Source organism: Lolium perenne, chromosome 2 (genome assembly GCF_019359855.2).
Source record: "Lolium perenne isolate Kyuss_39 chromosome 2, Kyuss_2.0, whole genome shotgun sequence".
NCBI classification, from domain to species: Eukaryota; Viridiplantae; Streptophyta; class Magnoliopsida; order Poales; family Poaceae; genus Lolium; species Lolium perenne.
This window is the reverse complement of record NC_067245.2, coordinates 155,321,670-155,393,758: the sequence shown is the minus strand read 5'-3', so window position 1 is coordinate 155,393,758 and position 72,089 is coordinate 155,321,670. Positions and strand designations below refer to the sequence as shown.

General features: G+C 48.5%; 2 protein-coding genes across 2 annotated transcripts; one reads left to right on the top strand and one right to left on the bottom strand.

Annotated features, from left to right (window-relative positions):
* Positions 1-32,681: 32,681 nt before the first annotated feature.
* LOC127322019 (uncharacterized) lies at positions 32,682-47,912 on the bottom strand. The gene is made up of 6 exons (XM_071825494.1): positions 47,757-47,912; positions 34,476-34,837; positions 33,973-34,394; positions 33,554-33,618; positions 33,333-33,438; positions 32,682-33,251 (listed from the first exon to the last, which is right to left on the bottom strand). The coding sequence occupies exons 1-6, from the start codon at positions 47,910-47,912 to the stop codon at positions 32,707-32,709; spliced, it is 1,656 nt and encodes a 551-aa protein (XP_071681595.1). The 3' UTR covers positions 32,682-32,706.
* Positions 47,913-62,953: 15,041 nt separating this feature from the next.
* Positions 62,954-64,135, top strand: LOC127322020 (protein ALP1-like). Its single transcript, XM_051350966.1, has 2 exons — positions 62,954-63,391; positions 63,473-64,135. Exons 1-2 carry the CDS (start codon positions 62,954-62,956, stop codon positions 64,133-64,135), a joined length of 1,101 nt encoding a protein of 366 aa, XP_051206926.1.
* The last annotated feature ends 7,954 nt before the right edge of the window (positions 64,136-72,089 follow it).

Below are 72,089 nucleotides of genomic sequence, written 5' to 3'. Positions count from 1 at the left end.
CACCCAAATAGTTGAGGCAACACTTAAATGTGAGGGAGAGAATTATCCATATACCAGATGATTATATCATCAATGATTAAGTAGAACCCTAACAGAATATCTCAGGCATTCTCCTGGGATATAATTTATGGAGACAACTATAGCCATGTCCACCCAAGAAACAATAAGAGGGATATTATACCCTAGTTAATCAAGACAATGCTTGATCATGGAAGTGAGAAACCTAGTTAATGAGAGATACCTTAGGAAGCCAAACCTTGATCATTATAAATTGAGTGATGATCATAAACCCTAAGAACTTGAGATAGAGATATTAAGAACAAGTTGATCATGCCCAATCCATGATCATGTCTTGAGATATGTGAGGATAAGTTAAACCGTACTAGAATATGTAGATCTCATCCTCACATAAAATTATAGGAAGATCACTAGTAATCAAATCCAGGCTTATATCCCAACCTTAACTTGTGAATCACTTGGTGATCATAAGTAGAATCCTGACACATCAAGATTCCATAGATTAAAGAACCTAAGCAAACCTTAGAGTCAAACTCTATACCTTATATAGTGAGGAAACATTAATCTATATGACCAAAGTTAACTATAAAAAGAACTATAACCAGTGTAGTTACTTTAATGATAAATTGGTGATAATAATAGAAGATAATTGGTGGAAGATAAAACCAATTCTCAAATCCTTAGTGATTAAAGAAGCACATAAGATATGAAGCAAGTAACCATATTATTTTGGTTAGGGGAGATTAAACCCTAGCAAATGCAATATGATGATATCCCAACTCTGCAAACTAGGAGTATATCTCAACCCTAGTTTATGTATCACTATGGTGATCATAATATGAACCTAGGCCATAATTGAAATTCAAACCAATTGCTATTAGGTGAATATCATTAGAAACCTAGTATGGCATAGTAATAAAATCTTATACTTCAATTATTAAACCTGAGGAAAACCCTTTGATACATCTTATAATTAAAACCATATGTGTGGTTATCAACCACTTATTCTTGTAATCAAGAGCAACCTTGGGGAAGACAATACCTACCTTAGGTACTTTCAAGATAATATTAGTGTTAACCTTACAAGGGGGTTGAAATAGAAATCATAAAACCCTAATAGATTGATGCTCACATAAAATCTTATGTGAACACCCAACCTTTCAAATAAGATAACAAGCCCTAATAACCAACTCTGAAATACTTTGAGTTGAGATCATCAACTCTATTAATTCCAAATAAATTTGATTACACAAGAAAAGAAAAAGGAAATTAAAATGAGTGCATAAAATCATGATTGGTTACAATTTGTAATCAAGCCCACATATGTGAAATGTTTAATCAAAACAATTGAGTATTACAATAATACTTTTATTAGTCTTCATAAAAGACCAATTGTTTAACACCTGCAAAATAAAAAAAAATAGTTAAAATATGAATTATAAACAGAATTCAAAACAATGAATAAAACAGAAAATAGAAAATACCAAACAGAAAAAAATGGAAAAGAGAGGAGGAGAGGCTTACCAGACCCTAACTGGTTGAGCAGCCCGTGACGAAGCCCAGCAATCAAGCCCACCAAGCAGCCCGCAGCCTCAGCCCAGCACAGCCCATCGCGGCCCAAATAACCTTTCGAGTGGATTTAGACGAAGGAGCCGTCGTCATCTTCGTCTCCGTCCCTGGACGCGCGGGAGCTTGCCACCGCGACGAGGTGAGCCACGTCCCACAGTCGCTATCGACATTGTAGACCTCCAGCACACGCCGGGAACCATATAAATGGCGAGGACACCTCAATTTCCCCTCTCTTCGTCTCGTTTGTGCCAAAATCCGAAACCCTAGCTCGCCGGAGACCATCTCGCCCCACCGCTCCAGACCACCCCAGAGCCCGCCGTTGAGCTCAGGAGGAGCGCCTCGACGTCCTCAATCATCTGGTACAGCCACACATCAAGGGGAGCTCGGTGGTGGAGTAATTTCACCGTTCCCTTCCGCGGTTCTTCAAAGGAAATGTCGACCGTCGCGTCTTCTCCGTCCACCATCGACCTCGCCGACATGCCCGTCGTGCTCACGGTGAGCCCACGCATCCACCGAGCCTCTTATTGCATCAAACCGTCGCCCATAGCCTCCTAGCCGCGTGTGCCCGTGTTCGTCGCCGTTCGGCCTCGCCGGCGGGCGAGCTCCGGCGACCACTTAGGAGCGGCGCTGGTACCAATAGGTTCGTCTTGGCGCGCTGAATCGGTTGGTGTGATACTGTGATTACCCCGTCCGCGCAAGTCCAGGAACGGCGGCGCCGTCATCAACTGCCCCGCCGGCCACCATGAGCTATGCCACGGTGTGGCCACGGTGGCACCTGACATGGAACTAGCCCCACCAGTCAGTGACTGCGTGGGTAAACTAGCTGAGTAGGTTTAGTTTTTTCTCATTTTATCTCAAATTCAATAATATCTGCAACTTTACAAATTCATATAAATTCATAATAAGTCAGAAAAATATAAATGAGATATTAAAATTCATAGAAAATAAAACTTTATCCAATAAAAATATAAAATTAAATTTTTATTTTTAATAAAAATTTAATTAATTATTACTGGTTAATTAAGCCTTTTCCTTTAATTCTAAATACAATTAAAAATTCAGAAAATAAGAAACCATTTATAAATTAAATAAAACCAGTAAGCAAATAAAGAAAACATGAAAACTAATTTTCTTTATTTGCTATCCTATTAAATCATTATTAGGGAAATCAAAACCCTAATGGATAATTACTCCAATTAGTAAATTATTTAAAAATAATAAAAAGCAAAAATTGAATATTATTTTATTCTGAAGTTATTAATAACTTCAACTTTATTAATGAAGTTCTTAACTTATGAATTAATAGTAATATTACAACCCTAGTTCCATATGGTAGAAAACTAGGAACTTATCATTTCATGTGGTTTCTAAAACCCTAACGCAATTAGAAACCCTAGCCCATTAATCAATTAGAAACCTAAATTGTTTCTAAACCTAAACCCTAGGTTAGGAGATGTGATCATGATATTTTCCTTTTGATCCATAGAACCATAATTAGCAATTAAATACTTTCCATGTCCACATAAAATGTAGGAGCCCTATTATCCATAATTCAGTATTCCATGTATGCACACCTATCTTACCAGATGATCAAATAGGATCAACCCTAGTCCTTATTACCAAGAATCTTATCCTTACTCATCCTGATTTAGCATCACACAATTGCAATGAATCCTAATAGCAATTATACCTAATATTTTGCATTACATACCATACTCCAATTAAACCCTACTAGTGTGAGATACTTATGAACCATCCCATTTAAGAACCAACTATTCTCTACTCAGAGATCCAATAGCTAATCCAAGACAACCTCAATCTTAATTGTAATACTTCTTCCTACTTAAATAATATGTTCTTCAAAAGTTATTCTTTTGAAGTAAATAGAGAATCTTCATCAACCTTGCCTAACAGGACCTATCAACCCTAGCTAACTATCACCAATAAGATATACCACCTTGATAGCAACTATTTATAATAAATTGCTCAAGATGCCTAGGCTTAACTCAACCTTACAAGCCCTTGGTATTGATGAATCCAACCTTGTTAGGATCCATCTACTACTTACTCCAGAAACTAGTTGAAACCATAATAAACCATAGAACCCTACAAACCCAATTGTCATACTTGTTTTTATTAAAGAACATGTTCTTCAACAGTTATTCTTTTAAAGAATGTAACAATTAATCATTAACCATGCCATATAATATTAAAATTGACAACTGCTCTTTATTTATTATACAACTACTATTTCTTGGTGTGTATGATTGTTACTATGCATTTTACCACTTGCTTATGATTCTAAAACAACACAACCCTGAATAAGAACCTTGTTTGTGAATCATTCTAAAAGTGCAACACACCCAGAACTAATCAGTACCACTCACTAATCCTAAATCATCGGGGTTAGATCACGCTTAGAGCGATTGCATCTCATACTTATGCATTATTGCATCCTTGCCAATCTTTTAAACATCGTCCTTACCGGACGATGATGCTATTTCAGAATTTAGAGTTATTGCGTATCGAAGACCTTGTCTGCATAATCTTGCAGCCAAGAAAGGCAAGTTCATCACTTGCTCATGTCATTTGAGTATTTCTATCAAATTACTTGCAAAGTATTATGGTTATCACTATTGCATAAAAATCAAAAACCACTACTTTCATAACTATGAATATGACTATGTGGTGGGCAATGGAACCATGGATTGTGTTGATATGGTGGAGGTTCCATTGCAAGGGTTATATCCATCTAGGATTAAACAACAAATGTCGCCAGTGATTCTTGTGCCGTAATACCCATGTTAACCATAAGATTCGGAGTGGGACGGAGTAGTCAAAAGTGTTTCCACCTCTCGTTCATCAACGGATGCGCTTTACCGTAGACACTTGTATCTGTCAGGGCAAGCGGTTGGCTGGGGAAGCCTTAAGTCCCCACGGCATAGTCCGTAGACACTTGTCGCTCGAAGAACAAGCGGTAGGCTGGGGAAGCCTTAAGTCCCCACGGTATTGCGGTCTATGATGGGTTGCAGCTACCGGCGAAGGAGTTTGGTTCGATCCCAGACTATCGTCGTGGCCGGGGTCCACCCGTGAGTGGGAATAATGGGACCGACGAGGACCCAGGGTCGGGGCATGCAACAAAGGGTGGGTGTTCGAGGTAGCGGAGGAACATGATTGGCTAGACCTTATACCGGGCCTCACACCATAGGAAGTGTGGACGAGAACATGACTCGGTTGGCACCAAGGTTAAGATCTCTTATGGGTAAAGCAACACACCTCTGCAGAGTGTAAAGAACCGTGACCTGTCACTCCCTGTTCCGGGATATGGAACTGCGAACGCGGCCGGAAAGGAGCTCCATGAAGTTCTAGTAAACCGGTGAAGGCTGACGGACATAGTTCTTCTGAATAAAAGCAACCTTTTGAAGAAATGGTTATGAAAACCTATATTGGTATTAGACTTTCTGGTCTAATGCTGTAGCTAGTGCATTAAACACCTCTTTCCTATAATGAACTTGTTGAGTACACTCGTACTCATCCCACTCTTAAATCCCCTGCTTAGATATGGAGGCATCGAAGGAGGATCTACAGTGCAACTCGAAGGCCAAGGAGCCAACAACTACTTCACGAGACAGGACCCTGTCAGCGGAGTCAGATACGTTATCCAACAAGGAGAAAACCTAGATTAGCAGTAGAAAGGAACTAGCTTCCTCAACCTAGCTCCTACTTAGCTAGAATCTTCTTAGCCTCTATAGCTAGTCAAATACTCTACAAATAGAGTTCGTGATAGAATTAGACTACGAGTTGTTCTTCTGGAGTTTATTTGCAGATTTACCTCATTGTAAAGTAGGAGGCTGTGCTGATCTTATGTAATAGAGTCAATGTTGTAATTCTATAGACATGCCTTGGACCCGCATATGTTTCTGTTGTACCACTCTGAGCGATATAATACTAGTGGAACGGTGTTTCATTGGTGTTATATCAGACTTGCATACTACACCATGCACTGGTATGCTGGGTCACCACAGTTGGTATCAGAGCAAATGCTTTGACCCTAGGATTAAAACCTTTAAAGGAGACCTATAGGATTGGTAGTGTCTATAGGAAGTTGTCCTAGATAAACCAAATACTTCTTATGACTTGAGATGGATATTCACTGGAGAATAGTCCTGACACACTTAAGTCAACCTTTCTTAACTATCTTTACTAAGTAAAGTTAGTTAACTAATTCCAAACATATAGTACATCATTAAGTCCTTAAAACAATAGATGAGTAGATCACAGTTGGTATACAATACATGGTAGTCCAAAGAGAGGATACAACCATAAGGAAGATATCCTATTGGAAGATGTGTACCAACACATGTTATAGCTAAATAAGAATTACTCAGACCTGTAATAGGAGAGATAACGAGTGATTAAAGATAAGTACATAAGGAAGATATCTTACTAGATGATGTATACCAAGACAAGTAATGAGTAAGTAAAATCTATCCAAACTTGTGAAACAGTTGCTAGTGAGTGATAACTATGAGTTATATGAGGTAGTATAGACCATGATAAGTCAATCATGAGAGGTAAGTAAGAAAGATAGAAATAAAACATGTCTACTTACAGAGTAGTGATAGTAATCATATATGATTCACCTGGGAATCATTATGTGATGGACTAGAATATCATAAATACTTAGGAGGAGTTTGATAAGAAGTTAGACGCGAAACAATAGAGTAAAATTTGTGTTCCAAAACCATGGGAACTGTGTCCAGTACATCAGAACCCTAGTTATATGGTAAGAACATATGGAAGTATATGAGCTATATTTCCATAGTTATGTGTTAGAGTAGCAATGTTAGAACCTAGACATATCATGTGAGATAGTCCTCAATAAAATGAAAGTTAAGTAGTATTTCCAAAGAAAATTAGGTTAACCTTAACTATCCTAGACCACTTTGTTTCAAGTTTATCTCATTGCAAATGTGCAATTAAGGTAAATGTTGAGACAAATAGTAGAATCCCATATAATCGTGCTAAGTATCACGATATAAACCTATCTATGTGGTGTTATATACTACACATCAGAGCCTGATGTTTAGAGATATCTTACTCAACTATCATATTCAGGCTTATGATGATGTGTATTATAAGCACAAAGCTGAATCTTCTTGGATTTTATTGGATTTTCATTGTTTGACTAGATCCATACATGAAGTTTGACTTTGATATGCAAATGCATGTTGCAATATCAAGTTCTTACTTGATGCTATAGATCTAGAGGGTAATGGTATTCGTGTGAGGAAGTGACGAATTCGGAAGATTCTAAAGACAAGATGAAGGTTCATCAAATAAAGGAAACAAAGTTGTGGGAAGTAACCACAATACTCTGAAGGAAGTACCAATTAAAACTCATGCTTTACCTCAACAGAGGAGTACTTTAGTACATGAGAAGCATGAAGGTAAGAAATCTGGTGATTATGGAGAAGCTCAAGCAGATCCATAGTCAATATAGAAGGGGGAATGCATGGGAAATCACCCAGGATACTATATTCATAGTGTCAGCTAGTGGTTTTCTTGCAAAATAAACCTTGAATGAAGGAAGATGACTTATGAAACCATAGCAGATATAAGAAGACCACAGTTGGTATCAGAAGACCACAGTTGTGGTATAGGATCAATACTGCGAGATAAAGTAGAGGATGTCTCGTCCAGTTGATAAAAACCTATAATAGAATCCATTTTTAGATAACAAATAGCCACAATTGGTATCAAGTAGTCCACCATTGGATTATTCGTACCAAGAAATTGTGAACAAATAAAACTTTGTTAGCCAAATAACACTGACCTAAAATCATTTAGTCGAAGGATTAACATTGGATGTCCACAATTGAGTGGATGCACCACAGATATTCTTCGCAAGACCTTAGAAGAGTACAAACCATAAACTAGACCTAGACCAATATTCTAATCATAAGACCAATAGTTGGAAGAAAAGGAGTTGAAGAACATAAGAAAACTCTAAGGGGTAGAGTAAAGATTGAGTTGGGTATACAATAACTCAATACTTTAAGCCTGATAGAAGCAGAAGGTCTGAACTGAGAGGAAGTTCGATCTTATTTTCATAAGATTGTTGAACACTACTTTCAGAAGGATGTCAGACCAGAAGCCGAGGTTCATACCTCGAGGAAGTAAGAAGTGGACTATAACTTGAGAAAGTGAGTAGTATTTACTCAGAAGTACGAAAGCTCAAGTAAGTCAAGCATAAAGAAGTTGGACAAGGAAAATACCGTAGACCAAATACAACTCAAGATGGTCAAAGAATGAAGAAGATTGAACACACCAATATCAAAGACTAATAAAATGATTCCTTTCATGGAACCTAAATAACCCAAAATAGTTATAGGTATCAACCAGAAACCAGGATTGGATGGACTAAATGAGTCTAATCCATTCTTAGGGAAATAAACCATCACAACCATTTCCATGGTAAGTACCTTACCAAGTACCATTATTGCAGTTTTGGTAGTAATGGAAAACAAAGACCTATTTATCAATTAGGAGTGTCTTATCAAATCAGTCTTCAGTTAAGACTAGCAACACCAGAAGAAGTCCTAATCATTAAGTCTTCAAAGAGAAATGAAACAAGCTTATAGAGTTGGAGGAAATCAAAGAATCAAAGTAAGAACCATGGTTCAGAGACAAACCCTAATGGATTCCAGGAAGAATCTGGACAAGGGATATATTCAATTATATCCAGTGACATTACGACGGAGTTCAAGAAAAGATGTAGTCTCTATAAGTCAGATCCACACTCCGAAACGTGACAGAGATCAAACTTCGAGGACGAAGTTTAGTTTAAGGGGTAGAGACTGTAATATCCCAGGTATTGGGGTTACAAAAATAGAGGAAACAGATGTGTGCATTGCATTCATGCATAGAAAATCTGGGGAATTTTCGCGCTTTAAAGTAAAACAGTCACAGTAACTGAAGTTTCACTTGACCTTGGTGGAATTGAAGTAGCTCATCAAGTCAAGCGCTATAAACCTCAATGTGACTTTGTTAAAACCTTGTTTTGGGTAGAGATGATTTGATCTAAGGGGTTAGATCAAATGGAACTAATAATCAACACAACAACACTTTACTCAATGATCAATTGCTTGATCTTATAAAAGATTATAATATGGTAATTCTTGTCATAACATATGAACATCCATTTAATTGGAAATCAAGTAACAATAATTGGAGAAACTATTCTTCACTTATCTTTTCCATGTCTTAAACTAATCCCTGATCCTACCATGAACCTCATGGTATCCATTTTACTCCATTCATGGAAAAATAACAAGGAAATCAACTCTAGAAATATATATTCCTCTCTACTACATATTAATATTCATCAAACCCAGAGAGGTGAGAGTTCTATATTAATTATTAAAGAAGCAATAACAAACCTTGAGTTAAACCTTGGATATACATCCAAGTATTCAAATCATCATCTTTAAGAGGAACCCTAGGACCTTATTCAAGATATTTCCTAGAGAGAGAATCCATTTATGTTAACCATAGATATTGGTGACCACATCATTCTCTATGGAGCCTAACCATAGGTTAGTATTAAAGACCTTTCCAAATGAGAGAGAGACCACTCATACTAATCTTAGTTTTACCTATTCAAGAATAAAGGACAACCTTTGAACTAAAGTATTAAGAGATTAACCATTTCATCTTGAAGTGGTGAGATAACCAAATACCAAATGGAATGAGACTATATCCATGAATTAGTGAAATAAGGATAGGACTAATCCAATTAAGTTAGACAATTGAATCCTTAGCCTAGCTACCTAAATAAATATTAGGAGTACACCATAAACCCTAGAATAAACCATTCCTTTATAAGAGAGCCAAGCTATGGTGTTACACCCAAATAGTTGAGGCAACACTTAAATGTGAGGGAGAGAATTATCCATATACCAGATGATTATATCATCAATGATTAAGTAGAACCCTAACAGAATATCTCAGGCATTCTCTTGGGATATAATTTATGGAGACAACTATAGCCATGTCCACCCAAGAAACAATAAGAGGGATATTATACCCTAGTTAATCAAGACAATGCTTGATCATGGAAGTGAGAAACCTAGTTAATGATAGATACCTTAGGAAGCCAAACCTTGATCATTATAAATTGAGTGATGATCATAAACCCTAAGAACTTGAGATATAGATATTAAGAACAAGTTGATCATGCCCAATCCATGATCATGCTCTTGAGATATGTGAGGATAAGTTAAACCCTACTAGAATATGTAGATCTCATCCTCACATAAAATTATAGGAAGATCACTAGTAATCAAATCCAGGCTTATATCCCAACCTTAACTTGTGAATCACTTGGTGATCATAAGTAGAATCCTAACACATCAACATTCCATAGATTAAAGAACCTAAGCAAACCTTAGAGTCAAACTCTATACCTTATATAGTGAGGAAACATTAATCTATATGACCAAAGTTAACTATAAAAAGAACTATAACCAGTGTAGTTACTTTAATGATAAATTGGTGATAATAATAGAAGATAATTGGTGGAAGATAAAACCAATTCTCAAATCCTTAGTGATTAAAGAAGCACATAAGATATGAAGCAAGTAACCATATTATTTTGGTTAGGGGAGATTAAACCCTAGCAAATGCAATATGATGATATCCCAACTCTGCAAACTAGGAGTATATATCAACCCTAGTTTATGTATCACTATGGTGATCATAATATGAACCTAGGCCATAATTGAAATTCAAACCAATTGCTATTAGGTGAATATCATTAGAAACCTAGTATGGCATAGTAATAAAATCTTATACTTCAATTATTAAACCTGAGGAAAACCCTGTGATACATCTTATAATTAAAACCATATGTGTGGTTATCAACCACTTATTCTTGTAATCAAGAGCAACCTTGGGGAAGACAATACCTACCTTAGGTACTTTCAAGATAATATTAGTGTTAACCTTACAAGGGGGTTGAAATAGAAATCATAAAACCCTAATAGATTGATGCTCACATAAAATCTTATGTGAACACCCAACCTTTCAAATAAGATAACAAGCCCTAATAACCAACTCTGAAATACTTTGAGTTGAGATCATCAACTCTATTAATTCCAAATAAATTTGATTACACAAGAAAAGAAAAAGGAAATTAAAATGAGTGCATAAAATCATGATTAGTTACAATTTGTAATCAAGCCCACATATGTGAAATGTTTAATCAAAACAATTGAGTATTACAATAATACTTTTATTAGTCTTCATAAAAGACCAATTGTTTAACACCTGCAAAATAGAAAAAATAGTTAAAACATGAATTATAAACAGAATTCAAAACAATGAATAAAACAGAAAATAGAAAATACCAAACAGAAAAAAAAAATGAAAAGAGAGGAGGAGAGGCTTACCAGACCCTAACTGGTTGAGCAGCCCGTGACGAAGCCCAGCAATCAAGCCCACCAAGCAGCCCGCAGCCTCAGCCCAGCACAGCCCATCGCGGCCCAAATAACCTTTCAAGTGGATTTAGACAAAGGAGCCGTCGTCGTCTTCGTCTCCATCCCTGGACGCGCGGGAGCTTGCCACCGCGACTAGGGGAGCCACGTCCCGCAGTCGCTGTCGACATTGTACACCTCCAGCACACGCCGGGAACCATATAAATGGCGAGGACACCTCAATTTCCCCTCTCTTCGTCTCGTTTGTGCCAAAATCCGAAACCCTAGCTCGCCGGAGACCATCTCGCCCCACCGCTCCAGACCACCCCAGAGCCCACCGTTGAGCTCAGGAGGAGCGCCTCGACGTACTCAATCATCTGGTACAGCCACACATCAAGGGGAGCTCGGTGGTGGAGTAATTTCACCGTTCCCTTCCGCGGTTCTGCGAAGGAAATGTCGACCGTCGCGTCTTCTCCGTCCACCATCGACCTCGCCGACATGCCCGTCGTGCTCTCGGTGAGCCCACGCATCCACCGAGCCTCTTATTGCATCAAACCGTCGCCCATAGCCTCCTAGCCGCGTGTGCCCGTGTTCGTCGCCGTTCGGCCTCGCCGGCGGGCGAGCTCCGGCGACCACTTAGGAGCGGCGCTGGTACCAATAGGTTCGTCTTGGCGCGCTGAATCGGTTGGTGTGAGTACCCCATCCGCGCAAGTCCAGGAACGGCGGCGCCGTCGTCAACTGCCCCGCCGGCCACCGTGAGCTATGCCACGTTATGGCCACGGTGGCACCTGGCGTGGAACTAGCCCCACCAGTCAGTGACTGCGTGGGTAAACTAGCTGAGAAGGTTTAGTTTTTTCTCATTTTATCTCAAATTCAATAATATCTGCAACTTTACAAATTCATATAAAATTCATAATAAGTCAGAAAAATATAAATGAGATATTAAAATTCTTAGAAAATAAAACTTTATCCAATAAAAATATAAAATTAAATTTTTATTTTTAATAAAAATTTAATTAATTATTACTGGTTAATTAAGCCTTTTCCTTTAATTCTAAATACAATTAAAAATTCAGAAAATAAGAAACCATTTATAAATTAAATAAAACCATGAAGCAAATAAAGAAAACATGAAAACTAATTTTCTATCCTATTAAATCATTATTAGGGAAATCTAAACCCTAATGGATAATTACTCCAATTAGTAAATTATTTAAAAATAATAAAAAGCAAAAATTGAATATTACTTTATTCTGAAGTTATTAATAACTTCAACTTTATTAATGAAGTTCTTAACTTATGAATTAATAGTAATATTACAACCCTAGTTCCATATGGTAGAAAACTAGGAACTTATCATTTCATGTGGTTTCTAAAACCCTAACTCAATTAGAAACCCTAGCCCATTAATCAATTTGAAACCTAAATTGTTTCTAAACCTAAACCCTAGGTTAGGAGATGTGATCATGATATTTTCCTTTTGATCCATAGAACCATAATTAGCAATTAAATACTTTCCATGTCCACATAAAATGTAGGAGCCCTATTATCCATAATTCAGTATTCCATGTATGCACACCTATCTTACCAGATGATCAAATAGGATCAACCCTAGTCCTTATTACCAAGAATCTTATCCTTACTCATCCTGATTTAGCATCACACAATTGTAATGAATCCTAATAGCAATTATACCTAATATTTTGCATTACATACCATACTCCAATTAAACCCTACTAGTGTGAGATACTTATGAACCATCCCATTTAAGAACCAACTATTCTCTACTCAGAGATCCAATAGCTAATCCAAGACAACCTCAATCTTAATTGTAATACTTCTTCCTACTTAAATAATATGTTCTTCAAAAGTTATTCTTTTGAAGTAAACAGAGAATCTTCATCAACCCCTAACAGGACCTATCAACCCTAGCTAACTATCACCAATAAGATATACCACCTTGATAGCAACTATTTATAATAAATTGCTCAAGATGCCTAGGCTTAACTCAACCTTACAAGCCCTTGGTATTGATGAATCCAACCTTGTTAGGATCCATCTACTACTTACTCCAGAAACTAGTTGAAACCATAATAAACCATAGAACCCTACAAACCCAATTGTCATACTTGTTCTTTATTAAAGAACATGTTCTTCAACAGTTATTCTTTCAAAGAATGTAACAATTAATCATTAACCATGCCATATAATATTAAAATTGGCAACTGCTCTTTATTTATTATACAACTACTATTTCTTGGTGTGTATGATTGTTACTATGCATTTTACCACTTGCTTATGATTCTAAAACAACACAACCCTGAATAAGAACCTTGTTTGTGAATCATTCTAAAAGTGCAACACACCCAGAACTAATCAGTACCACTCACTAATCCTAAATCATCGGGGTTAGATCACGCTTAGAGCGATTGCATCTCATACTTATGCATTATTGCATCCTTGCCAATCTTTTAAACATCGTCCTTACTGGACGATGATGCTATTTCAGAATTTGGAGTTATTGCGTATCGAAGACCTTGTCTGCATAATCTTGCAGCCAAGAAAGGCAAGTTCATCACTTGCTCATGTCATTTGAGTATTTCTATCAAATTACTTGCAAAGTATTATGGTTATCACTATTGCATAAAAATCAAAAACCACTACTTTCATAACTATGAATATGACTATGTGGTGGGCAATGGAACCATGGATTGTGTTGATATGGTGGAGGTTCCATTGCAAGGGTTATATCCATCTAGGATTAAACAACAAATGTCGCCAGTGATTCTTGTGCCGTAATACCCGTGTTAACAGTAAGATCCGGAGTGGGACGGAGTAGTCAAAAGTGTTTCCACCTCTCGTTCATCAACGGATGCGCTTTACCGTAGACACTTGTATTTGTCAGGGCAAGCGGTTGGCTGGGGAAGCCTTAAGTCCCCACAGCATAGTCTGTAGACACTTGTCGCTCGAAGAACAAGCGGTAGGCTGGGGAAGCCTTAAGTCCCCACGGTATTGCGGTCTATGATGGGTTGCAGCTACCGGCGAAGGAGTTTGGTTTGATCCCAGACTGTCGTCGTGGTCGGGGTCCACCCGTGAGTGGGAATAATGGGACCGACGAGGACCCAGGGTCGGGGCATGCAACAAAGGGTGGGTGTTCGAGGTAGCGGAGGAACATGATTGGCTAGACCTTATACCGGGCCTCACACCATAGGAAGTGTGGACGAGAACATGACTCGGTTGGCACCAAGGTTAAGATCTCTTATGGGTAAAGCAACACACCTCTGCAGAGTGTAAAGAACCATGACCTATCACTCCCTGTTCCGGGATATGGAACTGCGAATGCGGCTGGAAAGGAGCTCCATGAAGTTCTAGTAAACTGGTGAAGGCTGACGGACATAGTTCTTCTGAATAAAAGCAACCTTTTGAAGAAATGGTTATGAAAACCTGCATTGGTATTAGACTTTCTGGTCTAATGCTGTAGCTAGTGCATTAAACACCTCTTTCCTATAATGAACTTGTTGAGTACGCTCGTACTCATCCCACTCTTAAATCCCCTGCTTAGATATGGAGGCATCGAAGGAGGATCTACAGTGCAACTCGAAGGCCAAGGAGCCAACAACTACTTCACGAGACAGGACCCTGTCAGCGGAGTCAGATACGTCATCCAACAAGGAGAAAACCTAGATTAGCAGTAGAAAGGAACTAGCTTCCTCAACCTAGCTCCTACTTAGCTAGAATCTATTCTTAGCCTCTATAGCTAGTCAAATACTCTACAAATAGAGTTCGTGATAGAATTAGACTACGAGTTGTTCTTCTGGAGTTTATTTGCAGATTTACCTCATTGTAAAGTAGGAGGCTATGCTGATCTTATGTAATAGAGTCAATGTTGTAATTCTATAGACATGCCTTGGACCCGCATATGTTTCTGTTGTACCACTCTGAGCGATATAATACTAGTGGAACGCTGTTTCATTAGTGTTATATCAGACTTGCATACTACACCATGCAGTGGTATGCTGGGTCACCACAAAGTAAAACTCCACGGAGTGCAGCGGCCGGTATACTTCGTCAGCGAAGTTTTATCGCCTTCAAAATAGCGGTACCCGCAGTATCAGAAGTTGGCATATGGAGTATTTACAACCGCAAGAAAACTGCGACACTATTTTTCGGCACATCCGATAATAGTGGTCAATGAAGCGCCTTTATCCAACATACTAAACAATCCAGAAGCCACGGGTCGTGTCTCCCTTTGGGGAATAGAACTTTCCCCTCGGGACATCACATACGAGAAAAGAAAAGCAATAAAGTCACAGATTTTACCAGACTTCATCGCATAGTGGATGGAGTTACAAAACACGGGACCTCCAGATTTGTCGAGAACCTGGACTATGAACTTCGACGGGTCCAAGAGATTAGAAGGAGCAGGAGCAGGCGTGATATTAGTATCACCTCAAGGCGACAAGTTGAAGTATGTGCTACGGATGACGTTTCCAAACGCATCCAATAATGAAGCAGAGTATGAAGCACTCATACACGGGATGAAGATGGCGAAAGCTTGTGGCGCAACTCGGTTAAAAATCTTTGGCGATTCATAATTGGTGGCTCAACAAGTGATGAATCAATGCGACGCAGTCAATGATAGCATGATCGCATATAAAGAAGTATACAACGAGCTTGAGAGGTTATTTGACGGGTGCGAAGTAAATCACATCAGCATGCTCAGCAACGATGAAGCCGATGTTCTCGCAAACATCGGGTCGCAATGCCTCGCAATTCCACCTGGCGTGTTTTGGGAGGAGATGGCTGAAAGATCAACCAAGCCGAAGAAACAGCTGAAGAAGGAGAACGATGAGAAACCCTCGGGGGCTGAAATAGTATCACTGGAAGAAGAGGAGGAACCAGATGTAGTAATGATGGTACAAATTCCTTGGATGCAGGCATACATAGCATACATCTTAAGGAAAGAAATACCCGATGATCCAGTTGAAGCAAGGCGAGTTATCAGACGTTCTAAAGCCTTCACTATGGTCAAAGGAGAGCTATACAAACGAAGTATTTCGGGAGTGCTACAGAGATGCGTCACACCCGAAGAAGGAAGGCTAATCTTGAAAGATGTACACGAAGGAGTGTGCGGACATCACACAAGCAGTCGAGCTATAGCAGCCAAGGTTTTCAGAGCAGGATTTTATTGGTTAACAACAATCGAGGATGCAAAGGACGTAGTACGTACTTGTGACGCGTGCCAAAGGTTTGCCGCAAAACCGCATTCCCCGGCAGCAGAGTTGATGCCAATACCATTATCATGGCCCTTTGCTCAATGGGGTCTCGATATGGTGGGAAAACTGCACAAGGCTTGGCCAGGAGGATACGAGTATATGCTCGTAGCTGTCGACAAGTTCACAAAGTGGATAGAAGCGAAACCGATAAATTCACCAGATGCAGCATCTGCAATCAAGTTCGTGAAAAGTATCGTCTTTCGATTTGGAGTCCCTCATAGCATAGTCACAGACAACGGCAGCAATTTCACATCCAAAGAATTCAAAGCTTATTGCGCAGAGGTAGGCATCAAACTACACTTTGCATCAGTTGCGCACCCGCAAACCAATGGTCAAGTCGAGAAAGCAAACGGTATCATCTGCAACGGCATCAAGAAACATCTGCTAACACCATTGGAAAAAGCTCGACACACATGTCCAGAGGAGTTGCCCAGTGTTCTATGGAGTATTCGAACAACACCAAATACTGCGACACAGGAAACACCATTTTTTCTGGTCCATGGAGATGGGGCAGTGCTGCCGATAGAAATATAACACAATTCTCTGAGAGTGGCTGAATACGATGAAGAAACGTCAAGAAAGGCATTGGAGGACGATGTCGATGCGCTCGACGAAGCTCGAGACGAAGTACTATCAAGAGACACTAAGTACCAGCAAGATCTGAAAAACTACCACAGTCGACGTTTGCGACCAAGATCTTTCCAAGTAGGCGATCTAGCTCTTCGGCTTACACAAAATAGCCACGAGAAACTTGAGTCACAATGGATTGGTCCTTACATCGTCACAGAAGTAATTGAAGGAGGAGCATATAGAATAAAAGACAAGAAGACGGGAGTTGCAGAGCTAAACCCCTGGAACGTGGCGCAACTTAGGCGTTTTTACGCCTAAAGTTGAAATATAGTCTCCTCTGTAAACATACAATGTACTGAAATGCCCGCGAGTTTTCAGACGCACTCTTTTCCTTTCAGGGCACCGAGTGGGGCTTAAAGGTTTTTAATGAGGCGGGCTCGCGGTGCTGCAATATAATAAAGATATTGATGATATACATCTTTTTCGTTGCCAGACCCGGGGGCTCGTAACCCGCAAAAACAATATATATATACACCTCTGCACAAAATAGATATTCTCTTTGACTTCAAAATAGTTTGTTATCAAAGATATAAGCACCGACCAATAAAAGCTCGCGGGCTCGGTAAAATAAAAAACATACAAGATATTTTACAATATACATTATGCTTACAATATATATATATATCTTTACTATCAAAGAAAACTCGACAAGGGAAAAAGAAACGTTTTAGTTCTGCCCAAGTATATCATCTATGTTTACACCCTCATTGTTTGCAGCACCAGTCCTATGTTCAGCATAGCTACCTCTTACGAAGAATTCGGAGTCAAGTCGAAGTAATTCGTCCATCATCTCTTCCGCTACGGGGGTCACAGCATCGTTGATTTTGTCAATGTTCCTGCTCCTCCTAGTCAGTTTAGCTTGACACTTGGTGACAATTTGGGACATGTCTAACTTCGGGTAGCAGACCTGCATCATAATCATGGCAAATCTTGCTCCAGCAGACAGTTGGGCCCGCACAAATTCGTGGATTCAAGGGGCATTCCGGAATTTGTCCATCAAAGCAGGAAGAGTTTCTTGGGGAGAGTTGCGTGGAAACATGGTGTTATAAACTAAAGATAATGTTCTTGTGCAGAAGTCGAGAAAACCGTGGACTTGACACGCGCGGTCTTGAAATCTGACGATTTGTCGGGTGCGTTCAGGCGTAGCCAAGAAATTAGAACCATGCTCCCGTGCAAGCCTGAGAAGCACGTTTGTCGAGGGTACTCCTCGGCAATGCCCTCCGATTGGGGCTTAGGGTTGATGGAATCCTGTAGGCTGACACGAGACATCGGTTCACAGACAAGCGGGAAGAGCAATTTACCCAGGTTCGGGGCCCTCGATGAGGTAAAACCCTTACGTTTTGCCTGTCTGATCTTGATTATGAGAATATTGGGTTACAATGGGGTGTTGAAGGTTTCGGCTGAGATCTCGTCGAGAGGCTAAGTGCTGCGGCGACCTAGCTCTAGACTTCTGGTGGCTAAAGTTGCTAAGATTGATCGTATCTCCCGCAACCCCTCTCCTGGCCTTTATATAGGAGGCTAGGTCTCAAGAGATTCAACTGGGTGCGACTAGGTTTACAGTAGTCCTAGTCCTAAACTTTCCTTGTTCGGCTGCTTCTTTGTCTTGTCCATCAAGGAATCTTCCGCTGCATCGTCCAAGTGGCCCGTCTTGCCATCGTGTACCTTCATGGGCCTCCAGTTAGGTTGTGTAGGATAGGCAATGTCAGTTACCCGAAGGGTAATGCCCACGTCAGTAGCCCCTGAGTGTCTAGCCGAAGATAGTTCGGGTAGAGACTAAAGCATGCCTCCACCTAATGTTCTTCTCCTTGATTGTTCTTGTCCATCTTGCATCAGCATCATCTTCTTCTATTGGGTGCGCGTCCAGCGCTCCCGATGGGAGTAGCCCCCGAGTCTAGGTAGGGATGCTCGCAATCCGTGCGTAGACTCAGGTTGTACCACTCGAACGTTTTTACTCTGCCAACGTTTTTCTGCAAGTCTTCATGAGTCATCCGATACATTTGTATTGAGGCTTGTATTCTTCAATAAGTTTTTAATGCGTAAGGGATAATGAGTAACGTGCCCAACTTTTGCTGGTTAACTGCCGATGGCAAAACAACGTCACCCTACGCAGAATCAAGTCCCCGGGCATGATCCTGGAGTGCAAAAAAATTCTATCCGGGTGCGCGTCCAGCGCTCCCGATGGGAGTAGCCCCCGAGTCTGGGCACGGGCGCTTGCAACCGGGTGCAGACTCGACCTGAGCGTTCCATCCTTTCCTTCAAATGTTTCTTCACGGGTTTATCTTCGAGTTCTCATTTTATCGGGTGCGCGATTAGCGCTCCCGATGGGAGTAGCCCCCGAGTCTGGACACGGGCGCTTGCAACCGGGTGCAGACTCGAGCGTGACCATCCGATGTTTCTTCATTTCCCTTCGACTGCTCACGATAGTATTCACGACGTCACTGATGACGTTATGGCTGCTGTGGTTTGACTGACAAGACTTGACCTGATGGGCCCACCCTAGTTCTGCGCGGGCAGTTTTTAGGAAGTGACCAGTGCACGCGCACCGACCGAGGCATCTCCTCGATTTCCGCACGTCGTGGGAATAATGGGCCGCCGGTTCCGTTCTTCTCTTAGATGACACGTGTACAGCCAGATATGATCCACCTCCCACGATGCTTGCGAAGTTATGGCCACGATCTTGCATCAATCTTACGACATAAATAGAGAGCCTCCTTGCTTTTACTTTTTACGCCTCCCACTGCTCATCTTCTCGCCCAGCCTTTCCTGTCACCTCTGTTCTTCCATCAAGAGCTTCACGCGCCATGGGCAAGAAGAAGAGCACCAGCGCCTCGGACGCAACCAACGTCAGCCGTGACTGGAGCGCCTCCGCCATTTCCAACCGTGACGTGAACAGGCTGCGAGCCCTGGGCCTCATCTCCTCATCTGATGATGACATTCGTCTCCCAGGTCCAGTTTCTCGCCCAAAGCCTCCGAAGGGCTTTACTGTTATGTTCGTTGCCTTCTTATTTCGTGGTCTTTCTCTTCCTGCCCACGTGTTTCTCCGCTCCCTTCTTTTCTTCTAAAGGATTCAGCTTTGGCAGCTGACCCCAAACTCCATTCTCCACCTTTCTAACTTCATCACTGTCTGTGAAGCCTTCCTCGGCATTGACCCCCACTGGGGTCTTTGGAGGAAAATCTTCTATGTTAAGCGTCACAATGACAGCAATGCCCCCCCCCCCCCCCCGTCGTTGGTGGCGTTGGCTTTGTTGTTAGGAAAGAGGTCGACTACTTCGATTACCCGATGAAGGAATCCGTCCAAGGCTGGCGCAACAAATGTTTTATCTGCGAGACACCTCGGTGCCTGGGCGGCGCTCGAATTTCCCTCCGTTTGAAGATGTCCTGATAGCTCAGCCGAAGAAGTCTGGGCGAAACGGCCTTTCTCCCGAAGAGAGAGCAATAGCCGACAGGCTGTTCGACCAGGTCGTGGATCTGAAGAACACGGGAGGCTTGACGATGTGCGGCACCGAGGTAGTCTCAGTGTTCTTAGGCTGGTGCCAACGGGGTCGATAGCGGGGGCGCTATCGCCCGTGGCGGGGCGGGAGGCGGGCAGGAGTGGGGCGGGACGGTAGCGGCAGGCGCTGGCTAGGGCGCCCGGCGGTAGCGCCCGCTGCCGCCCGGCTACCGCCCGCGTTGGCGGCGAGAGCGAGGCGAGAGCGGGGCGAGAGGCGGGGCGGCGCGATGGCAGACGCGGGCGAGAGTGGGGCGGGCGATAGGGCGGGCGAGAGCGGGCGAGAGTGGGGCGGGAGGCGGGCGATATGCGGGCGAGAGGCGGGCGAGGGCGGGCGAGAGTGGGGCGGGAGTGGCTAACGGCTAGCTGATGTGGCACGACGCGATTCGTCCATGTCAGCTAGCCGTTGGTGGTTCAAAAAACCCTATAAATACCCCCCATATGTTTCACTCACTCCACACCCATTTCATCTCCATTCATCACCTTCCCTCTCTCAAATCTTCTCCACCATGTCCGGTTGGACTCCACCAGATATGACCACGTTCACGGATCTGATTCAGGACGGGTCACCAATAGACCTAGATGGTCTCTCTCCGTCACATCGTCGCACCAATGCCGGTTCTTCGCCGCTTCCTCGAGTTTTATACCCCACCGGCACACCCGCTCCGGGGCCATATGGGGCATACTCTCCACCTCGGGCGCCATATGGTTCATACCCTCCGCCTCCGTATCCATACCCCCAACCACCTCCTACAGGTAGCGGGAGTACCACTGTACCTCCTTACCCACCACCTTCGTACGGTTCATACCCTCCACCTCCGTATCCGTACGCGCCATATGGTCCGTACCCTCCAGCACCTCCAGAAGCCACTGCACCAAGCTCCGAGTCCAATGCCGCGGAAACAATCGTGCCACCGCGTCCAAAGAGGCTTGACTGGACAGCTGCGGAAGAGGAAAAACTGGTACTATACTTACCCATCACATATTTATTTCGGGGTTGGTTCTTGCTTCGATTTTTCACTTACAATATCTATGTCGGTGTAGGTGCATTCTTGGATTTTTAACTCCAAGGACTCTGTCGCCGGTAATTGCAAGACCGGCACGAGTTTTTGGGGTCAGATAGCTGAAACCTTCAACTCTACCTCCGAGCCTGCCCGTCGTCGGACCTCCAAGCAACTGAAGGATCATTGGAACGCCTACAACAAGGAGGTGTCCCTGTTCAATGGATACTACATCCAAGAATCAGGGTTACGTCAGAGTGGAGCAGACGATGATATGGTCATGAAGGCGGCAATGGAGAGGTACGCCGCAGACAAAAGAGTGACTCACCCGTTCAGACGGCACCACTGGTGGGAAGCTGTTCGCAATGAAGCGAAGTGGAAAGGACAACATGGTCCTGGTAGTGGAACCGATTCCACATCGAAGAGAAGCCGTCTGGGAGTTTCTGGTGAGTACAACTCTGGCGACGCGACTACGGAGGAGGAGCGTCCACCGGGCCGCGATAGAGCCAAGGCCGCGGTACGTAGTGCAAGGAGGAAGGGGAAGGCAACCTCATCAAGCAGTGAGGTACGAAGCAAATCCTTCGCCATGAGGAACATGATATGAAGGGTTTAGTGAAGGCTAAGCTATTCAAGCAATGGAACAAAATGAAAGACCGATCAACCGACGACATGACCGAAGCAGAAAAGCGCAAACATGCGAAGGCGATCAAGATGTGCCAAAAAGAGCTTGGTCTGGAAGATGATGAGGACGAGGAGGAGCAGCAGGAAGAAGAGGAAGATGAGTAGAATTTTTTATTTATTATGTACTTTTATTAATTATTATGTAATCCGTAATATTTTTAGTTGAATAAAATAATTTCTTTGCATTATTTTGAATGTCTACAAAAAATTGAGTGAAATAAACTTAATCTAAAAAAGAAATAGTAATGTGGAGGAGAGAGAAGTGAGAGGTGACACTATAGCCTGTGCACTCGCACCGTGGGGTGAGAGTGGGGTGAGAGTGGGGTGAGAGTGGGCAAAAAAGCTGACGTGGTGGGTGAGAGTAAGGTGGTGCATTGGCACCAGCCTTACAATGTCGAGTGCAGCCGCTGATGTCCCGGCCCCACCAGTTGTGGCTTTATACTGGCAAGGACGACAAGTGGAGGGTCAGCTTTGCCGACCTGACGGCCGACGAACTCCGAGACGAAGTCCGCCGCTTGACGTGCCTCGGTATGAAGGACAATATTGTCTTGACATCGGCTCGTTCCCCTTATGATCTAGACCATCTTCCGACTGAGGTAATTCTTGTTGTTTCTTGCTTTTATTGCTATCGTTGTTTCTTTCTTCACCGTGTTCCATAAGTTTCCTCCTGTTGATAGGCCTCCATCGTGGCTCAATGCTATCCTCCTACACCCAAAAGCGGTGTGGAACCAGAGGATGATGAAGATGACTCCGAGGCGACCGAGGACGTCCAGCACGTCCTTGAGGATAGTGACATCCAAGAGGATGAAGCTACCGAAGATGATGCCTTCATCAGGAGCAGGCGACGTAAACAGATAAACGAGGATTTTATTACAACGGCTGAATCAAGTCCTAGCGGACAAGATAATGATGCCGTTGGAACCGCACCGCCTTCCCCTATTATGAAAGGTTCGACAAGCTTTTTCGCTGTCAAAGATGACCTGGACCTGTGAGCATCTATTTTCCCTTCACAACTTATCCTTTGTTGTTATGTATGCTAACCATCTACTCTTCTTAAGCAGCTCTGATGACAATGATGTTCCTCTCGCAAAGAGGGCTAAATTATCCTTTGAGAGAACTGCATCAGCTAAGGAGCCGAATCCCTCTCCCGCCAAGTCGACACCGCCCCCACGAACGACTGTAGAGAAGATTCCGATGTCGAAGGTTATTCCTTCTGGCGATGCTCCCACCTCGTTGGTTGCTCGGGACCATGTAAGTAATTTGTCTTGATTTCTTTCTTGCTTTGCCGAGCTTTCTTCATCCAACCGAATTCTCTTGGTTTTCTCCGTTGCAGCCGATTTATGGCACAATTGATGCTGTGGTAGACTTCGCCGAGCGGTTCACCCAACTAGAGTCTGAAAATGCTCAGCTTCAGAAGACCGTCAAAACTTCGGCTGACCAGGTGTTGGAGGCCAACAGGCTTGCCACCGATGCCAAAAACGAAAACGCCTTGCTGAAGGACGAGTTGAAAAAGCTGAAGCGACAGATGAAGGATGAACAAGATGCCAGGCGCGAGGTGGCATCTGCAGCCGACAAGAAGGAAGGCGTCCTCCGTGAGTCCATCACGAATTTATTGGGTAAGGTTCTCAGCACATAACTCCTCTTTTAGTATTTCCTTTCTGGTTGCTGATCTGTCCTCTTTCAGAGGTTGCCGACATAACCATCACTCGGGCTCGTATGCTTCGAGAGGACTCCACATCCAATGCCCTTTCACTCGCTGCTGAGTCCAACGTCCAAGTGCTTGGACTTCTGCAGAAGACTAAAGGACCACTGTTGAGGCTGTACTCGATGATCTTCCCAAAGGTGAAGTAGGACAAGACTCTTGGCGAGATGGCAGATGCTTTCCTCATCGACCCTTCTGAGCCTGTAGAGGTATTGAAACGCCGTTCCCGCCTGTTTGGAGCGGTGCTTACTTTCCAGCTGCTGATGGGTCATGGGATTGTCGGGGGGAAGACCCCGGATAGGGCAATGGACGCGGAGCAGCCGGCTGGCCGCTGGCCGGCTCGCGGCAAAGGCCGGCTGAGGAGCAGCCGGCTGGCGCCGTGGCCGGCTGGTCCGGAAGCCGGCTGGCTCTAGGTCCTTGTCGGCCTGGCTACGGCCACCAATGCTGTAGCTGGGCCGGCTTCTACAAGCCATATCCGACTGGGGTTTGTACCTCAGACCGACTCGAGGCTGGCGAGTCTTGCACTGGAAGGAACCGGGTTGGTGGTCCGGGTTCCTAAAGTCCACGCTGACTCCATCTTCCGTAAAGCGCGGGGCACTGTGGAGCAATAGTGCCACGCGCCAGACAGGCCGTCGGAGCTTACGACAATCCGTACTGGCTACAGTGGCTGACGGCGACAGGGACACCACCTCTCCATACCGCTGACCGCAGGCGACCGGATGGGACAGGCCACGATGCCTCAACGGCTCCTGACGTCACCGCCTCGGGAAGGAGCGGAAGCCGGAGCCGGCCAAGCCGGCCAGTAAACTATAGGGTCTTATATGTAAAGTGTCGGCGCCTATATAAGCCGCACTACCCCCTCTCGTGCAGGGGATCGATCATTTATTGCTTCCTCCCACCTACAGAGCTGCCCTGTGAGAGAGACCATCGTCTCCCTTAGCCTCTCAGGAGCAGCCGGACACAGCTCTAGGAGCACCGTTGTATTGTGTGATCATCATATACACTCATAGCAGGAGTAGAGGTTTTACCTCCATCGGAGGGCCTCGAACCTGGGTACGTCGCCGTGTCGCTCGTGCCCATACCCGCATCCGGATACCGCCGTGAGATCCCTCAGGAACCACTTCGATTAGCCACCCTATGGCATATGCCGTGACGATACCACGACATTTGGCGCCCACCGTGGGGCCTTCAGCATCCTCGGCCGGTGTCTTCATCCGGACGGGCCTCACCATCACCACCGGCGAGCGAGTTGCTTCAGGCTTGATCTGGAGATTCGGCTCCCTCGACTGCGTCAGCGACAACGCTGGCTGCTTCGCTGACCGGCCCTTCCCAGCCGGCGGCAGCGTCATCTCCTTCGGCGGCCACGACGTCTACGTCGTCACCGTCGCGCCGCCGCGCTACCCGCAGCAGGTGCTGCGCTGCGCTAGCCCTCCTCCGCGAGCCGGCAGCAGCGCTCCCGCCAGCCCCGCCGTCGTGCAAGTCATGATGGCTGGCGAGAAGCCCCCCGTCAAGAACCCGCGCACCCGTGGCCCCGGCCTGGAGCGCAACATCGACCCCAACGCCTCCGGCTCGGGCGCCGAGGCCGCCACCGCCACCGTCCCGGCTGGACGAAGTCCGGGCAAAGCTGAGCACGCCGCTCACGCGGCGGAGACCCCACCGCTATCGAGGCGGATTTGGAGGCGCACCGCCAGCTCCTCCTCAAGCAAACCGAAGAACGGCTGCTGCTAAGCGCAGGATGGAGATCACCAGCGCGAGTACAACCGCGCCCACGGCCTCACTCCCGGGCGGCGACAGGCCAAGCCGAGCCGGTCACGTCCGCCGCAGGGGCCGCGACCTTGGCGCCGAGATCGCCCGCGTCGGCGCTCCTTCGCCGGCTCCGTCCGCAGAGCTGCCCGTCTACAACACCCCCGACAAGAACATGCGCGCGGCAGAAGCCGCCGCAGAAGAGCTGAACCGCCTTGAAGGCGAAGAGTTACGCCGCCAGACCAAGCGGGTGACTGAGCTGCTCAACGCAGCCAACAAGCAGATCGCCGACCCCAGGTATGTCAATGCCCCCAGAGCTTCTCACGCTCGTGGCGCCGCAGGCAACGACAGGGAAGGCGCCAGGGACACGGCCGAGTCCGCCTCCCCAGCACCAAGCCAGCGCCATGATTCCCGGGCCACGCACGCAAGTTCGGGCCGGCCGAGCCACCAGCCGAGCGGCAGCAGCCGCAGCCGGCCTCCACCAAGCCGATACCAGGAGCAAGACTCCGAGCCCCGCCGCCAGCACCGGCCGGCTCCAGAAGCAGCCGGCACACGCCAGCCGGCACGTTCCCGGCTGGGCCCCCGCATCGAGCCCACCGACGCCAGAGACCGCCTCGACCGGCTGGTCGAATCCCGCATCGCGGAAGAGGAGGCGCCGGCTTGCCCCAAGTGCTTCGGGCCCCGCATCGCCAACGAGCCCGTGCTCGACGGCTTCCAGCTCCCCCGCGACACGCCCAAGTACGACGGCACCGCCAAGCCGGAGGACTGGCTGCTGGACTACTCCACCGCAGTCGGCATCTCGCGGGGCAACAAGCGGTGGGCGGTATGCTACTCCCCCTGATGCTAGTCGGCTCTGCCCGCACCTGGCTCAACAACCTGCCAGCCGGCAGCATTAACGGCTGGCTGGATTTCGAAGAGGCCTTCGTCAGCAACTTCACCGGCACCTACAGCCGGTCGGGTCGCCCTCAGCAGCTGGAGATGTGCAAGCAGGGCCCGGACGAGACGGATCACGCGTACCTGACGCGCTGGTGCGAGATGCGCAACTCCTGCGAGGGCGTGCACGAGATCCAGGCCATCAGCTTCTTCATGGGAGGCTGCCGGCCAAACACCATGCTGTGGCACAAGCTGCGCCGCAGTGACCCCAAGTCGATGGCCGCCTTGATGGCCATCGCGGACAAATACGCGCTGGCTGAAGAAGCCGGCAAGGCGCCGGCTGACCCAGCACTGGCTCCCTCCTAGCGGGACCATCACAAGTCGGCTGAGCACAAGCCGGCAGACGGCGCCTCTCATGGCAGCCGGCGGGATAACTACCGCGGCAAGCATCACAGCGACCAGCCGGACCGCCGGTACGGCTCCGCCCACGTAGCCGCCGTGGCAGACAACGCGGCAGGCGGCAGCCGCCGCCAGAAGCAAGACCGGCAGTGGAAGCCGAAGTACACCTTTGAGCAGATGCTCGACTCGCCATGCAAGTACCACAGCGGCAAGAACCCCTCCAACCACCTCACCCGTGACTGCCACTTCATGAAGCGGCTGACAAGCGGTGAACCCCTCCCGCCTCCCCCCCCGCCCCCACCAGCTGGCGGGCCGGGTGGCCAAGCCGGCGCAGAGAACGCCAACCTCGAGCACCACGAGGCTAACCAAGTGCACCATGGCGGCCGATATCTGGCCGAAGACGCCACCTACATCATATTCACCTCCGAGCCCGAGGACAGGACGAGCCAAGAGCGCCGTTCCCTTGAGGTCAACGCGGTCATACCGCCGGTCCCCCAGTACCTAAACTGGTCAGAGCAGGCCATCACCTTTGATCGCCACGATACACCGGCTGTCCTGCCGAAGCCGGGCAGCTACGCCATGGTCCTCGACCCCACCATCGGCACAACCCGGCGCAGCGTGCGTTTTTCGCGCGTCCTCATCGACGGCGGCAGCAGCATCAACATCCTCTACCGCGACACCGCCCGCAAGCTGGGCATCCAGGAGGCCGAGTTGCGCCCCACCCCCACCGTTTTCCATGGCATCGTGCCAGGCCATTGCTGCCAGCCGATCGGCCGGATCACGCTGGAGGTGATGTTCGGGAAGCCGGACCACTTCCGCACCGAGAGAATCGAGTTCGAGGTGGTGGACCTCGTGAGTCCCTACCACGCGCTCCTGGGCAGGCCGGCCCTGACCAAGTTCATGGCGGTGCCCCACTATGGGTACCTGAAGATGAAGCTGCCTGGCCCCAAGGGGGTCATCACCGTAGCCGGCGACTATCGCCGCTCCATGGACTGCGCCACGCAGAGCTCCAAGATGGCCCAGACGCTGGTCATCGCCACTGAGAAGCAGCTCATCCACGACGCCGTCGCCCTCGCCAAAGCCGCGCAGACAGACATGCCGGCTGCGGGCAACCCGGCTGGGACGACTCACTTCTAGCCGGCTGACAACACCACGCAGATCCTACTGGACCCGGCGCAGCCGGACAAGTTCGTCACCATCGGTGCCGGCTTGAGCAAGAAATAGGAAAGCGAGCTCACCAGCTTCCTCCGTGAGAATCGGGACATCTTCGCATGGACTCCAAGAGACATGCCGGGTGTGCCGAGGGAGTTGGCTGAGCACCACCTCCACGTCCGGCCTGAAGCCAAGCCGGTGAAGCAGCCTCTCAGGCGCTTCGCCGAAGAACGAAGGAAGGCCATCGGTGAAGAAATCGCCCGGCTCCTAGCTGCCGGCTTCATCATGGAAGTGCTGCACCCGGACTGGTTGGCGAACCCGGTCCTGGTCTTGAAGAAGAACGGCTCCTGGCGCATGTGTATCGACTACACCAGCCTGAACAAGGCGTGCCCGAAGGACCCCTTCCCCCTGCCGCGCATAGATCAAGTTATAGACTCGACTGCCGGCTGTGAACTGTTGTCTTTCCTAGATGCCTATTCAGGCTACCACCAGATTCCTTTGAATCCGGATGATCAAATAAAGACTTCGTTCATTACCCCGTAACGGGCTGATTGCTCCACGACTATTCCGTTCGGCTTGAAAAATGCAGGCGCCACCTACCAAAGGTGCATGCAAAAATGCTTGCAGGATCAAATCGGCAGAAACGTTCACGCATATGTGGATGATGTCGTCGTAAAGACCAAGGAGACGACTACCCTCCTTGATGACCTGAGAGGAACCTTCACCAATCTGAGAAGATTCCGGATGAAGCTCAACCCGGCCAAGTGCACATTCGGCGTGCCGTCTGGCCAGCTCCTTGGCTACCTCGTCTCTCGCCGAGGGATCGAAGCCAACCGGACAAGATCAGTGCCCTGGAGAAGATGGAACTGCCGCAGTGCCTCAAGGACGTCCAGAAGTTTGCTGGCTGCCTGGCTTCCTTGAGCCGCTTCGTCAGCCGGCTGGGGGAGAAGGCACTGCCCCTGTATCAATTAATGAAGAAGGCGGACAAATTCGTCTGGTCACCGCAGGCGGATGAGGCTTTCCGTGACTTGAAGCGCGTGCTTTCAACCGCGCCAATCCTTGCAACGCCGGCTTCAATGGAGCCGATGCTGTTGTACATCGCAGCCACCAACCGAGTGGTTAGCGTTGTCCTGGTGGTGGAGCGCAAAGAAGCCGGCAGGGAGCAGCTGGTCCAACGCCCAGTCTACTACCTTAGCGAAGTGCTCTCCCAGTCGAAGCAAAACTACCCCCACTACCAGAAGGTCACCTACGGCGTCTACATGGCAGCCAAGAAGCTGAAGCACTACTTCCAAGAGCACCCCATCAAGGTGGTTGCCACAGCGCCCTTGGCGGAAATCATAGGCAGCAAGGATGCCAACGGCCGGGTTGCCAAGTGGGCCCTGGAGCTAGCCGCCCACACCATCCTCTACGAGCCACGCACAGCCATCAAGTCGCAGATCCTCGCGGACTTCTTCGTCGACTGGGCTGAGATGCAGTACCTGCCGCCTGTGCCGGATTCCACACATTGGAAGATGCACTTCGACGGCTCGAAGATGCGCAACGGTTTGGGAGCCGGCATCGTCATCACCTCTCCCAAGGGAGACCGGCTGGACTACGTCCTGCAGATCCACTTCGCCGCATCCAACAATGTGGCGGAGTATGAAGCGCTCATTCATGGGCTGAAGCTGGCCAAGGAGATTGGCGTGCGTCGCATACTTTGCTTCGGCGACTCCGACTTGGTCATACAGCAAGCATCTGGCGACTGGGACGCGAAGGACGCCAACATGGCCTCATACCGCTTCCATGTCCAGCAGTTATCCGGCTTCTTCGACGGCTGCGAATTCCACCACGTGCCACGGGCAAACAACGAGGCGGCTGACGCCTTGTCCAAGATTGGCTCAACCCGGCAAGCCATTCCGCCGGGTGTCGCCTTGGCGGTCCTCAAGAAGCCGTCCATCATACCGTCACCGGACTCGGATTCAATATTCGTGCCGGCTGACCCGGGGGCTGCTCAGCCGAACCCGGGGGCTTCATCGCCCAAGTCGGGGGCTAACAAGCCGAACCCGCCGGCTACCACGCCGAACCCGGGGACTTCTCAGTCCAACCCGGGGGCTTCATCGCCAAACTCGGGGGCTAGCAAGCCGAACCCGCCGGCTAGCAAGCCGAACCCGGCGACCATACAGTCGAATCCGGAAGCTCCCACGCAGGAGGCCCTGTTGGTCAGCGTATTCGAGATAAGATGCGTACCTTCATGGGCACAAGAATTCCTCTCCTACCTCACCGACGGTGTGCTGCCTGATGATAGAGTCCAGGCCAGGCAGATTGAGAGAAGGGCCAAGGCCTATACCATCATCAACCACCAGCTGTACAAACGCAGCGTAAGTGGGGTGTTCCAGCGGTGCGTCGAGCCGGCTGAAGGGATTGAACTCCTACGGGAAATCCATCAAGGAGAGTGCGGACATCACGCCTCATCCAGAGCCATAGTGGCCAAAGCCTTCCGGCACGGCTTTTACTGGCCGACTGCGCTCAGAGACGCAGAAGAGTTGGTGAAGAAGTGCAACGGCTGTCAGCGCTTCGCAAAGCAGAGACACCAGCCGGCTTCCGCCTTGAAAACCATCCCCATCACATGGCCATTTGCCGTATGGGGCTTGGATATGGTAGGCCCATTCAGAACGGCGCGAGGCGGCATGACACATCTCTTGGTGATGATTGACAAATTCACCAAGTGGATCGAAGCCAAGCCAATCAAGAAACTGGACGGGTCCACAGCCGTCACATTCCTCAAGGAAATCATTGTAAGATTCGGCTACCCCCACACCATCATCACTGACAATGGCAGCAACTTCTCCCAAGGCATCTTCTCTCGCTATTGCGGGGAAATGGGGATCCGGATGGCCCTATCTTCTGTGGCGCACCCAGAGTCCAATGGACAAGTGGAAAAGGCTAACGGCTTAGTCCTAGCCGGCATCCGGCCCCGGCTGGTGGAGCCGCTCGAGCGAACAGCCGGCTGCTGGATTGAAGAGTTGCCCAATGTGCTGTGGAGCCTGCGCACAACGACAAACCGCTCAGTCGGCTTCACACCATTCTTCCTCGTATACGGGGCCGAAGCCGTCCTGCCGACTGATATCGAGCACGACGCGCCAAGGATCAAGCTCTACACAGAAGCCGAAGCCAAAGAAGCTCGCGAAGATGGAGTTGACCTGGTCGAAGAGGCCCGGCTGCTGGCTGCTTCTAGATCTACTATCTACCAGCAAAGCCTCCGACGCTATCACAGCCGGAAGGTCCAGCCCTTAGCATTTCGAGAAGGAGACCTAGTGCTCCGGCTGATCCAGCGGACAGCCGGACAGCATAAGCTGTCATCCCCATGGGAGGGTCCCTTCATCGTGAGCAAGGCAGTAGGCAATGATTCCTACTATCTCATAGATGCCCAAGAGGCTAAGAAAAACAAGCCGGACAAGGCTGACGAGGAGACTAAACGTCCCTGGAATGTCAGGTTACTCCGCCCATTTTACACATGAGAGCAGGAATGTATGTATCCCTTGTATCCCTTTTGTGAGTTATGAAAAAGCTTGCGCCGAGAGCGCCGTTTCCGACAAGTTTTTCGCGCACTTTACCTTGTTTCGCCAATTGGCTTGAACCCTCTCACGCGGTCGGCTCAGTAACGTGATCCGGTTTCCGACAGCCGGCTTCCGATCCAGCTACAGACCGCAACCCGGCTGTCCGGCTGGCGGGAGTAAGGCCTAGGAAGCCGGCACGCGAAAAACGACTAAGGGAAAGAGTAAGAGCGAGTTGACTTGCAACTTTTTATATAAGTTCCGGATTGCCGAATTCAGTTCGTTCGACCGAAATACTGTCGGCCTCACCCAGCGGCCCGCTCTTGATCCGGCGACGGATCGCAAGTCGGACGTATGACCGGCAAGAGCACAGCCAAAGAGTGGGGCAGATGGGAAAAAGCGAACGAGCCGAAAGAAAGCAACTCGGCACACAAATGAATAACCAACACATTAAAGTGTGACATAATTAAAGGGCGATAATATTCATACATGCGCACCCGGCATCCCGGGGATTTAATAAATTGTCTTGGCAAAAGAACAACTGAAAAGCAGGAAATCTAAGCCGGAGGGGCATCAGCGGAGCCGGCTGCCGGGTCGTCCTCGGGCGCGTCCTCCGCCTCCTCATCGTCCATGTAATCTTCATCGGATGGAGGAGGGTTTGGGTCCGCGACGAAGGCGCCCTTGTCGACGAAGTCGGCGATGGCGCTGGCTCGGGCAAGGCGGGCGGCCTTGAGATCGGCTGGGAGCTTGTCCTCCACGCCGGCTCGCCGGAACTGGAGCTGCCCCAGGTCCACCTCGTTGTACCAGGAGAGGACAAAGGACAGCGCCATGTCGGCACCAGCGCGCGTGGCCGACTCCTTCCAGTCGAGGAAGCGGTCCGGCGCCCGCTCCATCGAGGAGATGAGGCCGGAGATATCTTGCGGCACCGCCTCTTCAGGCCACAGCATCGGCACCAGCTCTTCAGCCGCCTTCCGAAGCTCCCAGCCGAGTTTGGTGATGGGCTCGATGCGGGCAGCCATGGACGCCATGTGGTCCTCCATGGAGAAGTACTACGAGCTGCCCTCGCCGGTCTCCCGCCTCCTGGAGTCGCGCGCGGCCAACGGCTGCTAAAGCCGCGTCCTGCGTCTCCGGGAAGGCCGCTGCAAGAAGGAGCAAGTCAGAAACCATCAAAGCCGAAATAAGCTGAAAAATGCAAATTTTCGAAGTCCTAAGCCAAAAGGAAAAGCCTGGCGGCAGCCGGCAAGAACCGACTGCCACCAGCCCGAAGATGGCGATAGCGAAGAAAGAAGTTTCTGCTGCCGACTGCCAACGAAAGCCGGCAGCCGACAGCCGAAAGCCGGCAAAGGGGAAAGGAACATAGAGATGCACTCACCCGCCAAGCCGCGATCAAGCGCGCTAAACTCGTCGGTCCAGCGCTTGGCGGTAGCCGTCAGCTCCGTGGACTTAGCGGTGACCTCCTCCTGCAGCACAAGCCGCTGCTTCTCCACCTCCGTCAGCCGCCGGCTCAGATCATCCACCTTCTCCTTCTCCGCCGTCCTGAGGGAGTTGAGCTCGGCGAGATGGTTCTGCTCCAGCAGGCGCAGCCGCGTCAACTCCTGCTCAGCCAGCTTGAGCTTGCCGGCGGCGGATCGGCCCGCCTCCTCGCTCTCGGCGCACTGGGCGCGAGCGGCTCGGAGATCCGACTCCAGCTGCGGGACCTTGGCGGCTTCAACTGCGAGGCGGCCGGAAAGAAATGTCAGCCAACCAAGACTAAAGAAAATAAGACATCGAGTCGAAAGAAGCAAGAGCTTACCCTTGGCGGCTTCCAGCTCGCGGGCCAAGTCGGCCCGGTCCAGCTTGGCCTTGTGGTAATGGGTGACGGCGCGATTATACAGAGTGGTGCGCCGGTCCATCACAGCCTAAGGAAAAGAGAAAGTCGATCGCACGGGCGAAACCCGTGCCGGCTTCAAGCAGCCGGCCCATGCCTCGGAGGGCTACCGGGATAATAATCGGATCAAAACGGACGAAGCTTACCTTGCCGGCTTCCTCCACCTTGGCAACATTAGCCGCGGCCTCGGCTGCCCTGGCCTTGAGGTTGGCTGCAGGCTGGAGAAGAACATCTCCACCGACGCCTGGCCGGGGTTCCCCTCCCGGCTGGTCACCTCGTAGGAGTCGGCGCGGAGCCACGCCTGCTCCATGGTGGCAGCCGAGCCGAGGCTGGAGTCGGAGGCGGACGGCACCTGAAGAAGAAGTGCGCCCTTGGCCACATGCAGGCCTGCGGCGACGCCGATGGGGTCTCCGTCCTCACCAGCGCACGCGAGTCGGCGCCCTCCATGCGCGCCGGCTCGTCCCTCGCCCGATTCTGCTGGCCGGCTCCTCTGTCGTCGGCTGCGGCGGTGGCGTCGCTCCGGGCGCAGCGGATGGCCCAGCCGGCGCAGTCATCTCCGGCGCACAGGCGCCCTCCGGGCTCTCATCCAGCTCCACCACGCTGGGCCGGGTGCCGGCTCCGGCCGCAGGCGGCGCAGCCCTGCCGGCTCCGGTTCCAGGAGCAGCCCCACGGGCTCCGGCTCCGGTTGAAGGCGGCATGCCCCGCCCGGCCCCAGCGGCTGGGTCCAGAAGACGTGTCCGGCGCGGGAACATATCGTCCAGCGTCGGCTGCCGCGGCGGGTTGGCCCGCGTGCCGCGATCAGGCGCTGAGGCCAGCGGCACGGCAAAGGAAGGTGCCCCTGCGGGAGGCGGAGTACCCGCAGGCGGCGGCGGCGTAGGTGCGCGCGAGGAAGGCTGCGGCGTCTGCTCCCTCCTCTGGCGCGGAAGCGGCGACACAACGCGTGGAGCTTGCCGGGAGCCGCCGCCCTGGGCAAACTTGATAGGGGCCCTAGCCGGATAAACAGAGAAAAGATAAGCATAAAAGTAAGGAAAGAAAAGGAATCAAACAAGAAAAAGAAGGAGAACTCACCCGGCCTGCTCCGGAACCTTCTTCGGCTGCTGCCGGCGCTGCTTCTTCGCCTTCGCCTCCCAGGCGGCGGTGGAGCCGGCTCGCTTTGTGCCCTTGGGCGCCGAAGTCGCCGTGGTGCTGGGCGGCCTCGTGCGAAGGGGCACGGCGGGGATTGGCCCCGTGGCGGACGTCGCCGGCTCCTCCTCCTCCTGCTGCTCTGGTGAAGGGGGCGGATTGTGCTCCCCCTGGCCGCCTAGATCAGGCGCCTGCAGCAGGTCATCGTCGCCGGCCTGGTCGCCGGCTTGGTCAGCCGGATCGACGTGATCCGGCGTCCACCTCCTCGTCGCCAGGTCGCCGTCCTCGGCGTTCTGGCGCTCAAAGAGCTAGAAAGACAGAAAAAGCATGAGCAAATAACAAGCCGGAAGTCGGCAGAAGAAAAAGGAAGTCGGCCTCGCAGCCGCAAGCCGGAAATTGGCAAAGACACGAGGCTTACCCGCCCCGGCGGATGGTCCCTATCGTGGGGCGCCAGCCCGTAGTTCCAGTCTTCCGACAGGTTCGCCTTGGTGATGTTATTCACCCGGCTGGCCACCTGGGCCTTGGTGAGCACCGCCTTGGACGTCCGGTTCGGATCGAACCGGCCGGACATGTGCCCGATTTTGTGGGTGCGCATCTGGAGCGGCAGCACCCGGCGCTCGGCGATGGTGCAGAGGAGGTCTTCGGCTGTCAGCCCATTGTCAACGGCTGTCGCCAGGAGGTCCCAGAGCAGGTTCACCTCAGCGTCCGGATCCGTCGAGCGGGCGTTATAGCTCCAGTTGATCCGGCCGACTGGAGGGGCCGGGTTGAACTCCGGCAAGTTGATCCGGTCGACGAGCTGCCCCTCGTTGCGCACATAGAAGAACGACATTTGCCAGTTCTTCACCGAGTCAACGGTGGGGATTTTGGGGAAAGGCGTACCGGGCCGAGTGTAGATCGAGGCGGCGCCGCAGGCTCGCAGGTGGCCGTCGGTGGTTTGCGCCTTCAAGTAGAAGAGCCGGCTCCAAAAGTCGATGTCGGGCCACAAGCCGGCGTAAGCCTCCATGAACGCTACGAAGCAGCTCAGGAGGACGCACGCGTTGGCCGGCAGGTGGTGCGGCTGCAGGCCAAAGTTGTCGAGGAACTGCCGGAAGAATGTCGAAGCCGGCAGGCCCAGCCCGCGATCGAGGTGCGCGCCGAAGACGACGCGCTCGCCGGGCTCCGGCGCGGGCTCCGTCTCCTCGCCGGGCACCCGCGTGACCACCGACTGCGGGATCCGCCGGAGGCGCACCAATCGTTCGATGTCGTCCTCCCGCATATACGAGCCCCTCCACGATCCGCTGGGAGACGCCATTGTCGAGGTTGAGGAAGAAGATGACCAAGAGAGGCGAAACGGCGAGGAAGAGCCTTGCGACCGCGGCGGCGACAACGGCGGCTGAGGACGCTCCGTCGAAACGCACGGCCCCGTGGCGCCAGATTGATGGAGTGGCGGCGGCGGCCCGGCGGAAGATCGTCGGGGCAGCGGCTCGCCGGAGTTCGCCAGGAGGTTGCTGGAGGAGAAGCGTGGGCGTGCGACGGAGAAAGTTTGAGCGAGAGAGCAAAGAACGCGAGGAAGAAGAAGGGCGCCTCGGTACCGCTACCGGGGGCATTTATAGCCGCCTGGCGCGCCCGTTACGCGGCCACGTGGCGATCGTGGGCCACGATCAGGATTTACTGCGCCGTAACTCCTCCCACGACCACGACGGTTACCGAAAACGGCCACACCACGTCGCCCACTACCGCACCGGATCCGGAGGAACATTGATGTGACCAGACGAACCAACCGCCAGGCCAGGCGTTAGACCAGTCCAGTCGGGCGCAGGGCCCGAGGCGGCGGAGACTCCGGCGCGCCGCAAGCCGGAGTCGGACAACAAGTTCCACTCGAACCAAAATTCATCAGCGAGGCGGAGACGCCATCAGATCTTGCGAGAAAGCAAAAACTGTACAAGTATAAAAAGCGGCCGGCTAGAAGCAGCCGGCAGGAACGAGCCGGATGAGGGCGCAGCCGGCTGAATGGAAATTCTCAGTCGGCCCCTCCAAGTGCCGTCAAATATATTCGAGAAGCCAGGAAAACCTGCCTAGGTCCTTCTAAACGCAGGACCTTGCCAGCTTCGGGGGCTAATGTCGGGGGGAAGACCCCGGATAGGGCAATGGACGCAGAGCAGCCGGCTGGCCGCTGGCCGGCTCGCGGCAAAGGCTGGCTGAGGAGCAGCCGGCTGGCGCCGTGGCCGGCTGGTCCGGAAGCCGGCTGGCTCTAGGTCCTAGTCGGCCTGGCTACGGCCACCAATGCTGTAGCTGGGCCGGCGGCTACCAGCCTTATCGGTCTGGGGTTTGTACCTCAGACCGACTCGAGGCTGGCGAGTCTTGCACTGGAAGGAACCGGGTTGGTGGTCCGGGTTCCTAAAGTCCACGCTGACTCCATCTTCCGTAAAGCGCGGGGCACTGTGGAGCAATAGTGCCACGCGCCGGACAGGCCGTCGGAGCTTACGACAATCCGTACTGGCTACAGTGGCTGACGGCGACAGGGACACCACCTCTCCATACCGCTGACCGCAGGCGACCGGATGGGACATGCCACGATGCCTCAACGGCTCCTGACGTCACCGCCTCGGGAAGGAGCGGAAGCCGGAGCCGGCCAAGCCGGCCAGTAAACTATAGGGTCTTATATGTAAAGTGCCGGCGCCTATATAAGCCGCACTACCCCCTCTCGTGCAGGGGATCGATCATTTATTGCTTCCTCCCACCTACAGAGCTGCCCTGTGAGAGAGACCATCGTCTCCCTTAGCCTCTCAGGAGCAGCCGGACACAGCTCTAGGAGCACCGTTGTATTGTGCGATCATCATATACACTCATAGCAGGAGTAGAGGTTTTACCTCCATCGGAGGGCCTCGAACCTGGGTACGTCGCCGTGTCGCTCGTGCCCATACCCGCATCCGGATACCGCCGTGAGATCCCTCAGGAACCACTTCGATTAGCCACCCTATGGCATATGCCGTGACGATACCACGACAGGGATGGGCTCTGATTTAGAGAAGTTGTCTAAGGCATTGCCTGTGGATGACAACAATCATCTAATCGACCTTGAACCCTTCAAACGATCGGCAGTGACATGTGCTAATCAGCTCCTCAAATTGGTTGATGAGGCAAAGACCAAATCTGCATCTGAAGCTGCCCCTGTTTCATCGTCAGCACTTCCTTGAATGCTTGCTCTATTAATTGTAATTAAGGCCTGACACATGTTGACTCGACCTTGTTTTATTTTGGCTCTGTAGCCAGTACGAACAATCTTTTGAACGTAACATATACACTCCAGCACTCCCAATGGTAGATTTTTGTTAATGCTGTTCTGAACTGAAAGTTGTACTGCAGATTCCTTCGTCTTCTTCCTGTGCCGAACCTTTTTCAAATTCTTTGGCTAGCGATAAATCTGGCCTTCTTCGTTGTTTACGTGACCAAGTATCCCGTTTGAATAAATATATTACCACCCTTCACGCGATGGCAGCGTTGGTGAAGAGGAAGAGTGAAATAGCAACTGCCATTGAACAACATGCTCTCGATCGCCTTCATATTGCTACCGAAAGTTTGAGCTGTAAGTGCTGGCCCATCTGTTGATTCCTGACAAAACTTGGGTGTTCTTTAACTGACATTCGTTCCTTTATAGTCGTATCTTCAGATAAATCTGAGGAGAACAAGAGGATCCACGAAAAGATCGAGGCGATGACTGATGTTGCTCACCCGAAACATGATTTATGGTCGCATCGTCTGAAGGCTGTTATCGTGGCGAAGTTCGAGCATCGGGCGGAGAAGGTGCACTACTACTTTGACAAATTCCACACTCATCTCACGATGGTTTGGAAGACTTTGTTCCCTCTAGATCAAGCACCCGAAACTCTGTCTGCTCTGTTTACCCGATTCAAATCTCCCGAGAAGATTCGACTGTTGGTGCGAAAAGAGCTCCTGGCTGGTGCTGAACTTGACTTTTCTTCAGTGTTGGCATGTCATCCGTCTTTAGATTTGAAGGACATAGCAAGCACCGAGAGAAGTTTAGATCAGTATTATGATGTCGCTAGAGGTCCTGCATATACCATCATCTCACGGATGGAGACATGCATCGAGAGAGATCTGAGGGCCCAAGGGAACCAAGGAGCCTCGTCATGAATGTGATATCCTTATACCTGCATAAGATTGTTTTTATCTAAACTCGACGTGTGTTTTGCACATCATGTAGTTCTGGCGAATTTGTTAATTCGGTTGATAATTTATTGTCGGGGGCGGCCGAGTGATCAATTCAGCCTGCTCTCCCGATGACTCTGTTGTAATTTGCAAATTTATTGCGGAGTCGATATGTAAGTTTTCTAGGAGCGATACCCGTCGAATAATCGAGGGAATTAGGCGCTTGGCTTCGTCACGCGGTGCACCGGTTTGAGCCTTTATTTGTGATAGTATAACCATCGACTGCAGCACTCGCGTATTTTCTTGAGGCTTGGATTGGTTGTCTTGTGTGTCATTAATCTTAGCTCCCGATGGGAGTATTTAATTAATTACACCGTGCGAGCGTGTTTTTGGCCAGCGCTCCCGATGGGAGTAAGAACCAGCGATAGGGGCCCCGAACGGTTCGTTCGGATGATGAGGCCTGGATCAAGAAAAAGGTAGAAAACCTGATTAGAATTTTATTCATAATGTAAAAGCAACCTTAAGAGCTGTCGAGCAATAGAAAAACAATTGTATCCTATGTATAGAACCGTCGCAACTGTGCAATGTTCCATGGATTTTCAATGTCTTTTCCCGAAGTTGGGTTTCTGAGCCGATAAGCTCCTCCTGGTATCACTTTAGTGATGATGTATGGTTCTTCCCATGGAGATTCGAGCTTCAAGGGTCTCTCTTGCTTCAGCCGCAGTACCATATCTCCGACATTAAAGCTTCGATTGCGTATTCGCCGGCTGTGATAATTTCTCAACGCCTGCTGGTATACCGTTGTTCTTGCCAAAGCAATATCCTGAGCTTCGTCAAGGAGGTCCACAGCATCCTGCAGCGCGATGTTGGAGGTGGATTCTGTGTATGCTGTCACCCGAGTAGCTTTGAACCGAACGTCGGCTGGCAGAACTGCTTCGGCTCCATGTACCAGGAAGAACGGGGTGTATTGGGTCGACCTGTTAGGTGTAGTACGCAAGCTCCAAAGTACGGATGGTAATTCCTCGACCCAGGCTCCAGCCGCACCCGTAAGGCGTTTCTTAAGGCCGTCCCCTATTAGACCATTGATCCTTTCCACCTGGCTGTTGGTCTGCGGGTGAGCCACTGATGCAAATTTTAGCTTGATTCCTCCGTCATCACAAAATTTTCGAAACTCTTTGGAGTAAAAGTTAGTTCCGTTGTGTGTGATGATGCTCTGAGGCATACCAAATCGACAGGTTATTCCCCTGAAGAACTGAACGGCGGTTTCGGCTTTCTGGTTTCGAACAGGTACTGCGTCGATCCACTTGGTGAACTTGTCGACTGTGACCAGTAGGTACGTGTGTCCTCCAGGCGACGATCTTGGCAGTGGTCCAACTTGGTCGTGTCCCCATTGAGAAAAGGGCCATGCCAGAGGTATTGTCATCAGATCTGTCGCAGGGGCGTGTGGTTTTGGCGAGAAACGCTGGCAGGGGTCGCACTTCATGACCAGATCTCGAGCATCCGATGCCGCCGTTGGCCAGAAAAATCCTGCCCTGAAGGCTTTCGCCACAAGGGCCCTACTTCCTGCGTGGTGTCCGCAAGTTCCTTCGTGTATCTCGCGCAACAGTGCTTTTTCATCGTCAATGGCAATACACCTTTGAAAGATACCAGAGATGCTGCGTTTGTAAAGTTCACCATTTAGCACAGTGAAGGCTTTTGACCGTCTGACGATTCATCTTGCTTCTACCGGATCCTCTGGCAACTCTTGATTCGTCAGGTACGCTAGGAATGGTTTGGTCCATAGTGGCTCGAGGAGGAGGACCTGTTCCGCGGATTTAGCTGGAGATTCTTCTGCAGCCTGTTGCAGGCTTGCCTCCGATTCATCAGCCGATGTTTTTGGAGGTGTTGATACTTTCTCCTTTATTGATCGTTGAGTGATAACTTCATAGAATACTCCATCTGGGATGGGGGAGCACATGGATCCGATATTTGCTAGAGTATCGGCTTCTTCGTTGCTGGCTCTGCCGATGTGCTTAAGTTCGCACCCTTCAAATTTAGCTTCCATGTTTTGGTACAACTGCCGGTAGGTGATCATGTTGTCGCTGACCGCGTCGCATAAATTCATCGACTGTTGTACCACCAGGTTTGAATCTCCATAAATTTCCAGGCGAGTTGCCCCACATGCCTTTGCCATCTTCATTCCGTGCAGCAGTGCTTCATATTCTGCTTCATTATTTGTTGGCAGGAAGAAATTCATACGTAGTATGTACTTCATCTTATCTCCCTGTGGCGATATTAGTATCACCCCTGCTCCTGCGCCTATTCTCCGTTTCGACCCATCGAAGTACATTGTCCATGACCCCGACATGTCGGGTGCTGCTGGTGTCTGTGACTGGATCCAGTCGGCCACGAAATCTGGGAGGATTTGGGATTTTATCGCCATTCGATTAACGTAAGTTCTGTCGTGTGGTGCTATTTCGATGGCCCATTGGGACACTCGACCCGTGGCCTCTGGATTAGTCATTATGTTCTTCAATGGTGCTTCGCTTACGATGATAATCGGGTGCTCCGTGAAATAATGTCGTAGCTTGCGAGCTGATCTCCATACTGCGTATGCCAGCTTCTGATGATGGGGGTATCTTTGCTTCGCAGGCGTGAGTACTTCACTGAGGTAGTAAACAGGTCTCTGCACACCGTGAACTCTCCCTGCTTCTTCCCGTTCGACGACCAGGACGCTGCTGAAGACTTGGGCCATCGCCGCTATGTACATAAGCAGTGTTTCTTTCTCGCGTGGGGTTACGAGGACTGGGGATGTCGATAAGATTTTCTTCAGATTGTCGAAAGACTCATGCGCCTCATTCGTCCATTCGAATTTTTCTGACTTTTTCATTAAGTTATAGAAGGGCAAAGCTTTTTCTCCTAGCTTGGCGATGAATCTGCTAAGCGCTGCCAATCGTCCTGCCAATTGCTGCACTTGGTGCGGATTCTTTAGTGGCTCCATGTCGAGAATAGCTTTGATCTTCAAAGGATTGGCTTCTATTCCTCTAGCTGAGATGAAATATCCGAGTACTTGTCCCCCTGGCACCCCGAAGAAGCATTTCTTCGGATTCAACTTGATTTTGTACTTGTTAAGGTTGTCGAAGGTTTCCCGCAAATCGTCGATGAAAATGGCGGCGTGCCTCGTCTTTACCACGATATCGTCGATGTAGACTTTGATGTTCCTCCCAATCTGTTCTCCAAGGCAGGCTTGCATGCACCGTTGGTAAGTTGCCCCTGCGTTTTTCAACCCGAAGGTTATGACGTTGTAGCAGAAAATGCCGTGTGGGGTGATGAATGCAGTTAACTCCTGGTCTTCTTTCTTGAGCTTGATCTGATTGTACCCGGAGTATGCATCGAGAAAGGAGAGACGGTCGCATCCAGCTGTGGAGTCGACTATCTGGTCGATACGAGGCAGTGGGAAGTGGTCTTTCGGGCAATGCTTGTTGAGACTGGTGTAATCGATACACATGCGAAGAGCGGTTGTGTCTTTCTTTGGCACCATGACGGGATTAGCCACCAACTCGGCTTCCTTGAGCTCCCGAATGAATCCTGCTTTGCGGAGTCGACTAACTTCTTCACCAATTGCTCTTCTCTTCGGCTCGGAAAATCGGCGCATTGACTGTTGTACTGGTTTGGCTGTTGGGTCAACATTGAGGGTGTGCTCAGCGAGTTCCCTGGGGATACCTGGCATGTCAGATGGTTCCCATGCAAATATCTCCCAGCGCTCACAGAGGAACTCGATGAGCGCGCCTTCCTATGCCTTAGTAAGGTCTGCCGACGTATTGACCGTCTTCTTCGGGTCAGTGGGGTGCACCTGCAACTTCTTTGCTTCCTTTACAGCGTCAAAATCATCGGACCTTACGTTTCGATTGTCGGCTGGTGGCTGTGTGTGATCCGTGATGGCGTCGACAGTGTTGAGTTCTTCCTTGGCTCCGAACTTCGAGGCGATCTTTTGGAAGTCTCTGTCGCAGTTGTCTGAACGGGCAAAGCTTCCATGAACGGTTATTGGTGTCCCATTGTTGCCTGGCATCTTCAGTTTCAGGTACACATAATGAGGTACGGCCATAAATTTGGCAAACGCATGCCTGCCGAGGATGGCGTGGTACTGAGATTCCCAGTCAACTACTTCAAACTCGATTTTTTCCTTCCTGAAATTGCCAGGCGTGCCGAAAACTTCATCCAGTGATGTTTTACCGAGAGAATAAGCGGGTCGAGTCGGTATAATGCCATGGAATCCTGTGTCGGACTCTCTTAGCATGTCAACTATTAAACCCATTGCTCTCATCGTGCTGGCAAATAATAGGTTCAAACCACTTCCTCCATCCATGAATACTTTGCTCATATTGTACCCTCCGATTTGTGCTTCAAGAACAAGGGCCGCATGACCAGGCCTAGGAACGGCCTTCGGGTGATCTGCCCTGCTGAAGGAGATGCTCTGATCTGACCAATCGCTGAATTCGGGTGTATCGACCATAGCGACTTCCGCATACTTTACTTCTCGCGAGAATTTTTCAATTTCTCTCTTTGAAAAGTTGGTTTTATGGATCATGCTGACCTTCCCGCATGGCTGCGGAAACACCTCAGTTGGTACATACTTGTCTCCTCCTGCTGGCACGTATCGCTCCGGTACGTATGGTTCTGGCGGATAACTGTAGGATCCTGCCCTTCTCTCCATTATGTGAATTCTTGACATGGCTTCGGCTCTGAGGTCGTCGCATAACTGCCGAATTTCCAGGAACTGTCGACAGTTTCTTAGCAGGTGGCTGGATTTCTATCGACCATCCTTCGGATCGATGTAAGAGTGAAGATAACACGGTGCCTCCAGCTGCTCCGTGGCCGATAGATATGGTGAGTGAGTGCGGCCCTTGATCGATTGTGTGTACTGGCATCCTCGTTCGTACTGATGAGGGCGAGTTGCTATTCGTTCTTCCTCTTCGCGGCGCGAGTCCCTTCGTCTTTTTCTTCGCCCTGTCGTGACGTCGAAACTTCCTCGGTTGCCTTCTTGTATGTTCCTAGATGGGACTTCCAGGGTTGTCGCTGGAGTGACACCTTCCAAAACTGAGGTCCTTGGGCTATATGCGCTTGACCTAGGGAGGCGAAGGAAACCTCCGGAGTCAATGATGAAGTGGACACCACCAAAAGTAGTATTCGTGCCGCCGCACGATTCTGCAGGGATCAGGTGCGGCGCCTCGGGGTGTGGTACGAACTCGAAGGATCCGCAGCGGATTGAATCTTTCGGGTCTGATGGTGTTGGTGACTCGAGCAAGAACGCTGCAGATGTGACTGGTACTACCGATGACCTGCCCGGTGCCGACAGGCTTCCCACAGATGGCGCCAATTGTCGAGGGTACTCCTCGGCAATGCCCTCCGATTGGGGCTTAGGGTTGATGGAATCCTGTAGGCTGACACGAGACATCGGTTCACAAACAAGCGGGGAGAGCAATTTACCCAGGTTGGGGGCCCTCGATGAGGTAAAACCCTTACGTCCTGCATGTCTGATCTTGATTATGAGAATATTGGGTTACAATGGGGTGCCGAAGGTTTCGGCTGAGATCTCATCGAGAGGCTAAGTGCTGCGGCGACCTAGCTCTAGACTTCTGGTGGCTAAATTTGCTAAGATTGATCGTATCCCCCGGCAACCCCTCTCCTGGCCTTTATATAGGAGGCCAGGTCTCAAGAGATTCAACCGGGCGTGCGACTAGGTTTACAGTAGTCCCAGTCCTAAACTTTCCTTGTTCGGCTGCTTCTTTGTCTTGTCCGTCAAGGAATCTTCCGCTGTAGCATCCAAGTGGCCCGTCTTGCCATCGTGTACCTTCATGGGCCTCCAGTTAGGTTGTATAGGATAGGGCAATGTCAGTTACCCGAAGGATAATGCCCACGTCAACGTTAGACCGAGCCTCAACACGTTGATCTTCGGCAGCAGTATCCAAAAAAGAACCTAGCCAACGGAAGCATCAGCAAGAGAGAGAAAACAGAAAGAATAAAGTCAAAATATGGCCAAGTTCAAGAAGTGTACCCGCCATATCCAAGCTGGCGTCGTTCATCAGTTGAAGCATATGATTTTCCCGTGAGGCAGCTTTGGCAGCTTCAGTAACCGCGGCTTCCTTCAACACTAAGGCTTCCTGAGCTTGTTGAAGAGCAAATGTTTCCCTTTCCGAAGATTTTCGAGACTGTTCCATTATCACAAGAGCTTGTTTCTTCATCGACTGAAGTTGTTGTCGAAGCTCGTCCAAATCCTCATTTTGTGCAACACTTGAAGAACCTCCAGTAAACTCGTTAACGGGGGGTTTTCTCGAGTAGGCCGCGGCTGATAATGCATCCGAAGAACAAGGCATCGCGGTATAGTTGTCAAAAACCAACTGGAGAGAAATATTTCGACATCAATAACTTGGCAAAGATAGCATTGTATTGATTCATTTTGGATATTTACATGAGCATTACAAAAGAAGATCCCTAGTGAATCAGTGGTAAGCTGTCGCAAAAGCTACTACGGCGACAACAACAAAAGAAGAAAACAAAAGCAAATTCAAAGACAAGACGGTCTACTTGACCTCCGTCTTCGACGAACTAGGGGAAAGAGTTGGTTTGCATCCGAGGAAGGATAGGATCTTCTTCGAGTTAGGATTGGCAGCCTTAATCAAGGATTGCCACCTCTTCGTCTCCATCTTCTTCGCATCGCCAACCTTCGCCCAGTCGACGTTTTGTTGGCTGTCAGCAACCAATGCGATGGTGCCTTCAACGCCAATCTTCAAACCCTCTTGACGGAGGCACATCCCAAGATCTTCTTTGGGGATGAAGCACTTGGTCAGGGCAGCAAAAGTGTCGGGATCCTCTTTCTTCGCGAAGAAGTAGGGAAAAAGCCGCGACAACCCCGACTTAGCATCAGCGATGCTCTGGCAAACTTCGTCTCCATGAATTTCCAGGAGAGACAGAGCGTCCAGAAGGCGATCATCTTCAGGAGTTTCCAGTTCAAAATCTTGGTGCGTCTTCCCTGCTGAAACAAAATCTTTGAGTTGTCAAGAGACGCATGGAAAAGCAAACATCTACGATGAATCAAAGTGGTTAAAGCACTTACTAACGAAGTGTCGGTTCTGCGACTCCAAGCGAGTGATGATGTCTTCCTCGCGAGCAGATTGCCGAGCCGTGCTTTCGCTCAAGGCATTTTCCGCATCATGGAGTTTCTTTCAAAGACCCTCGACAGCGGCAGCATCTGATTCAGCCTTTTCGCGAGCTTTTTCACTTTGCTCAAGTTTGCGAGCAAGATCATCAACGCGCTTATTCGCCTCAGAAAGGGATTCTAACAAAATAAAGGGTGACACAAGTTATAGCAAAATAGAAGAGGAGAACCTACTCGAGGAAATACAGCAAGCAATGAATACCTTTCAGCTTATCGGCAAGGTCATGGTACCCGATAAATTGGGTACCAAGACGAACAAATTCCTTCATCAAAGACTGAAAGTAACACAGAATGAGCAAAGGTTGAAGACATTCGACAACCAAAAAAAAGTTGGAAGCATTCAACAATAAAAATAGAACGAGAAAGGCGCTTACATCATCCATAGGAGGAGGAGTCGTGCTGTCGGTCAAGATACTTAACTCTTTGCCTCGATCAGTCCTTGCACTTTTTGGCGATGGAGCACGGGGGCTCATGACAGGACTGGGATGTCCTATATCCTGTTGTGGAGGCGAGGTTTCGTCTGCTTCAGGACGAGTCTCAGAGATAACTAAAGTACGAGACGTGCTCGTTCGAGCAGTCACGTCAACAGGAGGATTTTCCTCCTCATCACCACTGTACATCAGGAAAAAATATGAGAAACAAAGACAGGCAAAATTATCGATGCAAAAGAAAAAAGTCGATAGAAATTTACGAGATGACAAGGGCATCATCATAAGGGTTGAAGGGTTTTTCCTCCTCTTCGGGTGAAGTTTCTTCGAGAGGGGACTTATTAGTTTTGGAGGTATCGGAATCTGCGACCTCATCCCTCTTCCGTTTGTTCATCGGAGAAGCAGCAGAAGGGAGGGAATGCGTAGACTCGGAAGCCTCAGAATCAACTTCTCTTTCAGAGGAAGCCGCGGATTTGTGAGAACCCGCAACTTCGCTCTCAGGGCGAGAAGTACCCTGGTTTTCGTCGGCAACGACGGTTCGTTCTTCAACTTCCCCGCCTTCAGGAAGAGGGGGAAGAGAAGATAAAACTTGATGTTTCTACAAGAAGACAACATATATCGACAATAAGTCACACTAGGGAGTCAGCAATAAACAAGACGACAAATGTTCAAAGTAGCAGTCGACAAAATAGCAGTAAGGACAATGGTAATTTACCTTGGGGAGGGCGTTGGCACCACTATACGGCTCCACGCGACAGGCGGATGGAACGGCATCTTTATTGCTAAGTGATGAGATTCTTCGGACAAGCTTCTCCAAGTCCTTCACTGCAAGATCTTTGGAGAGCCGGTCGACATCTTCCTCACCAGCGTACACATCCAGAGGGGATTCTTGCGAGCCTGCAGAGGCTGCACCCTAATCCTAAGGAAATACGCTGTAATTTGGATACCCGACAGTTCCTTGCCACGGGTATTTTGGAGCTCGCGGATACGGGACATCAGCGCCTCTATCGCCATTTTCTCTTCTTCGGAGGCCTCTGCATCCCAGGATCGGCGGCGAAGAATTTCGGCACCCCCGTCGAAGGGGGTGATGTTATACTCCAACGAGTCGGGACATTCCTCGTGGACGTACAACCATTTTTTGCGCCACCCTTGGACAGAATCGGGAAATTTGACGTCAAAATATTCGACATCAGGGCGAACGCAAATAACAACACCGCCTATGTTGTAGGCGATGTTGTGGGAGCCATTGCGGCGGAGGCAGAAGATGCGCTTCCACATAGCCCAATTAGGATGGACTCCGAGGAAGCACTCGCAAAGAGTGATGAAAATAGACACATGGAGGATGGAGTTGGGAGTCAGCTGATGAAGCTGCAACCCATACACAAAAAGAAGACCGCGGAGGAATTCATGGATGGGAGTAGAAAGGCCGCGGATAAGATGGTCAACGAAGCTAACCCGATATTCCATAGGAGGCGTCGGGTAGCTCTCCTCGCCGGGGAAGCGCAGCGCGTCCTTTTTCTTCATCAGCCCCAGTTTCTTCATCAGGTTGATGTCCTGATTGGAAATCTTGGATCTTTCCCACTCCGACGCTCCCAGATCTTGCGCCGCCATCTTTGATTCGGGTGTGCTGTGCCTCGTGAGTCTTGCGCGTGGTGGCATAAAGAGTGCTGCTAGAGGCAGAAGGGCAATGCGCGAGTGTTGGAGCTCTGGTGTTTGCAGAGGGGATTTCTAGAAGAACAGAGGCGCGGCACGGCAAAGGGGAGAACGGAGGAAGAAGAAGGTCTTTTATAGATACTTTGCGAATCAACGCACCGTTGGATGGAGCAGTAATAAACCTGATGAGTTACACGTGGCTCAAGGGGTAAAACCGTATTTTTACTGAGAAGGAACTGGATAGACGCTAAAGTAGGCGTGCCAGAAAAAGCGGAGGACGTGTGTCCCCCACTTGCGTAACATGTCAACATGCCACAGATTTTGGGTCCACAATTCAGTGACAGGACAAAGTTCGCGTGTTCTCGATACAGAGTTCGTGGCTATCGTCAGCATTGATGTCACCTTAACAGAGGAAAATTGCGACTACGGTGCTGTTAAGATTGGTGATAGAAAGAAGTGATGATAATTTCGCGAGCTTTTGATCTAATACAAGTTTTTGATCAAATGCTCGGGGGCTACTTTAGAATGAAGGAAATTTCGAGTATGACAAGAAAGAAAAGGCGAGAGCCTATTGTCCAATGCAAGCATTTGTCCATAGCCTCGGGGGCTACTCCCATCGAGAGCGCTGGTCGTGCACCCGATGGAAATAAAAAGATGACAATATAGCGACAAGAGTCGTGAAAATGTTGAGCCTACAACCAAGTACATGTCCTTGGTTGTAGCCTCGGGGGCTACTCCCATCGGGAACGTTGTTCGCGTATCCCGATGAAATTATTAAAAAAAAAGAGAGTATGAGGAGCATATTTCGAGTTATACAAATAACTCTTCATATACTCCCATCGGGAAGGTAAGATAAGTCATCCGTTGACTAGATAAAATGTGCTATTCCAACAGCCGAAAAAGCACTCGACAATATATTCTCAGAGCACCTCAGTTGCGAATAATCTCTGAATGCCGCAAAACTCTGCGAAGGTAAGTCCCCGGATCCGTCCTGAGCGGCGTGGCACCGTCTCTGACGTCGGTTTGCTACTTTTTCCGTATCAACAGATACGAAGAAAAATCCTAACGGACGCGTTAGGTACCCGATAAAACATGACGGGAACTCGACATATGGTAAGACCTTAAGCGGAACATGTCGAGTTACGCCAGTATCCCGAGATCATGTCCAGGGACGTCATCTTGAAGTAGGTTTTTGCGGATTGCCACTAGAGCAGTTAACTAGTACCTGATTCGTCAAATGAACTAGCCCCAATTACCGTTATCCCTGTACAATATATGACTGTTTATTCAAAGAAATATGATAACTCGAAGAAATTACATGATGATTATAAAGTTGGAGATTTTCCCTGATTCTACGATTCAAGCAAAATCTCGGGGGCTACTGACATAGGCATCCCCAATGGGCCTGCCGTAGATAGTACCCGGGGTTTATTGAAGGCCCACGGTATGAAGAATACGAAGTTCGGAAGCCCAATTAGTTTTAAGGAAAGATAGAGTTGTATTAGGAAATATAGAGATTTGTAACTTTACGGGTTTAACTGAGAGAGTTTCCCAGAATCTGTAATCTTGTGTAACACAGTACCCTCGGCTCTGCCTCCTATATAAGGGGGAGTCGAGGGACAAAGAGAGGATCGAATCCATTGTCAATAGAACCCTAGTTTCTTAATCGTCGAGTACTTTTTGGCTGAAACCCTCGAGATCTACTTGCCCTCTACTTCCAACTAAACCCTAGTCTACAATCCGTAGGCATTGATAAGTTAATCCCTTGTCACCTGGTGATGTTGAGGGCGAGCCACCCAGGAAGAGGGTTCCTGTGAAGGTGATGTGGTATGCTCCCATAATACCACGGTTGAAACGTTTGTTCAGAAACAAAGAGCATGCCAAGTTGTTGCGATGGCACATGGAAGAACGTAAGAAAGATGCGATGTTGAGGCACCCCGCTGATGGTCGTCAGTGGAGAAACATCGGGAGAGAGTTCCCGGATTTTGCAGGTGAGGCAAGGAACTTATGGTTTGGTCTAAGTACAGATGGCATGAATCCTTTTGGGGAGCAGAGCTGCAGTCACAGCACCTGGCCCATGACTCTATGTATCTACAACCTTCCTCCTTGGTTGTGCATGAAGCGGAAGTTCATTATGATGCCAGTGCTTATCCAAGGCCCAAGGCAACCAGGCAACGACATTGATGTGTACCTAAGGCCATTAGTTGATGAACTTTTGGAGTTGTGGGCCAAACCAGGTGTACGTGTGTGGGATGAGCACACCGAGCAAGAATTTGATCTACGAGCGTTGCTATTTGTGACCATCAACGATTGGCATGCTCTTAGTAACATTTCAGGACAGACGAACAAAGGATACAATGCATGCACATACTATCTAGATGAGACTGAAATTAAATATTTGGGAAAAAGTAGGAAAGTTGTGTACCCGTACAATCGCCGTTTCCTTCCGCGCAAGCATGCCTTAAGGAAAAAAGGCAGGCATTTCAATGGCGAGGCAGACAACCGTCCGAAGCCTGTCCCCCGTAGTGGTGCTGATGTATTTGACATGGTCAAGGATTTAAATGTTATCTTTGGAAAGGGTCCATGCAGTCGACCTGTTCCGAAAGACGTTGACGGACACGCGGCCATGTGGAAGAAGAAATCTATTTTTTGGAGCTAGAATATTGGAAAGTCCTAGAAGTCCGCTCTGCAATCCACGTGATGCACCTGACAAAGAATCTTTGTGTGAATATTCTAGGTTTTATGGGCGTGTATGGGGATACAAAAGATACAACAGAAGCACGGGAGGACCAGAAACATCATAAAGGACAAAATGGCAATCATCCCGGGCAGTTTGAAGGGCATGCCAGCTACGCTCTTACCAAACAAGAGAAATAGATCTTTTTTGAAGCCATATTCAGTATCAAGGTTCCGTCTGGTTTCTCGTCGAATATAAAGGGAATAGTAAATATGAAGGAGAAAAAATTCCAGAACCTAAAGTCCCATGACTGCCACGTGCTTATGACACAATTGCTTCCGGTTGCTTTGAGGGGACTTCTACCAGAAAATGTTCGACTAGCCATTGTGAAGATATGTGCATTCCTCAATGCAATTTCTCAGAAGGTAATGGATCCAGAAACTTTGTCAGGATTACAGGATGATGTGGTCAAATGTCTTGTCAGCTTCGAGTTGTTGTTCCCACCATCCTTCTTCAATATTATGACGCACCTCCTCGTTCACCTAGTTGAAGAGATTAAAATTCTCGGTCCCGTATTTCTACACAATATGTCCCCCCTCGAGAGGTTCATGGGCATATTAAAGAAATATGTTCATAACCGAGCTAGGCCGGAAGGAAGTATCTCAAAGGGCTACAGAGCTGAGGAGGTAATTGAGTTTTGTGTTGACTTTCTTCCTGACCTTAAGCCGATTGGTGTTCCTGAATCTTGATATGAGGGGAGGCTGACTGGAAAAGGCACACTAGGAAGGAAAGCAACGGTGTGCATGGACAAGATTTCTTTCAATCAAGCACACTACACAGTTCTATACAATTTCAGCTTGGTGGCTCCGTACATCGAGAAACACAAGAATCCTTTACGAGAAATAAACCCGGGCTAGCCCGAGTCATTGATTAAACGTCAACACATGAATACCTTCGGTAGTTGGTTGCAAAGACATTTCATGAGTAAGACCACTGTTGGAGAGCAGCTGTACTTGTTGGCCAGGTTACCATCTTCAAACATATGTACATTCCAAGGGTACGAGATAAATGGGAATACATTTTACACGATCGCCCAAGATAAAAAGAGCACCAACCAAAACAGTGGTGTCCGCATCGATGCAAAAGACGAGAATGGGAAGACCACCACATATTATGGGTACATAGAGGAGATATGGGAACTTGACTATGGACCCACTTTTAAGGTCCCTTTGTTTCGGTGCAAACGGGTGAAGCTCAGCGGTGTACATGTAGACGATAAGTACGGTATGACAACAGTGGATCTCAACAATCTTGCGTACATGGACGAGCCATTCGTCCTAGCCAACGAGGTGGCTCAAGTTTTCTACTTGAAGGACATGTCTAGCAAATCGAGAAAAAGAAATCAACAAAAGAATACATCAACCGAGGAGCCAAAGCGCCACATAGTTCTTTCAGGGAAAAGAAACATCGTGGGAGTGGATGACAAGACAGACATGTCACAAGATTATAATAAGTTTAAAGAAATTCCGCCCTTCACGGTGAAGATTGACCCAAGTATCTTGCTAAATGATGAAGATTCTCCATGGCTACGGCGTAGAATAAAACCACGGGAAGCTGCGCCACGGGAGATTTCCCAACCCTTTCCCCAATACTGTTAGAGGAGATGAATTCTTTCACGGACTTGCAGGGAAATTTTTCCGTGGCGCAGCTTCCGAAGATGTCGTAGGGCGTGTGCACCAACGACATCTTCGAGAAGCTGCGCCACGGGAGATTTCCCAACCCTTTCCCCAATACTGTTAGAGGAGATGAAGTCTTTCACGGGCTTGCAGGGAAACTTTTCCGAGGCGCAGCTTCTGAAGATGCCGTAGGGCGTGTGCACCAACGACATCTTCGAGAAGCTGCTCCACGGGAGATTTCCCAATCCTTCCCTCCATCCATGGTGATGAAAATCTCCCTACATGCTTATTGATCTGATTGTTGATCTGCTTGCCAAGGCGTATCGGTGTTCCTTTTATAGGCAAGACGCCGCTTCTACTTTGTTTTGTTCCTTCGACAGGGCGTCGTGCGTTACATGCTTTATATCATCGAGCAGTGTGTCCACCCACACGTCCTTATCCTGCCGACAGTTTTGTTAGATGACACAGAACCACCTTTAGTCCCGGTTGTACCCACCAGCCGGGACTAATGGTTGCTCGCACGTCAGCCACCCCCAGATAAGGCCCTCCTAGATAAGACTCCCCCAGATAAGGCCCTCCTAGATAAGCCTCCTATCTTTTGTCCCGGTTTGAGCCCCCACCCGGGATGAAAGTTTCCCGCGCCACTGTGTTCCCGCCTATTTTCTTTCCGCGCTTTCCACCGCTTCCCGCCTCCGTCTTCCTATTTTTTCACTATATATATGTAGGCCTGGCCTCCATTTACATATCACATATAAACTTATATCTGCAAACCTCATCACCCTCTCCCATGGCTTCAATCGTATCTCTAACACCCCGGGAGGCGGAGGCGCTTTGCGTCTCGAACTACCCCTGCCCGCCGGGCTACTGCGTCCCGACCGGCTGGTTGTTGAGCGTCGGAGGCGTACCGGTCCCTCCTATACCTCTAGGTGTGGCGCGCGAGATGGCCATCAAGAACCACTACTACTTCGAGCTCACGCCAATGCAGCGGAGGAATCCCCAGTGGCATCCCGACTACAGCCCGACTTGGGACAACTTCTTCATCAATCGGCGTGACCGCGTGAGAGTGCGCGTGCCAGGTACGAGGAGGATGGCCCGCCTCGTTCGAACTTCAACGAGGCCCGCCGTCAGCTGTGGTGGCGAGGCCGGACTCTCCAGAGCGTCATTGCCTACCGTGGCCCCCGCCTGCGCTACCCTCAGTCCCAGCCAACACGTGCTCACCCGGCGAGGTTTGACAACCGCGACCCCGATGCTAGCGATGATGACGTCAGCGACTACGATGACTACAGTGGCGACATTTATAGAGCTAGGCACGACTATGACTGAATGACTCCAACATTCGAATCTGGCCATGTATCTTAATTTTCAGTTGAGCTCTGTACTTTAATTCCAGTTCAATCTTAATAAAATTTCTCACAACAACTTTACTGAAAACAACCCACAGCGTCTTTATTGAAATTACAATTAAAATAGATAAACGACTAGTCTAGTCTCCACTCGTCGTCGGAGGTTGTCTCCATCCAAATGTCGGCCCACCGAGGGTCGTTTTCGGCCCAAGTTGTATTCGGGTTGTCGAGCTCGAACTCGGCGACGGCCCAACGGTGGCGCCTGTTGGACCTGCGCTGTGCCCTGAGGTCAGCGAAAAACGCGTCGGTGTTGTCGACATCGTTGGGGAACTGCGCCCAACACTAGCGCGTAAACTGCTCGTCGTGGTCGGCGATGGCGATCCGGCGCTGCACCTGGCGGTGCTGGGAACGGTCCTCTTCGTCGACGAGGCACGGCGCTGGCGCCAGGAACTCCGCCTCCTCTAGCGATGCAACATCCGAGAAGTTCATGTCGCGCCGTGGCCGTCAAAATCGCCACGCCGCCGCGTCGTCCAGCTCCAGCATGTTGTACGTGCCGAGGGTGAGGCGGAAGCCACCGGCGCGTATCTTGGCGTAGAGCCTACCGCTCGGACGCGCTCGGACGCCACGGAAACCGGACGACCCGCGACGGTGTGGCGGCATCCCGGAGATGAATGAGCGGAGGTCGGTGACGTGTGGTTGCATGCGCACGCGACGCTTTATATAGCGCACGCAGGGCATGGAACGTGTAAGCCGCGGCTACACGTCGCACGCCGGCGGCGGCGGGGCGAGGCACGTGGAAGCGGCAGCGACACGTGGCACGGGGGGGGGGGGGAGGCACGTGGAGGGGTGAAACATACACGACTATAAATGTTTGATATGATGCGAGATGCAAATAGGTATATGGATGTCATATTCATGTTCATTAGCTTTTTCTGATCGATTTTCATATATAAAACATTTGTATTTGAGTTACCATTGAAAAGTTATTCAAAAGTTATTAAACTTATATAAAACATTTGTATTTTAATATAGGGTATGAGAGGAAAAGGGCTGATCCGCGTCCAACGGCTCCAGGCCGTTGGATTCAAACGGTCGGAGCCGTTGGATGCAACTCCCACGGATCAGCCCAAACCCCCTTTTGTCGCGGGTGGTGGCTCGACCCGCGACAAAAGACCCCCCCCCTTTTGTCGCGGGTCGTAGCACCACCCGCGATAAAAGGGGGCCTTTTATCGCGGGCCGTGGCTCGACCCGCGACAAAAGGGGTATGCTATATAACCTCCGTGTCGCGGGCGGAGCCACCACCCGCGACACTGGAGGCCGCCGCAATCGCCATTGACGCCGCCAGGCTGCTCAATTTCGTAGCCGCCGCCCTACGTGCCGCCGCCCACCCAAGCCCCATTCCCCCTCCCTACGCTCTCCCGCACCCTCACAACCCTAACCCTAGCTCTCACTGCGCGCCGCTGCCGTCGATTCACTGCCGGCGAGCCTCCCCCGGCATCGCCGACCCCTCCTCTGCAACCGAGGTGAGCCGCTGCATCGATTGCTGCCCTAGCTCCTTCCCTCTCCCTCTGTAGCCCCTAGGTCGTCGTGCATCTGCTCGTCCCGCCGCCGGACTCCATCTTCGGCGACGCTCCGGTGGCCAAAAAGGAGCGGCGCCACCACCGTTGTGCTCGCCACGACGGCGCGCATCTCAAGCAGCCACACGCGCATCACAGGGACCCCCGCAACGCCGTGCTGCTCCTCCATCTACGAGCTCCAGGCCGCACTGACGTCACAGTGAAGTCAGAGTGACGACCTAATTCCTTTTTTTCTGTAAATTGTTTTTTGTATTTTCTAGTTAGTTAGTTTAAATTTTTTGTAAGTATTTTTTAGTTAGTTAGTTTAAGTTTTTTGAAAGTATTTTTTAGTTAGTTAGTTTAAGTTTTTTGTAAGTATTTTGTATTTTGTATTTAGTTAGTTTAAGTTTTTTAAGTATTTTTTAGTTAGTTAGTTTAAGTTTTTTGTATCTATTTAGTTAGTAATTTAGTATATGTATTTATTATATGTATTTACTTAGTTAGTTAGTGTATAGTTAATTAGTATATGTATTAAGTTTCGTAATTTTCGAACCCGACGACAAAACCTAACAGACGACTCCTCCACCGACGAACCCAACGCCGACACCACCCTGATACGTCTCCAACGTATCGATAATTTCTTATGTTCCATGCCACATTATTGATGTTATCTACATGTTTTATGCACACTTTATGTCATATTCGTGCATTGGGGGCCCCACACTACACCCTGGCGCGGCCAGAGGGGGGGCCGCGCCGCCCTATGGTGTGGTGGCCCCAGGCCCCCTCCAAGGCTGCCCTTCCGCCTATTTAAAGCCTCCGTCGCGAAAACCCTATGACATTCGACGAAACCCACAGAAACCTTCCAGAGCCGCCGCCATCGCGAAGCCAAGATCTGGGGGACAGGAGTCTCTGTTCCGGCACGCCACCGGAACGGGGAAGTGCCCCCGGAAGGCTCCTCCATCGACACCACCGCCATCTTCATCAACGCTGCTGTCTCCCATGAGGAGGGAGTAGTTCTCCATCGAGGCTCGGGGCTGTACCGGTAGCTATGTGGTTAATCTCTCTCCTATGTACTTCAATACAATGATCTCATGAGCTGCTTTACATGATTGAGATCCATATGATGAGCTTTGTATCGCTACTAGTTGTGTGCTACTCATGTGATGTTATTAAAGTAGTCTATTCCTCCTGCATGGTGTAAAGGTGACTAGTGTGTGCACCATGTGGTTCTTGTCGTAGGCTATGATCATGATCTCTTGTAGATTGTGGAGTTAATTATCATTATGATAGTATTGATGTGATCTATTCCTCCTTCATAGTGTAATGTGGACAGTGTGTGCACTATGTTAGTTCTTGGTTTATTTTGCAATGATCTATTATGCTCTAAGGTTATTTAAATATGAACATTGAATTGTGGAGCTTGTTAACTCCGGCATTGAGGGTTCGTGTAATCCTACGCAATGTGTTCATCATCCAACAAAAGAGTGTATGTAGCACATATGAGAAAGAGTTATTTATTATGCGATCAATGTTGAGAGTGTCCACTAGTGAAAGTGTAATCCCTAGGCCTTGTTCCTAAATACTGCTATCGCTGCTTGTTTACTGTTTACTGTATTACTACTGCTGCGTTACTACTGCTTGTTTACTGTCCTGGACAAAGCACTTTTCTGGTGCCGTTGCCACTGCTCATACTTATTCATACCACCTGTATTTCACTATCTCTTCGCCGAACTAGTGCACCTATTTGGTGTGTTGGGGACACAAGAGACTTCTTGCTTTGTGGTTGCAGGGTTGCATGAGAGGGATATCTTTGACCTCTTCCTCCCTGAGTTCGATAAACCTTGGGTGATCCACTTAAGGGAAAACTTGCTGCTGTTCTACAAACCTCTGCTCTTGGAGGCCCAACACTGTCTACAGGAAAAGGAGGGGGGCGTAGACATCACACCCCTCTCCAGCTCGCAAACACACATCGCCGACTCCCTCTCCCTCTCGCAAACACCCGTCGCCAACACCCTCTCCCTCTCGCAAACACCCATCGCCGACACCCTCTCCCTCTCGCAAACAACCGACGCTGACACCCTCTCCCTCTCGCAAACAACCGACGCCGACACCCTCTCCCTCTCGCAAACACCCGACGCCCTCTCCCTCTCGCAAACAACCGACACCCTCTCCCTCTCGCAAACACGTGAGCATTGTCGAGATCCTCTACCTGATGCGCCCTCTTCTCCCTGCTCCATGCCGCCTTCCCCTCCTTGAGCCTACCCCATCCATGGTTAGGGTTAGGGTTTGTTTAGTATTTGGTTAGGGTTAGGGTTGGTTAGGGTTAGAACATGTACTTATCGATTTAATTTTTTGCAGAAACAATGGATCCATTCGAATTCCATCGAGACTTGGAACAGGAAGACCTAGTCGAGAACATAATCCGCGATGGTCCAGAAGCCGACGGAGAAGACTGCGGCTCCGGTGATGGAGAAGACCGGGGCTCCGGTGGTGGAGAAGACCGCGGCTTCGGTGATGGAGAAGCCGAGTGCTCCAGTGAAGGCGAGGTATACGATCACTAGAGGCATTAATGGAATTCTATATGTACATATGTATATAAATTAATTAATTTTTGTTCTCTTAGGCCTCCGAATATAAGTTGGATAAACAAGGCCCGGCAAAGAAGTTGACCAAGAAAGACCACTTTACAATTTAAGCTATATCACCTAAAGGCAAACCGGTGGCACCCCAATTTGTCGCAATGAAATTCAAAAATCAATGCTGAGTTCTGGTTAGGGATCGCATCCCGATCACTACTAAAGAATGGAACAAGACCAAGAAGGTGTCTGAAAGTAAGGTTGCCGATAGGTACAAAGACACACTTTTGACGACCTCATGGCACATTTCAGTTTGCCACAATTGGAATCGGAGATTGAGATGAATAAGCAGAGGGCGCTAGTGAAGAAATGGGCTCTTCAGAAGATGGGGGAACTTTTCCGGGCGTGGAAGAACCGGTTATGGGCAACTTATAAGGCCGAGAAGAAGCCTCCAGTATTTGAAGGCTATCTATCGAAGCAGGAGCACAACTGGGAAGAATTTGTGAAGTACAAGAGCTCAGAGGATGTTGTGGCATTGTCAAAGAAAAACAAGAAGAATGCAAGCGAAAAGTTACATCATCATCATACGGGGCGAGGGGGCTACGAAGTAGCCATGCCTAAGTGGGATGCACAAGAGACTGAGATGAAGCGGAATGGGATCACTCCAGAACCCGAGCGAGAAGGATGGGACACTAGGGCTCGAAATTGGTTCCTTGGGCATGGGTGTGAGTATGACATGAAGACAGGGGACCTTGTTGAAAGTGATAGCAAGGTTAAGATACCCAGGGGAAAATGGATTCAAGTGACGGCAGATATTAAAGCGGGAAAACTGAAGTTTGCTCCCGATAGAGAGAAAGACTTGCTGACGCATGTCCTCGGTAATACTGAAAAGGGAGGACGAACAAGAGGCTTCGGCCCTAGTGTTCCGTGGGCGCTTGGGTTTCCGAACGACGCGGAGACTTATAGAAGCCGAGCGAGAGCAAAAAAAACGCGAGCTGGAGGTGCAGAATGACCGGATTGCTGAGTTCCAACACCAACTGGACCAGCTGAAGCGGGGGATTTAGCAGCAGCAGCGGGAGATTAATAACTTAAAGGAAAACGCGAGCCAGATAATACCGCCGGCATATCTCAGCGATGAGACAGCAGCGTGGCCGACTCGGAGGCCCCGCCTACACGGATGATAGATGGCGGTCCTGGTGACCCCGTGGATGGAATCAAGCAGCAAACACCTTGTGATCTCCATGAGGCGTTCAGGAACATGTCTGTTAAGGTGGTGGTCGGCTTTGTCTTGCCTGCATTTGGACCTGAAGGTGAGCCGACAACATGGCATGGCAATGAGATTCCAGCTGGCTATGCTCGTATCGGGGTGGATACAGTTGTATCGATGTGGGAGTCATTGGAGCTCGTAATCGCTGGAGGTGATGGCCGAGATACACTCGGAGACGTACTGGGAGAAATCATTCTTTGGGAAAAGAAAAACATCAAGCTTCCAGGCATGGTAACCTCTACTAGTCGTCCCACAAGGTCACCAACACCTCCTCCAAATGATCGAAGGCCACCATCACCTCCTCCGACTGATCTTATGTCGCCACCATCACCCCATGACTTTGACCACCACATCCCTACTCCATCTCCTGCGCCGCCGCCTGCGCCCACTAAGACTCGAAATGCACCCAAGCGGAAGCGTGTGAAGAGTCCTGTCCGCAAAATGTCGCCCTACCAAGAGTACCAAAGCTTCCTCCCCCCGTGCTTACGATCTTACCGAAGAGGAAACTGAGGCCGTTGTCAAGAAACACAATTATGAACATTTTCATAAGGAGAAACCCAAGGCCCCAACACCATACACAGAGAAGCAAAAAGCATATGCTCTTAGTTTTCTGAACACACCATCGCAATATGACTTACACGAGAAGAAGGATGACTATACACGCATACTTGCGAAGGTAATTGAGGACAAGAAGGATAGTGCTGGTAAGAAGAAGGATAGTGCTAGCACGAGAAAATCATCAACAAGAAGTGTAGCCGGGAAGAAATCAAGTTCAACAAGTGCACCCCTTAAGGCCAAGCAAGCGACAGCAGGCAGAAAAGGAAAGGAAGTTTCTCAGCTCGGAGCACAGGCCAAACAATCGATCCCACCACTCAAAGTATTAGTTGTTCCCCCGGTGTACCAGGAACATGGTGGTATCAATATGGAAGAAGCTGCAAAGCTAGCGGCTGCCCGTGGATGTACCATGGAGGATTTGCTGAATGCCGCAGATGTTGTATTACCAATTGCCAATATAGCTCCTAAATTTATCTACGGGGCCGAGTTGGTCAGCAAAGCGAGGCTGCATAAACTGCCAACGCATATGCGGAATTTGCATCAGTGGTACCTTAATGCGTGCAAGGAGAACACAACTTTTATCGTGGCGGATATCTCAGGAGATTATTACTTCCGAAGGGAGAAGATCCATATGGAGATGAATGAACTCTGGCAGTTATTCAATTTAGACGCCCTCGACAAATCTCTCATGAGTTGCTACTGCTTGTAAGTTGTTAACTACATATAAGTTCATGTTCATTCAATTGTTCCTGTTCATTGCATATACTCATTATATCTTATGTGTTCTCTTATGCAGACTGAAGATGGTTGAATGCAGCCGTAATAAGATTTACAATGTTGGGTTTGTTGATCTAGATAAAGTACATCATGAAACGATACAGAATAAAATCGAAGAAACGGTGGAAAACCTAACGAGGTTTATAGTGGAGCAAAGCTTCTGTGATTCAATACTCTTTCCTTACAACCACAGGCGAGAGTCTTACTGATCTATTGTGCACATTCAATTTTTCTTACTCGATGTTAAGCCTAATTCATGACGTCTATATAAATATGTGCAGTTTCCACTGGATTCTGCTAAACATTAAAGTTGATAAGGGAATTGTCGAAGTAAGCGGCCCATTGAATAGAGGCCTGAACGGGTTCCGCGACTTGCAGAAGATTCTCCAGACATAATTTCAATCATTGTCGCGCTATATCTTTCATGAGATATCAATTAATCATCCATCATTCAATCATTTTTTTGCCTGGCAGGGTTTGGACATCTTTCAAGGAGATTATTACGGGTAACTTCGCAGAACAGCTAACATTTACTATTGTACCGTGCGCCCAGCAGCCACAGGGGATGAATCTATGTGGATACTACGTTTGCGAGTCCATTCGCATGTTACCACTGAGAAGCACAACGATAATAGATTCAACGTAAGCAATAACATTCACAACTTTAATTTATTATCGTCAATATTTCGTTATAAAGATTGATATAATCATATTCATCTCATTTTCCTATATAGGTCGACTGCATGCGGGAGAACCTCCAACCACAGGAACACATACTAGAAATTACGGAGGAACTGGCGGGATTTCTGCTGACAGAAGTAATAGACGACAACGGCCGGTTTAGTCAAAATAGGCGTCGAAAGTACTAAGCTCCATGTATATGTATTAATTCGAATAGACGATGGGCTTTTGTCCCGGTAGTAGTGAGCTCCATGTATATGTGTAAGGGGAATCTACGAATAGACTTTTCCTTCCAATATTTGTTTGCTCGATCTATATATAATAGTACGACTTGTAGTAGCTTATAAAAGTATGCAATTTTTTATTTTAAAACGAAAAAATGAAACAAACCGGGGGTGGTGCCGGTGGCCGCGGGGGGGGGGGGGGGGGGCTGTACCCCTCAGACCCTAAAGCAGCAGCGCTCTGCTCGCGCCACGTAGAAATCTTTTTTTTTATCGCGGGTGGTACAACAATCCGCGACAAAAGGGTATGCCCCCTGGGCGCCCCCCGCCTGTCACGTGGTGGAGTATATATCGCGGGTGCTGAGTGACCCGCGACAAAAGGGTGGACTTTTTATCCTGCTTCCGTTGTCGCGGGTCGCCGCCCATGACAAAAGACGCTTACGGCCCGCGACTATAGGCATGTTCTCCACTAGTGCATTACTCTGAATGACGTACCGTTTTCGGTGTTGCGCTTTTCTTGTCTAGGAATTTGAAGCTAGCTCCACGTCAGTAAGTTTCAACGGGTACTTTTTTGTATACTTTTCAAACTAGTGAGTGCGCGCTTACGAAATTACTTTGTGTACTTCTCGTATTAGTAGCGTGCGCAACACTTCACTGGCTTCACTTGAACCCAAACCCGCTTACAACTGTCGAATTGTGTCTTGCGCTGAGCTCAATTGTTTGTGGGGGTTAATAAATTTTTCTATTCGGTATACTGGTATGTGAACTTTGTTGGAACTTGCAAGGAATATTTTCACTGCAGTTTCTACAATGTTTACCTGGACAAACAATTTACGCACACAGTCTGAGATCCAAAACACACTGATATCATTGGTTCATTGCCTTGCAGCTCGCGCTGCTGTGCAGCTAATGTTCAAACATTTTGTGTGCTTGTAAAAGCATTTGCGGACCCCAGCGGCACTTGTACGCCAGTTCTTTTCGAAACCGTAATCTAAGGGCTACCATGCCACCATGCATGCATGTATCGCCATATGGGCGCGTTTGGTACCCTGAGTGTCCCTTGGCTCGCATCGGTTCAGCAAATTTTGGGATGTTTGGTTCCCTGGGCGCACTCGCGTTTTTGCATAGCACGGGTTTTAAAGCACATCTGGAACCCGGTTTGACAGTTTCTCCAGGGCCAGGCCCTGGCGAGACGAAAATCGACAACGCCGTCCGCGTGGGAGTTCCACCTCGGCATGGCGGGAAAAGCCGAAATCACAGTGGCGTTGCGCGGCAAAGGTAGGGGTAACCTCCCTCTTTGGTTACCCTCTCCATTAGCCCCCTCCCAAATTTTGCATTCCCCCAATTTCCTTACCGGCGGCGGCGGCGACCCAGATCTGGCAGCGCGCATCTACCTTCGGTCTCCGACGTCGGACCAGGGTCTTCTTCTCCAGCCGCAGCGGAGCCTGCGCACATCTGCGATGGCTTTCGGCCGTGTCCATCGTCCGCCTTGACGGAGGCAAGGGGAAACTCCTCTACTCTACTGTAGTGTTCGATTCATGTTCGTAGAACTGGTTGGACTCAATAAAACCGTTCGTAATGCATAGATCTTGTTTGAGTAGACCGACCAGCTCCAGTTTGTGCACCACGTCGTAGCACTCATCATTTGCGTACAAGTCTGGATCCTGATGGTGCACAAGAGAGCAGTTAGGCATGCTGCTTATCCTTGTGTGACTTACGGACCTATGATACACCAAGATCAGGAGAGGATTGCCAACCTAAACAACATCTACAACTGCAACGACGTAGAGGCTATCCAGATGCTACGGATGAGAAGAGACCCTTTCTATGCACTTGTGAAAACGTTCAGGGAAAGAGGACTGCTGCGGGATAGCATCCACACCTCTGTCGAAGAACAAGTCGCAATGTTTTTTCATGTGGTCGGTCATAACCAGAGGTTCAGAGTCATCCATAACACATTCAGGCGATCCACGGAGACTATCTCTCGGTACTTCCAGCAGGTGTTGTACGCAATTGGGGAGCTCAGAGGTGAAATGATCAAGCCAGCATCAATGAACACACCTATCAAGATCAAGAACAACTACAGGTGGTTCCCCTATTTCAGGGTGAGTACAAAATCATATTCCTTCTACCTATCAGATGTGTGCTACTGTCAGAAACATGATTGTGTGCTAATCTTTTTACAGGATTGCATTGGGGCTATTGATGGTACTCATATCACTTCAAAGGTACCGAGATCAATTTCTGCAGCATTCCGCGGGAGGAAGCACTACACCATCCAGAACGTGCTAGCAACTGTGGATTTCGATATGAGGTTCACCTACGTGCTTGTTGGGTGGGAGGGTTCAACTCATGATGCCAGCATCCTGGCCAACAGCTTGTCAATGCCTGTTGGGTTGCAAATCCATGACGGTAAGTTCTACCTTGGAGATGTTGGATATGCAAGCCTACCTGGAATTCTACCTCCCTTCAGGAAAACAAGGTACCACCTCAACGAGTTCTCTGCGAAGCACCGACCTCTGAATGTGAGAGAGTTGTTCAATCTCAGACACTCAAGCCTTAGAGTCACCATTGAGAGGGCCTTTGCTGCATTGAAAAACAAGTTCAAGGTCCTTGACCAGAAACCGTTCCACACATTTGACACTCAGGTAAAGCTGATCCTTGCTTGCTGCATTCTTCACAACTGGATCCTAGGTTGGGGCGAGGATGAGTTCTTCGAAGAGGTTGTCACTTTTGATGAAGTAGAGACCGGCCATGGCGTGGAAGCAGGTGACAATGATGCTTGGAAGGTGAAGAGGCAAGAGTGGGCAGACGCAACGTTGGAAGCCAGAGGAAACACCACCATCTGAGAAGAAGTGAAGAAGTGAAGAAAAAGTGAAGAAGTGGGAGTGAAGAAGAAGAAGTGAAGAAGAAGAAGAAGAAGAAGAACCCCTATGATCCCCTGTTTTTCGAACCCTTTTTGATCCCCGTTTGTTGAACGACCCCGTTATGATAAACTGCAATTCGTAGTAGCTAGGGAGCCTCGTGTTATGAACTACCATTCGTAGTAGCTAGGGATGATTTCGTCAACTGATTGCAACTATCATGAACTGTGATTTCTGTGTGATGGGAGGTGATAGCATGGTAAGGCTACCCAAAGTAGAGAAGAGGTAACCGTAGACATGCCTGGATGGTATCAAACAGGGCTAATATCATCTCCATCGAGATTTGTGCATGGCTGCAGGCAAACAAACAAAAAGTCCTTTTTGGCCCAGCTGATGCAGCCCGACCTACCAAACAACATACCAATTTTGCCCGTGGCTCATTCTGGACGCGCAAGTGAGCTTGCACGGCTGCGCCAGTGAGCCACAAATCAGGTCCAGGCTACCAAACGCGCCCTGTCATGCTCAACGACCGTTCCCATGCGTTTTCATCAGTCTTTGGACTTTATTCAGTTTTTTTTGTACTTGTGAAATATCGATTCAGTTTTTTGTTGTACTTGTGAAATTTCTTTTTTTTTTGAACAAGGCCCTGGAGATTGCATTATGTCACACATGGCGGATACAGATTTACAAGGAGGTCCTCTGGCATCTTTTGCACAGATAAACTAGAATTTGAAGAAAGGCCCTCCAAAATTGCATACAACACCCTGAGACAAAACCAAAAAAGCAATCAGGTCCCTGGGCGCGTCCACCACCAATCGCCGGCGACCTCGAGACGTTTCCGTTGAGATGCGATGCGATGATGCTCGATAGCATGCTTCCGGCGATGTTGCTGATTCGCCGGTTGCTTCTCCTCCTCCAGGGACGAACCACTTGGCAGTGGAGAGACGACGAGCTCCGATGAACCGAGCACTGAGCCTCCTTCTTGGAGGTTGAAATTGAGCCGCTCATGCGGCCAAAGATCGTGGCGCCTCTGGAAGGCACCACATGATTAGCTCAAGGAAGATCTTGCACAGAATCTCCGAAGCACCCTTTAGGCATCAGTCGATGAAGACGGCCAGGGAGAGCCTCACCACCGCCCTTCTTCTTGCCACCATGGCAAGGAATAAGAAGCCGCATCCTAGCCTCCACCAGCCAACAGCCGCATCGACAGAGATGACAGGGTCCTCCCTCTCGATCCAACACCAGCATGCCATGCTCCAGCTCCTCCTCGCCACCACGGCCAGCCAGGAGCGAAACAGAGGCGTACCTTACAACTCCACCAAGATACCCCACCTCGCCTCCACGGCCGGCCAGGGGAACTTCAGCATCACTATCGAGGAAGAGGGAAGAACCTGTCACCGCAGTTTTATTGCCGAAGGCGGCGCCGCTTCTTGCCACATCTCCCTCCGACCACCGGAGTAGAGAGAGAGCTTGCAGCAGCCTTGACTGTAGGGATTCGTAGCATAGAAAACAAAAAATTTCCTACCGCGAGAACGCAATCCAAGCCAAGATGCAATCTAGAAGATGGGAGCAACGAGGGGATGAACGAGACTAACCCTTGAAGATTTCCAAAGCCTACAAGAGGAGGCTCTCGTTGCTGCGGTAGATGATCACTTGCCGCTTTCAAAAGCGCGTAGAAGATCTTGACGGTGCCACAATCGGGCAGCACCTCTGTACTCGGTCACACGTTCGGTGTTGATGAAGACGACGTCCTTCTCCCCGTTCCAGCGGGCAGCGGAAGTAGTAGCTCCTCCTTGAATCCGGCAGCACGACGGCGTGGTGGCGGTGGCGATGGAGATCTCCGGCGGAGCTTCGCTAAGCGTTGCGGGAGAGGTGGAGGAGAGGGGGGCGGCTAGGGTTTGGGGAGAGGGGGGTGGCCGGCCACTATGAGGGGTGCGGCCATGGTGGCTTTGGTGTGGCCGGCCCCCTCCCCCTTGCCCCTCATTATATATGTGGAACCCCCAAGTGTTGGACTACAAGTCTTCGAATAAGACCCCAACCCAAAACCTTCCATGTGTAGGGAAACCTACCCAAGGTGGGACTCCCACCTCAAGTGGGATTCCCACCCTTCCATGAGGGGGGTGGCCGGCCCCCTTGGTGGAGTCCACTTGGGACTCCACCCCTCTAGGGTTGGCCGGCCATGGGTGGTGGAGTCCCTCCGGGACTCCGCCTTCCAAAGTGATTTCTTCCGGACTTTTCTAGAACCTTCTAGAACCTTCCATAAATGCACCGGATCATTTTCAAACTTATAAAATGACTTCCTATATATGAATCTTATTCTCCGGACCATTCCGGAACTCCTCGTGATGTCCGGGATCCCATCCGAGACTTCGAACAAATTAAACTTCGAACTCCATTCCATATTCAAGTTCTACTAATACGACATCAAACCTTAAGTGTGTCACCCTACGGTTCGCGAACTATGTGGACATGGTTGAGAACTCTGTCCGACCAATAACCAATAGCGGGATCTGGAGATCCATAATGGCTCCCACATATTCAACGATGACTAAGGGATCGAATGAACCATTCACATACGATACCAATTCCCTTTGTCACGCGATATTTTACTTGTCCGAGGTTTGATCATCGGTATCTCTCTATACCTTGTTCAACCTCGTCTCCTGACAAGTACTCTTTACTCGTACCGTGGTATGTGGTCTCTTATGATCTGTTCATATGCTTGCAAGCTATTTAGACGACATTCCAGCGAGAGGGCCCAGAGTATATATATATCCGTCATCGGGATGGACAAATCCCACTGTTGATCCATATACCTCAACTCATACTTTCCAGATACTTAATCCCACCTTTATAACCACCCATTTACGCAGTGGCGTTTGATGTAATCAAAGTAAATTTCCGGTATAAGTGATTTACATGATCTCATGGTCGAAAGGACTAGGTAACTATGTATCGAAAGCTTATAGCAAATAACTCAATGACATGATCTTATGCTACGCTTAATTGGGTGTGTCCATTACATCATTCATATAATGATATAACCTTGTTATTAATAACATCCAATGTTCATGATTATAAAACTAATCATCTATTAATCATCTATGTATCAATGTTTCGGTTAATACAATTATAGCATGGTATATAAACATTTATCATAAACATAAAGATATATAATAACCACTTTTATTATTGCCTCTTGGGCATATCTCCAACAGTCTCCCACTTGCACTAGAGTCAATAATCTAGATTACATTGTAAGGTACCTAACACCCATGGCATTCTGGTGTTGGTCATGCTTTGCCCTAGGGAGAGCTTTAGTCAACGGATCTGCTACATTCAGATCAGTGTGTACTTTGCAAATCTTTACTTCTCCATCTTCGATGTACTCGCGAATCGAATGATAACGCAGCTTGATATGCTTCAGCCTCTTGTGTGACCTTGGTTCTTGTGCATTGGCGATGGCACCCATGTTGTCACAGTAGATGACTAGTGGGTCCAATGCACTAGGAACCACACCGAGCTCTACAATGAACCTCTTCATCCATACCGCTTCTGATGAAGCCTCTGAAGCCGCTATGTACTCCGATTCTGTTGAAGACTTCGCCACCGTGCACTGCTTCGAGCTTGCCCAGCTTACTGCAGCACCATTCGATATAAACACGTACCCAGACCGAGACTTAGAGTCATCAGGATCAGTGTTCCAACTTGCATCGGTGTAACTGGTTACAACGAGCTCTTGGTCACCTCCATAACAAAGAAACATATCCTTAGTTCTTTTCAAGTACTTCAGGATATTCTTGACCGCTGTCCAGTGTTCCATTCCTGGATCACTTTGATATCTGCTAGTCAAACTAACATCATGTGCTATATCCGGTCTAGTACATAGCATGGCATACATGATAGAGCCTACTGCCAAGGCATAGGGGATCTGGATGATCCTTTCTCTTTCTTCTGTCGTAGCCGGACCTTGAGTCTTACTCAAGACCTTACCTGGTAACATAGGTAAGAACCCTTTCTTACTTTCATCCATTCTAAACTTCTTTAGAATCTTATCCAGGTATGTACTCTGTGAAAGCCCTATTAGGCGTCTTGATCTATCTCTATAAATCTTGATGCCTAATATGTACAATGCTTCACCAAGGTCTTTCATTGAAAACCTATTATTCAAATAACCTTTTACACTGCTTAATAGTTCTATATCATTCCCAATCAATAATATGTCATCTACATATAATATCAGGAACGCTACAGAGCTCCCACTCACTTTCTTGTAAATACAGGCCTCTCCATGACACTGTATAAACCCGAAGTCTTTGATCACCTTATCAAAGTGTCGGTTCCAACTTCTGGATGCTTGCTTCAGTCCATAAATTGAACGCTGAAGTTTGCACACCTTGTCAGCATTTTTAGGATCGACAAAACCATTGGGTTGTACCATATACAACTCTTCCTCAATGTCTCCATTAAGGAACGCCGTTTTGACATCCATCTGCCAAATCTCATAATCGAAAAATGCAGCTATTGCTAACAAAATCCTCACAGATTTTAGCTTCGCTACAGGTGAGAAAGTCTCATCGTAGTCAACACCTTGAATTTGTCGGAAACCCTTTGCGACAAGTCGAGCTTTATAGACAGTAATATTACCATCAGCATCTGTTTTTCTTTTGAAGATCCATTTATTCTCGACAGCCTTGCGGCTATCGGGTAAGTCTACCAAAGTCCACACTTTGTTATCATACATGGATCCCATTTCGGATTTCATGGCTTCTTGCCATTTGTTGGAATCTGGGCTCATCATCGCTTCTTCATACGTCGCAGGGTCTTCATCATTGTTGTCCACAATCATGACATTTAGACAAGGATCATACCAATCAGGAGTGGCACATTCCCTTGTCGATCTGCAAGGTTCAGTAGCTATCTCATTCGAAGTTTCATGATCATTATCATTAGCTTCCTCTGTTACCGGTGCAGGCGGCACAGGAACAACTTCCGGCACTGCGCTACTCTGATCAACGAGAGAAGATTCAGTAATCTCGTCGAGTTCTACTTTTCTTCCAGTCACTTCTTTAGTGAGAAATTCTTTCTCAAGAAATGTTCTGTTCTTAGCAACAAAGATTTTGCCTTCGGATCTGTGATAGAAAGTGTACCCTATAGTTTCCTTAGGGTATCCTATGAAGACGCATTTCTCCGCTTTGGGTTCTAGCTTGTCCGGTTGTAACCTTTTTACATAGGCTTCGCAACCCCAAACTTTAAGGAACGTCAGCTTAGGTTTCTTATTAAACCATAATTCATACGGTGTCGTTTCAACGGATTTAGATGGTGCTCTATTTAAAGTGAATGCGGCTGTCTCTAATGCATAACTCCAAAATGATAACGGCAAATCAGTAAGAGACATCATAGAACGAACCATATCTAAGAGAGTTCGATTACGACGTTCGGACACACCGTTTCGTTGTGGTGTTCCCGGAGGTTTCAATTGTGAAAGTATTCCACATTTCTTTAAATGCATGCCAAACTCATAACTTAGATATTCACCTCCGCGATCAGATCGTAGAAATTTAATCTTCTTGTTACATTGATTTTCTACTTCACTTTGGAATTCCTTAAACTTCTCGAAAGTTTCGGATTTATGTTTCATGAAATAGATATACCCATATCTACTCAGATCATCTGTGAAGGTTAGAACATAACGATATCCACCGCGCGAGGCTACGCTCATTGGTCCGCACACATCGGTATGTATGATTTCTAATAAGGCTGTAGCTCGCTCCATAATACCAGAGAATGGAGTCTTAGTCATTTTTCCCATTAGACATGCTTCGCATCTATCAAGTGACTCAAAGTCAAGTGATTCAAGTAATCCATCGGTATGGAGTTTCTTCATGCGTTTCACTCCAATATGACCAAGACGACAGTGCCACATATAAGTAGAATTATCATAAAATTTATTTCGCTTAGCATCAATGTTATGAATATGTGTATCACTACTATCGAGATCTAATAGAAATAAACCATTCTTTTCAGGTGCTCGACCATAAAAGATATTATTCATAAAAATAGAACAACCATTATTCTCAGACTTGAATGAATAACCGTCTTGCATTAAACAAGATCCAGATATAATGTTCATGCTCAACGCGGGTACAAAATAACAATTATTGAGGTTTAAAACTAATCCTGAAGGTAGATGTAGAGGAAGTGTGCCGACAGCGATCACATCGACTTTGGATCCATTTCCAACGCGCATCGTCATTTCATCCTTCAATAGTCTTCGTTTATTCTTTAGTTCCTGTTTCGAGTTACAAATATGAGCAACCAAACCAGTATCAAATACCCAGGTACTAGTACGAGAACCAGTAAGATAAACATCTATAACATGTATATCAGATATACCTTTTTTCTTCTTCTTGACAAGGCCGCTCTTCAGATCAGCCAAATACTTGGAGCAATTACGCTTCCAGTGTCCCTTCTCCTTACAGTAATAGCACTCAGCATAAGGCTTAGGGCCATTCTTAGGTTTCACAGGAGGCGTGACAGCTTTCTTGCCACCCTTCTTGAATTTACCTTTAGACTTGCCATGTTTCTTGAAACTAGTGGTCTTGTTGACCATCAACACTTGGTGCTCTTTCTTGATCTCAATCTTAGCAGCTTTTAGCATGGCGAAGAGTTCAGGTAACTCTTTGTTCATGTTCTGCATATTGTAGTTCATCACAAAGTTCTTGTAAATAGGTGGCAGTGATTGAAGGACACGATTAATCCCCAGTCTATTAGGAATCACTATTCCCAAGTCACTGAGTTTCTTCGCATGCCCGGTCATGGCGAGCATGTTCTCACTAACGGAGCTGCCTTCTTCCATCATGCAGCTGAAGAAGTGTTTCGATGCTTCATAGCATTACACGGCCGCATGAGTTTCAAAGATAGCTTTCAGCTCATTGACCAACTCATGAGGATCATGGTGCTCAAAACGTTTTTGAAGATCGGCATCCAGACTGCATAGGATGGCACACTGAACTTGAGAGTACCGAGTTTTTCGAGTCACGTAAACATTCTTTACTTCATTGGTTTCAGTTTCTGCAGGAGGGTCACCTAGCGGTGCATCAAGCACATATTGCAGGTTTCCACCAGCGAGGAAAATCCTCACATGACGGAACCAGTCGGTGAAGTTGCTACCGTTGCTCTTAAGCTTTTCTTTCCCTAGGAACTGGTTAAAATTGATTGGGGACGCCATATCTACAACATATATTTGCAATAGTTTAGACTAATGTTTATGACAAATTGAGTTCAAATTTTAATTCAACAAAATTAAAAATCTAGGTGAACTCTGAAAGTACATGGAGCCCCCATGTGTGGTTTTGGTAATTAATGACAATCCCTATGGACTAATGTTTGCATTGAGTTATATTTGTAGGAGTTGTCCATAGGCAATTCTTGAACCATATGTTGGCTTCAAGGTTGCAATAAGAAGAATTTGATGAAGGATATCAAGTGTCAAGTATGTCTTGAAGATGAATATGAAGTGAGCCCTCAAGTTACTTCAAGACATCAACATGATGAAGAATGAAGAAATGAAGTGCAAGTACAAGATGAGCCATCTCTAAGAGATCCTTTGCTTGACTCTTGCCATCCATATGGTGATCATGGATATGTGAAGATGCGCCGAAGAAGAAGCTCTCCCATGGTGGATTATGGGGGAGCAATCCACAAGACTTCGTCAAGCAAGCACAATCAAGAAAGGCGTTCCATCCTGTTGCGGTCAAGACCATCATCATCAAGCTCAAGTGGAATGCGCAAGGTTAAAGTTTGCTCTTGATAGGGTTTCTTTCTCACCGGTCTCATGGTGTAGTTGGAGACCGGTTTATAGTTTAGTTGCCGTACTATCAAGAGGGCTCTCGAGTGAGTAACTCGATCGTATCATTCAGAGAGAGCTCAAAACTTT

Excerpts from the sequence above, each read along its gene's own strand:
- LOC127322020 (XM_051350966.1), top strand. The coding sequence starts at position 62,954 with ATGGTGCACAAGAGAGCAGTTAGGCATGCTGCTTATCCTTGTGTGACT. Across the intron at positions 63,392-63,472 it reads GGTGGTTCCCCTATTTCAGG|GATTGCATTGGGGCTATTGA; the intron begins GTGAGTACAAAA and ends ATCTTTTTACAG.
- LOC127322019 (XM_071825494.1), bottom strand. The coding sequence starts at position 47,912 with ATGGCGGCGCAAGATCTGGGAGCGTCGGAGTGGGAAAGATCCAAGATT. Across the intron at positions 34,838-47,756 it reads CGCCTCCTATGGAATATCGG|CTCTTTGAGCGCCAGAACGC; the intron begins GTTAGCTTCGTT and ends CTGTCTTTCTAG. Across the intron at positions 34,395-34,475 it reads AAGGTTCCGGAGCAGGCCGG|GGCCCCTATCAAGTTTGCCC; the intron begins GTGAGTTCTCCT and ends TTATCCGGCTAG.